Source organism: Rhinatrema bivittatum, chromosome 3 (genome assembly GCF_901001135.1).
Source record: "Rhinatrema bivittatum chromosome 3, aRhiBiv1.1, whole genome shotgun sequence".
NCBI classification, from domain to species: Eukaryota; Metazoa; Chordata; class Amphibia; order Gymnophiona; family Rhinatrematidae; genus Rhinatrema; species Rhinatrema bivittatum.
The window spans coordinates 283,170,885-283,229,136 of NC_042617.1; the positions used below are offsets into that span (position 1 = coordinate 283,170,885).

At 44.4% G+C, this 58,252-nt stretch overlaps 1 protein-coding gene across 2 annotated transcripts; it reads left to right on the forward strand.

The window, feature by feature from the left end:
- The first annotated feature begins 2,371 nt into the window (after positions 1-2,371).
- Positions 2,372-53,556, forward strand: NAB2 (NGFI-A binding protein 2). 2 transcript variants are annotated; one of them, XM_029594876.1, is made up of 7 exons: positions 2,372-2,612; positions 21,328-22,147; positions 25,950-26,083; positions 27,987-28,038; positions 28,831-28,960; positions 38,890-39,081; positions 50,977-53,556. In XM_029594876.1, exons 1-7 carry the CDS (start codon positions 2,470-2,472, stop codon positions 51,081-51,083), a joined length of 1,578 nt encoding a protein of 525 aa, XP_029450736.1. In that variant the 5' UTR covers positions 2,372-2,469; the 3' UTR covers positions 51,084-53,556. The 2 variants fall into 2 exon arrangements, with proteins under 2 accessions (XP_029450736.1, XP_029450738.1); XM_029594878.1 differs by having other exon boundaries at positions 2,514-2,851.
- The last annotated feature ends 4,696 nt before the right edge of the window (positions 53,557-58,252 follow it).

Here is a 58,252-nt window from a genome sequence, read left to right on the forward strand (position 1 = left end):
AACTTTAAAATGCGTGTACAAGTGCACATATACTGGAATTTTAAATTGTCTGTACAAGTGCGTGTGCATGATTTAAAATATACCTAACATACGTACCTGTGCTCCTAATTTTAAGCGGTTAATGAGCAAACATTATTTGCGTACTTTCCTTATTGAATTTGTCAGCTTTAACATGCATAGCAAAGCAGATTTTAAAACATGTGCACATGAAGGAAATAGCCACCTATTAGTCCACCAGTTTGCCCAGTCTCTCTCTAGGTCATCCAGATGCCTCTGGTTCTTCAGCCTGCACTGTCCACAATTTACTCGTACTACTCACCCAGTCATTTTAGGCCCATACTGAGTTCTCTTCAGACTTGCACCTCATGAAGAGCAGAAGTAGATAAAGCACGAGTAACAGCTGAAGAATGATATTTACGCATGTAAATGTTGGCCTTGCCCTGGAATGCCTCGGACACACCCTAACTCCGCCGCTTTTCTCCACACGTTGGGTTGCTCACACACACGTAATTGGGCCATTTAAAAATATGAATTGCTCGCCTTCGGCCCAGATACTTGTATACCTGGGCCTTTTAACATGAGCAACTTAAAATTCACCCCAAAGTTTATACCTCAGGCAATGGAAAGTAAAGTGTCCTGCTCAAGGTCACAAGGAGCAGCACTGGGATTTCAACCCTGGCTTCCCTGGTTTATATCCCACTGCCAGTGGCATACTGGGGGGGGGGGGGGGGGGTGCGGTCCGCCCCGGGTGACCGCCAGGAGGGGGGTTGCCAGCTGGGAGGTCAGCGGCCACGAGCAGAGCCCATCTCGCTCGTGGTAGAAGAAGAGGGAGGCCTATGGGCTGTGAGCGGCCGCCTAGAGTGCCACGGTCTGAAGCCAGCAACCGTATAGCCTTTTCTTCTTTCCACCCCCACGTGGCCCAGAAAAGGAAGTGGAGGGTCCACGCGGGCAGCAAGAAGGAAAGGTCATGCAGTTGCGGCCCAAAGCAGGAGGAAGAGCAATAGCGCTGCCCTCCCTTTCCCACCGCAGATGCAGAAAGTAGAACCGCACCAGCCCACCTGCTGCCTAAAAAAAAAATAAAAATGAAGAGTCCCCGTCTGTCGCGGGGGCTAGGAGGAAGCGGCTGCTGTGCTTCTGATGGGGAGTGGGGTAGGAAGTGAGAGAGTATGTCTGTGTATGTGTTAGAGCATGTCTGTATGTGTGAGTGAGAGTGCATGTTTGTGTGTGTGAGAGGGAGCTGTGTGAAGGGGTGTGTATATGTGAGAGAGAAATGGAGGGAACCTATGTGCAGGGGTGTGTGCAAGAGAGAGAGGGAGTCTGTGTGAGGGAAAGGGGAACCAGAGATCACTGGGGGGAGAGGAAGGCCAGAGAAACAGATAAGTATGTGAGAGAAAAAAAAGTGCGAAAGCTTGCTGGGCAGACTGGATGGGCCATTTGGTCTTCTTCTGCTGTCATTTCTATGTTCCTATGAGAAATGAGGGTGGAAGAGGAGGGACAGAGAAATGAATCGGGGTGGGGGCAGAGAAATTATCCACCTCCGGTGCCAAATACTTTAGGTACACCACTGCTTTAACCACTTACCAGAATCTTGAACAATTTGCCATAGGAAAGTGAGGGCACTGCAATGCTAGTACATTTTTCTCTAAGCGCCTGCTGCCAAGTTGGCAACAGGATGCTGGGCTGGGGGGGGGGCAGTGTTAGAGCCAAGCTGGGCAAGACCTTGCTTTCTGCTCCCTCCCAGGTGGGATTGTTCTTCATACATAGCTCCCGAGTCCAAATCTACCAAATGACCTGTTTCTGGAGACTTACAGCTAATCCTTGCTCCCGCTCCCATTCGATCTCCGGCACATGTGTGCCTGGCCCGACAGTTGCTTTGAGGAGGCCCGTGCGGTGCACAGCAGCAGTCGGGACTGAGGATCTGGCAGGGGCCAGATTTTGGTCGGGGTCTAGCCCATCCCGACACCTAAGCATTCTGATGTTTTTGCATGGAAGCAACAGAAGGCTCTACAAATGTCACGATATATTGGGGAGATGAGTGCAAAACCCAGAAAGGCATGGGTGTTAGAAACAAGGGGGTGCTGATGAAGCTGCAAGCCTCACCTCCCATTATAAAAAAAATGTATCCAACTCCCCTGGAACCGAACCGCTCGGCAACTCAGCAATTCTTGATCAGTGGAACTGGTTTCGTTCTAAAAGCAGATTCTCTGCCCCCCCCCCCCCCCCCCCCCCCCCCCCTTTTGAGTTTGAAAACCAGTCCCTGCCACTGAGCATGGTTCAGGTCTGGCTGGGGCCGGAGGTAATCGGACTCCCCCTCCCCCACCTTCTCTGGGTCTCGCTTTGCAAACTGCTTTTCTCTCTCTCTCGCCTAAGATTAAACTCCCATGGCTGGCCATAGACCGAGCTCCAGTCCTCCCCCGGATCCTCCTACACGAGCCCAGCCAGCCAGCGAGCACAGCACTTTCTCTGTATATGCTGTGTGGGAGGAAATCTGCAGAGCTACAGACAAACCCCTCTCGGCAAAAAGAGAGAGACACGCAGAAAGCAAAGGAGAGAGACGAGGAGTGCAAAGGGGAGGAGGGAGGCGCTGCAAGCAAGCGGCCGAGGAGAAAGGGGTAGGAAACTTCGGCAAAAAAAAAAAACCCCCAAAAACCTTGCCCCCAGTATCGCGGCGAGTTTGGAGCAGTCCCCGCGTTTCATCCGGGTCGGTTTGGTTGTAAGTTTGCCTCTCGCTCTTTCGTCCCCTCCCTGCGAGCGGCGGGGGTCACCACATGCAGAAGAAGTCTTCTCTCCCAGCCGAGACGACGGCGGCTACGGCCAGGACAGAGGATCCGAGGCGCGCTGCAAAGCCCAGGCAAGTACCGTCACGGTCATTTCCCCCCCAATCCCAAAGCCAGGCCCTTCCCATGCAGCTCACATGGAAGCCACGGCGATACCGAGCGACTCCCGACGGAGGCTGGGACCTGGCTCTCTCCAGCGCCGATTTCCACTGGCAGAAGCCGGGACTACAACTACCATCGTGCACCGGGCTGTGAAATCTGAAGCCCAGGACTAGGCAGTAGGCTACTTCCGGGAGCAGGGTTGCTTGTCAGTGCTAGAGCAATGTGGAGGGAAAGCCGAATGGAGGCTGAACCCCAACTGCTTCCAACGAAGTGGGAGTGCTTGCTGATGACAGGAAAACTTTGGTAGCATGTGTGCAGATTCGGTCAGAGCCGGTGCTGAGAGGGGTCCTAGAGTGAGACTGGAATGATGGTTCTGCTTGTCAGTAAAGTCCCTTTATCTCTCTTTGCCTCATTTCTAATCCAGGCTCTGCCATCGACACAGTGCCTGACTTTGGATACATTACTTTAACTCCTTGTGCCCTAGTTCTTAATCTCTGGTTTGCCATTAACCTTCTTTGTATGACCTTGGCCAAGCCCCATCATCTCTGTGTGCTTCGGTTTGCTAACGTAACTGGGGAGTAATGTGATTAATAATACTTTTGAGGGTTCATCTTTCTCCTTATCTCTCAGTATTCAGTTAGGTGAACCCCAGAGGTGGCTGCATATCTCTTTCTGAAGACGTCTGGTCCTTTAGTGAATTTTAAAGTTTCATTGGAAACAAAGGCAAGGTTCAAATCCGAATTAATATGATGACTATAACTCCATTTCTCCTCAAATTGATAAATGAGAATATTTGTAATATATTACTTTTAATTGTAATTTTATTAATTTGTGACTTATTTGTCTCTCAAAAACAATCTAGTTTCTGATTGGGCTGATTAAGTGGTTTGTTTGCTTAACTAATTTCATTTTTTTAGTGATTTGGTTAATTAGGAACTCCCCCCCCCCCCCCCCCACACACACACACATAAGTGAGTGCGTTGTCTATTGATGTTTGCAACTTTGCTATTCTCCTGTGTCAGATATGTAAGTCATATAGACGTTCCAGTGCTTTTCTGTGGGAATCATCACTACTTGCATATGCTATATAGGAAATCATATTAACGCATTACAGGATACAGCTGTATGTGGGTTTCTGTGATATATGCATATAGTCATAAATGGAGCAAATATACCATAGGTTCTTTCCATTTTCTCAAATGTCATTCTGAAAAATATACAGTGCAAAAGTGATATACTCTCAGCTAATGCCTGTGACTGCAGCTGTTCTGGGATCCCCAGCTCAGATCTGCTCTGTTTTGAGCTTAAAATCTTGTTTTGTTTTGTTTTATCGCCACACAGAGAGAGAACATAAGAAATGCCATACTAAGTCAGCCCAGACAGTGGCCAGTCTGGGTCACAAGTACCCTGCAGATCCCAAAAAGTAGAGCTATTTCTTGTTACTCATTCCCAGGGATAGCAATAGCCTTCTTTAGTCTACCTGGCTAATAATGTGTTATGGGCTTTTCTTCCAGGAATGTATCCCAATCTCTTTTAAACCCTGCTATGCTAGTAGCTTTGATCACATCCTCTGGCAACAGATTCCACAGCTTGATTGTGTATTGAATGAAAAATTACTTTCTATGATCTGTTTTGAATCTGCTGGTTGTTAGTTCCATGGAGTATCCCCTTGTTTTAGTATATTTTGAAAGGGTAAATACCTGTCCTTTATTTACTACTTTCTTCTCGCTCATGTATTTAAAAATCTCAGTTAGTCCCCTCTTGGCTGTCTCTTTTCTAAGCCTGAGTAGCCTCTCATCATAGGGGAGCCGTTCCATCCCTCTTATCATTTTTGTTGCCTTCTTTGCACCTTTTCTAGTTCCATTATATCTCTTTTTTTTGAGATGGGGAGACCAGAACTGCATACAGTACTCCAGGAGCAGAGGCGATATGATATTTTCTGTATTATTCTCCATTTCTTTTTTTGGATCAGTCCTAACATTCTATTTGCCTTTTGACCGTCACCACACACTGAACTGAGGATTTCAAAGCATTGTCCACAAGGACTCCAAGATCCTTTTTCCTGCATGGTGATTCCCAATACAGGACCCAGCATTGTGTACCTGTAGTTGGGATTATTTTTCCCTGTGTTTGCACTTGTCCACGTTAAATTTCATCTGCTATTCAAGTACCCAGTCACCTAGTCTGGCATTTGACGATGTGGACTCTGTCCTTGAAAGCTCTTGCCTCAATACATTGGTTAGTCTATAAGGTGCCACCTGCCTCTGGTCATTTTTGCTATACCAGACTATTCCTCTGAAGATCTAGTCTGGCAAGGTACTTTTGCAGTTCTCCACAGTCCGCTAAGTGGTATACAAAGTCTAAGATATGTTTTTTTACTTTTTCTTTACTGTTGGCGACTTTACACTATGACCGTCTCACTGATAGTGATGGGCTGCAGGCTTCCTACTGCTGTTTGTCAGTGCAGTTTCTGACCTTATTGAAAAGGAGCTTTATACTGAGCAGACAGTAATAGTGGAAAACATTTGAAACGGAGCATCCCTATTATAATACTGAGCTTGTATAGTAGCTTTGCGCAAGGGATCTGCACAGACAATCGTTGCTACCTAGTTTTAACTAGTATTCATGCTATCTACCTTAGAAGGAAGATAGACAGTGCTGGGATGTAAACTTCAAATGTGCATAGATGTTACCTTTAGGCAACTGAAGTCTGTCCCCCACCATCCTAAAGAGTCTGTTTTAAGCACTGTTGCTTGTATTACTCTAACAGCACAAGCTTAAGATGTATTTTCATCTTCAGATTGTCAGGGTTCCCTTTGCTTTTCAGGGACACTCTGCTTTTATTGTCCTTGGGAATAAGTTAACTAATATCAGAAACAGAAGATTTTGACTGTGGCTGGAAGCATCCAGCGTGGATCTGAACAATGAGGTGGGAGAAGCCTTATTTTCCTTCCAGGTGGTGGATACCCATAAAGAACCAGAGCTGGAATTCAGAATGCCATCCAGAAATAGAATGCTGTAAATTTTTTTTTTTTTTTTAATGGTATTCCCTGGAGAATCAGTCACGCAGGACTCTGAGAGGTTTTGATCCTATGTTCATAGTCATTTTCCCAGATGCCTCTGAAAAAGGAACGTGTTTATGCATGCAAGGGAGAAAAAGCTCTTGGCATCCCTTGGAAATCCACACCGCCATTGCCTGTGAGATCTTATCCTAAGAAAAGGACTGGTGTGCTTCTTGAACCATAAAGCAAAACCTGTTTGACAGCAAAGAAAGTAAAAGGGACCCATTCTTAGAGATAAGCAGGTCACATGGAGCCCCATTGTGACATCTTTATTGATTCTGTGTGTGAGGGAGGAAGAACACAGCCTAACTAACGTCAGCCAGGCTAGATCTACAGTTCATAAGACCTGCAAATGTTTCCAGTGACTGAGCTTATGATCATCACTACCAGACAAGCCTTCATATACAATCAATTTAGAGTTTGGGTCATTTTAATTTTTACAGTAAATAAAATAAAGTGTAAAAACCTTCTAGAATTCGATTTCTTAAAAAAAACCAATATGGCGTGCCCTCCTACTGGTAGCAGTGGCTCCAGCATAATTCTCCTTTCTTTGGTGGTTTTGGCTCTGGTAGCCCTCTAGGCCTTGCACTGGCTGGATTTTACCACGTCCAAAATGTTGGTGCTCTAGGCAACTGTCTAGTTTGTCTAAAGGAAGCGCCGGCCCTGCAGCACTCTGAGCATTTTGGCTCCAGCATGATGAGTCTGGCAAGAGTTGCCGAGCTTCTTCCTTCCACCTGTGTGTTTTTGTTTTTTTTTGTGTCAGATTTTAACAGGAGTGAGGTAAATAGGGACTGAAAACCTCAGAGAGTGGCAAGAAAATTAGATCCAAGGAAAAGACCCAGGTAGAGATGATGCCTGTTTAAAGCCAAAGAATATTAAAAGATGAAAACTTTTGAAACAGCTACAGCCCCCCGCCCCCAGGCAGTGTGTATTACATTAACATAGAAAAAAAAAGATGAGATTATTGTCCATATTATGAATAGGGCTGCTGGTTGTTTCACCCATTACCAGACATCTCCTCTTCCAACTGCAAATTCTGCTGTTTCTCTCCCTCAGTTGTTTTGCAAACACATCACCTCCTCCCTCAATTCTTTTACTATACAACTCTTTACAGCTTTGAAAAGAAACGCCACATTTTTATTACAACCTGTAGCTCATTTGACCTTTATTTCTATTTATCTAAGTGAAGTAAGGCAGTAAGCATACTAATTTACTACATTAATAAATCTGTGTACTTGGGGCCAGATTAAGGCATTGTACATCCTGCAGGAGAGTGGGGGATGGGGATGATCCCACCTGCCCAAATCCTTCTCCGACGAACCTACAAGTCGTGGCACTGATTCTCTCCTCTAATTGGTGCCTGAAGATGAAGGAAAAATCATTGCGGGGGGGGGGGGGGGGGCCTTCAGCAGCCCTGGCATGCTGAGTGTCCTTGCGGTGCCCCGCCCCTCATATGGGTTTCCATGGTAACAGGAAACCCATGTGGGAGGAGAGGCCTGGGTGCCGCAGGGTTCTTCGGCGCACCAGGGCTGCTGAAGGCCCCGCACTGATTTCCCCTTCCTCCTCAGACACTGCTAGAGGTAAAAAGCAGTGGCAAGCTTTGATTTGGGCATGGCAGCAGTGGCAATGCTCCGGAGCCTATATATATATTAAAAAAAAAATTTGGCCCCAAAAGCAGTTGTCTTATTTCTAAATCCAGGCCTGTTGCACCTCCCATACTTCTGAGGGGCTTCTCCAGCCTCCTAGTCCCCACCCACCCCTTTCCCCATGTAGCCTTCAGATATCAGCAGCATAAGGAAGGGGGGCTTCTTCCAAGTCACGCAAGAAACAAATTTTCAGTCAGATACCAGGAATGCGTTCTCAACTCAGCCCTCTTAATGTTTCCCTCTTCTAAGCCTGATTCACTACACTGTACTTTCTCATGGATACCAACTGAGAGAACAGCCTTGGGGAATCACACCCTTAAGATTGCCAGCAAGCTCCATGTCCTAAGAGATGGCTCATGCCCCTTCCACTTATAAAGAAGAGGGTTTTCCTGGCTCTAGCACAACTGCAAGTGGACCAGGCAATGGGGGTGGGCAGTTCAGACACATCTCATAACGGGGTATTGAAGTAACTCAGGGAGGTTCTGGCAGCTGCTTTGAATAGTTCTGTTCAGTTGCTATCAAACTTAAAAACATAAGATTTGCTATATTGGGTCAGACCAAAGGTCCATCAAGCCCAGTATCCTGTTTACAACCAACACAAGTACCTGGCAGGATCCCAAAGGCTAGATAGATTCCATGCTGCTTATCCCAGGGATAAGAAGTGGATTTCTGCAACTTCACCTTAATAAGGGTTTATGGATTTTTCCTCCAGGAACTTGTCCGAACCTTTTTTTAAACCCAGATACACTAATAGCTTTCACCACATCCTCTGGCAACAAATTCCACAGTTTAATTATGTGTTGTGTAAAGACAAATTTTCTCTTCTTAGTTTTAAATATATTACTTAGTAACTTCATTGTGTGTCCCCTAATCTTTGTACTTTTTGAAAGCATAAACAACCAATTAATGTTTACTCATTCCACTCCACTCATTTTATAAACCTCAGCCCAAGTTTGGATTATGGACTTCAGGGAGATTTGGGAGGGGAGAGGCAAAGTTACAATTTATTTATTTATTTATTTATTTAGATTCTTTTATATACCGAGGTTTAGCAGGCTGCCTTCACTCCGGTTTACAATGTAAACAACATAATACATAACAAATTCATTATGAACAATGCATGCAACACTCCTCTGCACCGCCACAAAAAAAAAAGATAAAAACAAAAATCCAAAACAACATTTGCTAAGTATCACAGGATATAGAGTATTTCTATATTGACCGTGCAAACTTCTTTCATGATTTTTTTTTTTCTGTGTGTCAATTTGAACTTTTTTTTTTTTCCCAAGAAAATGTTGCGGAAAAAACCCCCATTTCACTTGTTTAAAAAGTCTAAAGTGTATTTCATTGGCTTGGCTTATTTACTTTGGATATTTTTATAGATCTGCTGGGAGAAACCTAGTGAATCTGGGGAAATCTGCTTTTCAAGTGCCAATCGGGCTGCCTCTTCCTGTACCAGTTATCGGTTTTGTTTTTTTTATCTCAAGTTGTCTGCACATGCTTTCATGCCACCTGTCAGTTGTTAGATATTGCACCTAGAGTTTGGAAAACTATTTAAAAACATACATATAAATACATGTAAAACCCCCCAAAACTTTCCAAAGCCACACAAAAAGATATTGTAGTGCAGGATTTGAGGAGCCATATTCTTCTAGGAGAAAACTAGAGCTTGCAGGTTCTGACTTCTTTCATTGGCTTGACCAAAACACGCTGTGGTCCATGAGGTTTGGAGACCCCACATCTGAAGACAAGATCTGCAAGGACTCTAAAGCTCAGGTGCTACAATGCCTTTCTTTTTTTTTATGCTGACCCTTTGGAAGGAATCACAATCTACAAAGACAAAAATATATTTAAATTGGAATTCATTTTTTCTACCATTTTTGTTCTTTTTATAGCACACCGTTTTCTCCTCTTTTCATCTTCTAATCTGTTTTACTTTCTTCTGACTTTACATCCATCCAAACATAGTTCTCTCCTTCACTTCCTTGCAACTCTGTCCTCCGCATCTTGCCCATATGTCGCAGCTGGGCTGGCCGATTTGGGGATGCAGGAGCAGACAGGTCAGGGTAGATCTTCTGCTTGACCAGACACCTTCCCTTTGGGTTGAGCCCTCCGGTGCTGGTGACTGGCAGGTCTTTTGGAGGGCTCAACCCTCCCTGGGTCAGAAAGAAAGTACTCAGGAACAAGGAGTGCACCAGCAAGCCAGGGCAGACAAGGAAAGAACAAAGGCAGGGCAAGTCCGAAACAGAGTGCAGGACAAGGAATACACAAGTGAACTAGGCCACCGTAAGACCTAGACAGGACACAGGAGGGCCGCAAAGAGGCCCACAGGGAGCAGAAGGGCCATTGAGAGGCCCATAGGGGACAGAAGCACCACTAGCAAACACAAAGAACATAAGAAGTTGCCTTACTGGATCAGACCCGAGGGTCCATCAAGCCCAGTACCTGTTTCCAACAGTGGCCAATCCAGGTTACAAGTACCTGGCAAGTACCCAAACATTAAATAGATCCCATACTATTGATGCTGGTAATAAGCAGTGGCTATTCCCAAAGTCAACTTGACTAATAGTTTATGGACTTCTCCCCCAGGAACATATCGAAACCTTTTTTAAACCCAGCTACACTGACTTCCTTAACCACATCCTCTGGAAATGAATTCCAGAGCTTAATTGTATGTTGAGTGAAATAATTTTCTCTGATTTGTTTTAAATGTGCTGCTTGCAGAAAAGGGAAGTTACTGGAGGGCCCAGATAGGACAGGAGAGGACATAGAATAAAAGTAGACAAGATAGGCCCAAACAGGACAAGGCAAGAGACAAGACAAGGCAGGGTAGACAAACAAGAAGGTCTAAATAAGGCAGGAGCTATATACAGGAAAAAGGGGCAAGGTTAAACAGGCAAAGGTCCAAGCACAAAACAAAGGCAAAGTTATACAGGCAAGAGCACAAGAACAAGTGGCCAAAGGCAGGGAGGAGACTCCTCGCTGAGGCAGGAAGGTTGTGGGGCCTTAATACATCATTCAGTCTTCAAGACAGCGGCTGGAGCAGGTCTGAGTGTGGTTCAGTGAGGGCCCCTGCTGGCTGGGGGGGGGGGGGCGCACTGTCTAGCAGCCAGACTTGTGACACCATCTTTAACTTCTCAAGCCTCTATCTCCATCTTTCCTGTTGTCCCCCACCTTACATTTCTGTCTCAGCCTCTTGCCTCTTCTAGCCTTCAATCACCTCTTCTTTCATTCATTCCTCACAGCCCTCCATCTTCCTTCTCTCACCCCCTCCCAGCCTACTGTCTCCTTTCCTTCATCCCTTCTCAGCCTTCCATGTTTCATCTCATTCCATCCCAGTCTTCCACCTCTTTCCCTCATCCCTCTAGGCCTCCTTCTTTCATCTATCATCCTGTCCCAGCCCTCCATCTTTCTCTTTCTATCACCACCTTAACTTAATATATTTCTTGACTAACGTTACACCACTTGCTCAAGGTTGTGTACAAACAGATCAAATCAGTAAACAAAATATAAACAATGCATAAAATAAATGATCATAAACAATAAATCGTACATACATTTAATGGAGCCCTTGTCCCAATCTTGGTTTGGGCACCAGGGCTCATGGGGCAGTCATAGCCAAGAGCAGGCCCTGACCTCCTGGGGTTCCACATCAAGGAGAGGAGCAATGTGTGGAGAAAGATAAAGACACAGCAGAAATGTTAAATAAATACTTCAGTTCAATGTTCAAGAAAGAAGACCCTGGAGTAGGACTGTTGCTGGTTGACAAGAGCATGGATGGGAATAGGGTATACACAATCCTCTTTACAGAAGAGAATATGTGGGAGGAACTAGGAAAACTGAAAGTGGACAGGGTCATAGGTCTGGATGAGGTACATCCCAGGATACTTTCAGGCCGATACAGTAAAGCGCGGCCGCGCTCGCGCGTTTTTTAACCCGCATGAGATGCACGTTTTAAACGCGTAAGCCGGACGTGCGATTCAGTATCGGCTTTTATGCGTCTTTAGCGCGTGCCGAAAAAGACGCGTTGCCATTAGCGCCCGCCGCATGTATATGGTATGTTAATGATCGGATTAACTATTCCCCTCGATATAGTAACGCGTGCCCAAAGTAGCGCGCCTTTAACCTGTATATTTACCGCGTCTTTAACCTCTATATTTACCACCTACCCTGACCCTGGCGTTAGTGTGGTGTTGTGCTCTGTGTGACAGTCAGCATTGGACTGGACAGCTTCATGGACAACATGTATATATTGGCTTTGGCGATCTTTTTCATTCTGATGAGAACCAGAATAAGAAATGCTCGGCGAGCAAATTCTAGACGGCCGACTGGAGACAACAGCCAACAGGAGAACCCAGCAGCAAGACCGGAGAGGTATGTTTGTGTTCTTTTTTTTTGAGTATCCAACGGTACCATCTATCTCTGGGCGTCTCTGAGGCTCCGGGGCTCCAGCGGAGACACGGACGCCGGAGAGAAGGAAGTTGCGCTAGGCCTTCCTCCGGCGTCTAGAGATATGCTGGCGGGTCCACTCAAAGAACTGTTCAGTAGATGACTGGAGAAGAGTGGTAGTGGTCCTGTTTCACAAAGATGGTAGCAGAGGGGAGGCTAGAAACTACAGTCCGGTTAGCCTCACCTCGGTAATGGGAACATTAATAGAGACTCTGCTGAAGAAGGGAATAGTGAACTATCTACAGTCTGGTAGGTTGCTGGATGTGAGGTTTTACAAGGTCCTGGCAAACACATCTGATTATCTATTTTGATTGGATGATTAGATCAAGGAAGAACATGCAATGTGATCTGCTTGGATTTCAGCAAAGCTTTTGATGCAGTCCCACCTAGGAGGCTCATGAACCAAATAACAGTGGTTGCCGAAGTGCTGGAATGGCTTACAAATTGGTTGACTGACAGGAGACAGCAGTCATGGTGAATGGAACTTACACCAAAGAGAGAACAGTGATAAATAGAGTCCCTCAAGGATCGGTTTTGTGACCGTATCTGTTTAATGACTTCATGAGCAACTTTGCAGAGGGGTTAGAAGGAAAAGTTTGTCTTTTTGTGGGTGATACTAAGATCTGCAGCAGAGTTCACATGCCTGAAGGAGTGGAGAGAATAAAAAGCAATCTAAGAAAAATCAAGGAGTGGTTGAAGGTTTGGCAGCTGGGATTCAATACTAAGAAGTGTAGAGTCATGCATATGGGGTGCAGTAATCCAAAAAGAACTGTATGAGAAGGGGAGTAAAAGATTAATGTGCACGATTAGAAGGACCTTGGGGTGATAGTGTCTGGCAATCTGAAGGCAATGAAACAATGTTATAAGGTGGTGGCTAAAACCAGAAGAATGCTGGGCTGCATAGAGAGAAGAATAACCAGCAGGAAAAAATGAGGTGATAATGGCTTGTACAGATCCTTGGTGAAGCCTCACCTGGAGTACTGTGTTCAGTTCTGGAGACTTTATCTCAAAAAGGAGAGAGACAGGATGGGAGTGGTCCAGAGGAAGCCAACCAAAATGGTGTGTGGTATACATCAAAAATCATATAAAATGAGACTGAAAGACCTGAATATGTATACCCCGAAGGAGAAGAGAGGTGCAGGAGAGATATGATGCAGATCTTCAAATACATGAAATGTATAAACAACAAACCTTTTCTGCTGGAAAAGAAACTGCAGAACTAAGTCATATGAAATTCCAGGGGGAAGGACTCCGAAGCAGCATCAAGAAATATTTCTTAAGAAAGATGAAGAGTCCTATTTGCTGTGGGGGGGCTGAAGGAGGAGGAGGAGGCTGCCCCCTAGAATGGGCTTCTGATGGGGGTGGGGGGGGGGTAAGAAGTAAGCGAGAGAGAGTGTGGGTATGTCTGTGCATGTGAAAGCATGCGAGAGCATGTGTGTCTGTGTGTGTATGTGTGAGAGAGAGCATGTTCTGAGGTTGAGCATGTATATGAGAGAGAGGTGAAAGATTGTGAGCAACAGCTCCTCTCCTCTCCCGCTAATCCACGACAATTTCAGGGAATATGGAAATCAAAAGATTCCAGGTATGGTTAGCAGGGGATTTTTTCATCCTTTTTAAGTATTGGGTGGTGTTTGTGTCTGCTATTTTGAAATATTTTATTGGTCTTTGGAAAATTTATATGAGTTTTAAATTAATGGATGTTATTCTGGTTTTACTTCTTTTGATTTATATTTCCTGATTTAATTGTTTGATGCTTTGAGGAATTATAATGTTTCTGTTTTTCCATTGTTGCACTGTATACATAGTCTGGCTTGTTGTGGTTTAGAGTTCAGTTTTTGTCTGCACGATGTTATTACTACTTTACGGTCACTTTATTCTTCTTTTGGTGAGGGTCTGATTGTATTTTGCATGTGTGACAGAGTTGACGTATTCTGTTAGTCTGCAGGTTGTGTGCAGGGACCTATAGCAGCTTGTTTTTTCTGTTTTCCTAATAGTAGATGTATTGGCATTTTAGGGCCTGGTGTAGTAATTGCAGTTTTGCCTTTTCATAAGCAGGATTGTTAGTGTTTGAGTGCTGGCAGTTATTGCAGTTTTGATATGGGAGATTTACTATATTGAAATTGTAATTGTTTACTCATAGCTTTCTGAGGGCCGAGCCCATGCCCAACAAACATTACAATAGACCTAACACCAATTTCGAGGGTCTTTTTTTTACTTTTTTGCATGGTTTTGCAGCAGTGCATATATATACATGTTGTAAATGATATTATTTCTTCAGAAGACTGTACATTAAATGTTCTTGTTCATATAAAATCAATTATTAAAAATGCATAATTTTTAATTGTGTGTAGGGAGGGTGTGATGGGTGAGGGTTGGCAGGCTGTAAGTTTTTTGCTTAGAGAGTCTAATACTCTTGCACCGGGCCTATGAAGATAAGAAAGATAATGGAATTCAAAGGGGCATGGGATAAACACTGCGGATCCCGAAAGGCTAGAGGAGGAAATGAAGAAGTAGTTGACCTATGTTAACTTTGGGTGTAACATTTCTGCATGGGGATAAACTGCACAGAGCGGCAGTTACTATCCTCAACAGAAAAATGGAGATGTTCTTTATGGAACGGCAGTTACTACCACAAGCAACTTACTGGACAGACTATTTGGCTGTTATCTGCTGCTATTTGTTATATAGAAACATAGAAATGATGGCAGCAAAGGACCAATGGTCCATCCAGTCTGCCAGTCAAGCTCATGGAAGTTTGTCACGCCATCAAGTCACCCCCATACTTATCAGTTTCTCAGACCGTCAGTCAGGGCCTTGTTGCTTGCTGTTTGAGTCCAGTTCCCTGTTTCCTTCTGCCGAAGAAGCAGAGAGCAATGTTAGAGTTGCATTAAGAGTTTCAGGCTTATTGGTTAAGGGTAGTAACAGCCGCATCAGCAAGTTACCCCTGTGTTTATTTGTTTTCCCAGAATGTATAATTCAACATCCTTGTTGCTTGTTATCTGAATCTAATTCCCCTTTCCTCTTTTTCCCTAGCCGTTGAAGCAGAGAGCAATGATGGCATTACACCAGCAGTATGAAGTCTTATTGGTTAAGGGTAGTAACCACTACACTAGCAAGTTACCCCCATGTACTCATTTCTTCATTTCTTTCCTCTAGTCTTTAGGGATCCACAGTGTTTATCCCATTCCCCTTTGAAATCTTTCACAGTTTTTGTCTTCACCTCCTCCTCTGGAAGGCTATTCCAGGCATCCACCACCCTCTCCCTGAAGAAATATTTCCTGACGTTGGCTCCGATTCATTCCTCCTGGAGTTTCATTTCGTGACCCCTAGTTCTACTGATTTCTTTCCCATGGAAAAGGTTTGTTGTTGATTGTGCATCATTAAAACCTCTCAGGTATCTGAAGGTCTGTATCATATTTTCCCTGCACCTCCTCTCCTCCAGGGTATACGTATTTAGGTCCTTCAACTTCTCCTCATAAGTTATTTGATGGAGACCACCCACCATTTTGGTCGCCCTTCTATGGACTGTCTCCATCCCGTCTCTGTCCCTTTTGAGATACGGCCTCCAGAATTGAACACAGTACTCTAGGTGAGGCCTCACCAATGACTTGTATAAGGGGATTATTACCTCCATTTTTTTTAACTAGTTATTCATCGTTCTATGCAGCCCAGCATTCTTCTGGCTTTAGCTATCGCCTTGTCACATTGCTTTGCCGTCTTCAGATCGCTAGACACTATCACCCCAAAGTCCCTCTCTTGCTCTGTGCACAACATATGGCTTTTTTGGTTCACCGCACCCCAGATGCATGAATCTGCACTTCTTGGCATTGAATACCAGCTGCCAAATCTTTGAACACTGTTCAAGTGTCCTTAAATCATGTCTCATTCTCGCTACTCCTTTCGGCGCGTCCACTCTGTTGCAGATCTTAGTATCATCCGCAGAGAGACAAAATTTAACTTCTATCTCTTCCTTGATGTTGTTCACAAAGATACTGAACAGAATCAGTCCCAACAGCAATCCTTGCATCACTCTGCTTAACACCGCTCTCATCAGAGTAGGTTCCATTTACCATCACATGTTGTCTTCTGTCCATCAACCAGCTTAATCCATGCCACCACCTTGGCGCTCACTCCCAGGCTTATTCACAAATTTCTTATGCGGGAACGTATCAAAATCTTTGCTGAAATCGAAGTAGATCACATCGAGCACTCTTTCTCGATCCAATTCTTTAGTTACCCATGGTACTATGGGAGATTTCTCCTCTTCTAAAACTCTTATAAAAGACAAATCCCCTCTTGATGTACACTTCTCCACAAATTCTTCCAGATCAAATTAGGAATTTTAATTACTTCTTCCTGAAAACTTTTCTTTCACCTCAGGGATTCTCTCTGTCGGGAGCCCCAAAATCCTTTCCTTCCCGGAAGTCCTGGGAATCCCAACCTTGGTCCTCACCCACTTTCCCTGTGAAGGAAGAGACTGCATTAAGTGTCCTCTGCAAGGAGACGAGCTCCTTTGTTACGTGGCTCAGGCTGGAACTCCTCCTGCATTGCATGGGTGCAGGAGTTTTTTCAAAGCTATCTTGCTTCCCATTGAGACGTGACAAACCCCACTCCACTGACCGCACACTGGCACACCAGGTCCGGGGAAAACTTGGGGGTTCCCCTATATTAAAAGCAATCAAGGACCCAATACATAGACATCAAACCACATTTAATAGCAGCAACACAACAGACAAATACATTAGAAAAACAGAAGAGCCTAATAAAAAAAAAAAAAAAAGTCAAGAAACAGCCCTTCTTTCTCTCTTCTCCCTCCCTTTCAGTCCTCCATCTCCTATCTGCCTTGATCCTTTTCCAGCTTCCTTTCTCTCCCCTACACACTCGAGAGCTTTTGCCCTCCCAGCCCTCCTCAAAGGGACCGGGATTAAAGCGAGTGTCCTCTGTCCTTGTGGCCTCCTTCCTCTTCCTCTGGCAGCAGCCTGCAGGGCAGAGCCACAGGGACGACGGCAGCTTGAGGGAGCTAGCAGCGGCTGTTTAAATGCCACAGGAGCGACAGAAGAAGAAAAAGGACAACTCTCCTCCCAGTTTCCTTTCCCTACTGGATTCATGTTAGAGCACAAAAAGAAGGCAGGACTGGGGTGCACGGAGCACAGCTTTTCTTCACCCTCTCTGCTCAGCCCTCTACTCTTCTCTGCCTGCGTTGGGACCGTGTTACTGCTTCTGTTGGAGGGAGGACAAACGTCCCAGGAGTGTCCTGGAAGATTCGGGAGACTTGAGCTGTTTGTAAGATAGCTGTAATTTCAGAAAACACGTTGTCCCTCTTCATGAAAGTGGAAATAGGGAGGAGACGGGTAACTACAGGCCAGTTAGTCTGATGGAGAGGATATGGAGTACCTTAAATCCAGTGGGTTGCACAATCCAAGGCAGCAGGGTTTTACCAGAAGAAGATCATGTCAAATAAATCTGGTCCATTTTAGCAGAGTGATCAGTAAACTAGATCAGGAGTGAGCAGTGGATGAGGTTTACTTTGAATTTAATTAAAGATTTTGAGAATGCTCTACTTAGGCTCGTAAATACGCTGAAGAGAATAGGGAAGGTGGTAAACTGGGTGAGTGATGGTTGAGGGTAGTAGTAATTGGAATTAATTCCAAGGAAAAAGAGGTGATCAGTTAAGTGCCCCAGGAGGCAGTGTTGGATCTGATTTTCCTTCAATCATTTCATAAGTGATATTGCAGAGGGACTGGTAGGAAAGGTTTATCTTTTTTGCTGATGATTCCAAGGTCTGCAATAGGGTTCACATTCCAGATCAAGCTGAAGAAATGATGTATGATCTAAAAAGGTTTGAGGAGTGGTCAGGGGAAAGGGATTGTCAGAAAAAAGGAGGCAATAATGCCTGCTGCTGTACAGGTCATTGGTAAGACCTCATCTGGAGTATTGTGTCCAGTTCTGGAGGCTGCAACTCCAAAAGGATGTAGACGGAGTAGAGACAGTGCAGAGAAGGGCTACTGAAAGGGCATAGAGTCTACACAATCAACATATGAGATAAAAAAAATATATACAGTATATATTAGAGCAGACGTTCCCAAACCTGTCTTCAAGGACTCCCCCCTACCAGTCGGGTTTTTGGGATATACAGTGTGCAATGAATATACATATGAGAGATTTGCATGCACTGCCTCCATTTGTACACAGATGTTTTTTATGCATATTTATTGTGGATATCTTGAAAACTTGGATTGGCTGGGAGTCCCTGAAGAAAGGTTTGGGAAACACTGAGATAGGAGGTGGGGGAGGGGGATGGAATTTAATAGAAACCTTTAAAGGTATAAATAAGCAAATCTTTTTCCATTGGCGAGGACCTGCTATATTTGATTAAAAGGTCACGGCATAAGGCTGAAAGAAGTAATATAAGCAGGCCTTGAATTAGGCATAGGCAACATAGACAATTGCCTAGGGTGGCATATTTTGAAGGTGTCAACTATCCAGGCCAAAGAGGAACCTGTATCTGCTTGCTTCAGGGCCATGCGCCATGGAACTTTGCCATCATGGCACTTTGCCTATGGGCACACAAAATCTGGCCTTGAATATATGGCAACTAGCTGTGATTCATTGAAAATTAAACGGGGGATATTTGGCCCCTTCACCCTCCTACCCTACTTAATCCCAGTGCACACCCCCTCTTCCCAGCCTAATCCCAGCAGTTTCCCTCCAGCTCCCCAGCCCAGTCCCAGCATTCTCTACCCCACTGTCCCCAGCTCAACTCCAGTTCTCTTTCCTTCACCTTCCCCCCCCCCCCAACATTCTCTCTCTTCCCCAGCACTCTCTCCCCCCCATCCTCCTCAGATGGCCCTCGCCAACATGCTCCTTTCTCCCTCCTACCATCACTGCTGCATCCCTCCTTCAGTCTGCATGGGCAGATACAGCCATCAAGGCTGTTTACTCCATCCGAGAGAAGACTGCTGCATATCTAAATTGTTTCCCACAATATTTTTAATCACTATACAAAATCAATTTATAACATTAATTTATACATGTGTTACAAGTGAATGGTGTTCACATACAAATATCAAAGTTGGACCATATGACAATTAATTCAGACAATACAGAAGATAAAAACATCACTCCACAATCACTCCCATTCATACTCCAACCACCTCATCCATTCACATTAAAAAAATCAATATACAAAAATATTGCACATAAATTCTGTTAGTGTGTGTGTGTATATATACATACAGGGTGGCCCATGGAAAAGTAGCCTGCCTGTGTGGCACTGGTATTGGAGTATATATGTGTGTGTGTGTATATATATATATATATATATATTTTTTTTTTAATGTAAATGGATGAGGTGGTTGGAGTATGAATGGGAGTGATTGTGGAGTGATGTTTTTATCTTCTGTATTGTCTGAATTAATTGTCATATGGTCCAACTTTGATATTTGTATGTCTTCTCTCTGATTTAGCAGTTCTATGTATTAGTGAGAGAGGATAGTATTTTCCTTCTTTTGTTTTTTTATACTTAGCTGTTTTCTCCATCCACCAGTCCGCACAGGCTGCTGTCTTCTGGCCATTCCAACCTGCGTGGACTGCTGACCCCTCAGTCCTCTTTTGGCCATGCTGGTGAGAGGTCCGTGCATGGTTCTCCTGCAGACTGATGCCACATCTTCTGACCCGCACATACGCAGTAATCACCACTGCTGGCTCTGATAAAGACAGAGACACCACTTCAAGCGTGGTGGTGGATGCCTGGAAAAGATTGCCAAGGGGAGGTGGTTGTGTCAAAAAATATATACAGAATTCAAGAAATCCTGGGAAATGAGCACAGAGGAATTTTGCTTCTGAAGAAATGAAAGTAGAGTTGCCACAATTCCATATCATAAAAAATATGTTAATCCAGTACTGTTTGTACTCCGTTGTATGCATGGGCTTGTATGTCTGATTTTCCTTAAGAAAAAGGTAAAGCCAGAACTGACTTAGTTTGGTCCTATTGACATAAATTGTTTGTAACCCCCGAGCAAAGGTAATGCCAGAAATCAAGTGCTGCTTTTTCAGCATCGCAAAAGGAGGATAAAATGGGCAGACTAGATGGACTCTGCAGTTGTTATCTGCCATCATATTCTTTGTTTCTGGCTTCTGGGCATGTTCCCATTTTATCTCTGGACATAGTTCTGTTATCTTGTAAACAAATTAGAACTACAAGTCCAGAGGTGCAGCGATGGAAAAACAGGTCCTGGCTCAGCCTGTCCCATGGAGCTTGTTGCCAACCTTACAGTCCCTGTAACCCTGAGCTGTCAGATCTAGGATTGGTTTTCCACCCCGTCCGGCTGTTCTCATCTTGTGGAATCCATGGAAATTCCAAAAAGTGTATAAAAATTGAAGCAGGGTAGCCCCTATCTTATCCTCCATACATTTACAAAAGTGCATTAAATAACAAAACTAACACCTTTTATTACAAAAGATTTCAATTTTTAAACTATCACTTTTTTTTTTTTTTTACAACATTAAATGACTTATAATAGGAACAAAAATCTATTTTATACTGGAAGAAATACATCATAAAATCAATCATTACCTTATGAACCTACCAAGAGCATAAGTAATACAATATTAATTATAAGTCATTTAATGTAAAAGTTTTTTCTTTTCGGGATTTTGCCCATAGAAGTTAGTATTTTTTTGGAGTAGTTTGAATTCACGGAAATGGCAGAGAGAAGGGTAGGTGAGAAAACCAAGACTAGCTCTGAATCTTATGATGACATGAAGCTAGTTTGGCAACATGGTCCTGCTCTTCTTTTTTTTTTTTTGCACTCCCAAAGCACCTTGGAATCTGTAATCCTGCTTTTCTCCAAATGAAGCAGTTTCATAGGACAGCTACGACGGCTAACAGTCACATAGCATCAGCTCAAAGATGAACACAGCCTGCATTTTGGATTCTGCTTTCGCTGGGTAGCAACTGCAGTTTTGCCACTAGTGAGCTGAACAGCAATATTCCTTCTAATATTTTGTGGGCTGTGCATGTAAAAAATGTCTCATGTGCCAACATAATATGCAGATTTGTGTATAATATTCTTCAAAACACCATCCTAGTTTCCTTTTCTTGTCTGTACTGTGTTTTCCTGCATGCTTATTTCATGATACATAAGTGCATGCACATGCGTATGGCTTTCAGGGAACAGCAATGATGAGCTGTGAGAGGGATGGAACAGCCGTACGCAGGACTCATTGGCCACAGTTGCCCAAGTCTGACTTTTGATGCTTAGTGGATGTTTTCTTTCTCCTTTTATGCAGGTCCAGCACTGACCTGACCACTATGTCCCTGCCCAGGACCCTTGGAGAGTTGCAGCTCTACCGTGTCCTCCAACGAGCCAACCTGCTATCTTACTATGAGACCTTCATCCAGCAGGGTGGCGATGATGTCCAGCAACTGTGCGAAGCTGGCGAGGAAGAGTTCTTGGAAATTATGTCTCTCGTTGGCATGGCTACTAAACCTCTTCATGTCCGACGACTACAAAAAGCCCTCCGGGAGTGGGCCACCAACCCAGCCCTCTTCAACCAGCCAGTGGCTTCCATCCCTGTTAGCAGCATACCTTTGTTTAAGATCTCCGAGACAGGGGGGAGGAAATCCATCAGCAATGGGCATGGAAACTCTGGAGATAACCTAAGTAAGGGTTTTAGAGCCCTTCCATCTGGAAGTTTCAGCCCCAGAAGCCCATCTGATCACGGGGAGAAGCTTTCTCCTTTGCAGGTACCACAAGACGCTCGGCTGTGGCATGGTAGGAACACACCAGAGCCAGATGGCTTCCTGCCAGAGGATGAGGGAGCATGTTTGTTTCCACCAGTGGTGGAGAACCCAGAGAAACTGGATGTGGACATGGTACGAACCATCTCTGAAAGCGTGGACCGGCTGATGAAAAGCTTCCCGCAGAGCGAGCCTGCAGAGGCCAGATCACTATTGAAACTGAACAAAAAACTGGCCAAGTCTGTGGGGCACATCTTCGAGATGGGGGAGCAAGACGGGCGGAAGGAGGAGGAAATCCGGAAGTTCAGCATCATTTATGGCCGCTTTGATTCCAAGAGAAGGGAGGGGAAGCAGCTCACGCTACACGAGGTCAGGGAACATGTTCCAGCATGTTGCCAGAATTATACACTGGCTAGTCTCCTGCATGTTTCTCTCCACCACCAACTTCAGTCTATCAAAGATGCCCTGGAGCAGTCCAGTTGGCAGAGTTTATAAATGTTATTGCACCTACAGGTATATGCTTTTGTAATATCAGTTTGTAACTGTAACCAGTTCACTTTCTATTGGAAAGTGTGTTTCACATTTAGAATTGAGATAAAGCAGAGCTGCCAAGTGACCCAGATCCTGATGAGACATTTGAGGCCAGTTCTGCCTTTTTGACTTCTCCTCATCCCCTTCACCCGCCCCTGATATATTACAAAGCCTCCTAGCACTGATTCCAAACAAAATGCTCAGGACTAAACATCCTACAATGCACTTCTGAATGTAGGTTCCAAAGCCAGGCCTGACCCATGGTCTTCTGCAGGAGCCAGATCACTTGGCCATGTGATTATAAAAGTCACTAAGATATAGTTGCACTGGAGAAGGTACAGAGAAGGGCGACTAAAATGATAAAGGGGATGGAACTGCAACTACTGGAGAAGAGATGTCTGAGTGGGGGATATGATAGAGGTCTATCATATCATGAGAAGACTAGAATGGGTAAACGAGGTTAGCAAATAGCATATTTAAAACAAATCAGAGAAAATTCTTTTTTATTCAACATACAATTAAGCTCTGGATTTAGGTGCTGGACGATGTGGTTAGGGCAGATAGTGCAGCTGGGTTTAAAAAAGGTTTGGATAAATTCCTGGAGGAGAAGTCCATAAACTGCTATTAATCAAACTGACTTAGGGAATAGTCACTGCTATTACTGGCATCAGTAGCTTGAGATCTATTTAGTGTTTGGGTACTTGCCAGGTTCTTATGGCCTGGCTTGGCCACTGTTAGAAACAGGATACTGGGCTTGATGGACCATTGGTCTGACCCAGTATGGCAACTTCTTATGTCACCAATTTAAGTCTAGGCCTGACTCATGCAGACTCTCCATGTTCTAGGACAGCAAGAACAGGACATTGGCTGTTTTGGTTTTATTTGCTGATTTTTTTTTTTTTTTTTTTTATTTTTATATTTCAAACTCCCATCCTAATCTATCTTGGCACCTGCTATAGCCCCTGTCAGTTCTGACAACGAATTCAGCAGCGCCTGCAGCTCATGACACATTTGATTAATTAATTTTGCTTCCATTTATAACTGGCTGAATGTTAAAACAAAATCTCTGAGCCAAGGATCAAGCAGCATACAATTTGCATTTTCTTAAGCTGGGAGTCCTCAGCCTGCTTTTTCAGGGAGTAAGGTGAGCAGGGGCAGTTTTTGGTTGTTTTGTTGTATTTTGAAAGCCTTTCCATTTTCAAGGCTCCACTGGCTGCCAGTTTACATTTTGCTGTGAGAACGAGCTGCTACAGCTGTAAATTTGGAAAGATCAGTCAAAGGGTTTCCCTTCCTCCAGTCCCAAGATGACAGAAGATATTGCCAGGCTAAGAAGCCACCTCCTAATGAGTTATTTTAAGAAATTTGGATGGAACAAAAAAATCCAGATGATTGCCACTGGGAATTTTTTCTAGGACCTTGTTTAAATTATGCTCACCACATGAACAGCAGGAGTGAGCTCAGGGTAAAAAGATGTGTTTATTTATTTTATTTATTTATAAATTTTTATATACCGCCGCTCATCAAAGATATCACGTCGGTGTACAGTGAACAGGAACTTACGCCGGAGCGTTTTACATTTAACAGAGTTATATAAGCGTTATACAATTAAAAAAAGGCAAGTATATAAATATTTGAACATAAAACAAGTAGAATCTTTTACAAAAACAGAACTATCATTTAGTTGTAACTTAACTGAGCTGAATTAAAACAACACTATAGAGTAAAGAGGGTTCAAGGGGAAATAGGTAAAAGCTAAGGGAAAGGGTTAGAGGGTGATGGAGTTCTAAATAATAAGTGGTAAGAGGGGAGCAAAAGTGCTAATCTTAAATTAGGAGCAATATGGTAGGATCATTAGAATAGGAGCAGAAATAGGGGAAGTTAGAGATGGTATATAGACAGGGGATGTCTGGTAGAAAGGCAGGGCAGGTAAAGGAGGGGAGGACATATTTATTTCAAGTATAGGCATGTGTGAATAACCATGTCTTGAGTTTTTGCTTGAAAGTTTTGGGAGATGGCTCAAGGCGCAGTTCGGTGGGCTTGGTATTCCATAACAAAGGGCCAGCAAAAGAAAGCGCTCGCGCTTTGGTAGAAGCATAGTTATATAGTTTGGGCGAGGGGGTCTGTAATGTGGCAAGGTATTGATTTCTGGTGGGTTTAATAGAGTTTTGAAATTGTAGTGTATTATTAAACCATTTCATTTCAGGATTGTGGAGGGCTTTATGGATAAGTGTTAGTGTCTTATAGTGTATGCAAGATTGAATGGGGAGCCAGTGTAAATCCTTCAAAACTGGCGTAATGTGTTCCTTTGCGTTTGTATTAGTGAGGATGCGGGCTGCAGTATTTTGCAGGATTTGTAAGGGGCGGATGGCATTTTTAGGTAGGCCTAGGAGGAGTGAATTGCAATAATCTGTTTTGGAAAACAACATGGCTTGTAAAACTGTCCGGAAATCAGATGTGTGAAGTAAGGGTTTCAATTTTTTGAGTGTATGTAATTTGAAAAAATTTGAAAAAAAGTTAAAAAACTTCCTAAAATGACTGGAGAAAGTACATCTAAAAACAGATTTCTAGAACCAAAAATAAAACCAAGGCAAACTTAATTTCATTTAATATGAGACTTATAGTCTGCCTTCTCAGGTAAGCGCTAGTTGAAAGCAGATTACAAATAAGGGCAAAAAAGCATACAGAAATTCCATGATAAGACAACTACTGATCAGCTACCTAATAACACAGGTTACAGTAAAAATATGTAACAGTATCCAAACATACCAGCATGTTCCTACAGAACATAAGATGCACTGCTGCCCCTTGCAAAAACATAATGCCCCCACTTGTTCATTTACAATTACAAATAAAAACAAAAATCATATGAGAATCCTATGAGAAACTACAGATTACCTGCCTAATACATATTACAGTAAAACATAGGGCTTTTTCCTAGCGTGTAGCAGATGGACTCAGGACCAATGGGTATAGTGTGCTCCTGATAGCAGTTGGAGACGGAGTACTGGCACACTTTTCCTAAACCTGCTTGATTTGCTCTCTCGTCCCTCCGTTGAAAAAAAAACAAACCCCAAAAATATGAATCCTGCATGTGAGTGTCTGCACCTTTGTTTCCAGAGAAATAGCATGGAAAACATACAGCAATCCAAAACATATCAGCACCAGAATAACATACGGAACTTAGGGTACACCATTATGCCCCCACACAAGTGATGCTACTTAGTATATTTTATGATGTACTGCCATTGTCCTTGGTACTGTAAAGGAGAATTTGTGGTTACAAATCCCCTCCCTTAATCTCTTTCCCATCTAATGAGCTAAAGTGAGGTTGATGGTAGACATAGGATTAGAGCTTGGCCCTTTCCCATCCCTGCATTCCCGCCAATAGGCCACACAAGGTGAGTGGGAAAGTGGCTGCCTGGGTATAGCAGTGGAAATGTGCGGAGGTGTCTTTTTAGGACAAGTAGGGTTTGTGGTTTTAGGCTAGGTTCAGGTGAACGCTATGTACCAGATGTTAAAGTCTCCAGCTACTAGGAAAAAAAAATACCCGCCCATCTCCTCTTCCTCCCCCTTTCTCACCAGCGCACGGTCCTTTGCCTCCCTGGTGTGGCCACTAATGTTATGGTCTCTTTCCTTCCAGCTGACCATTAATGAGGCTGCTGCCCAGTTCTGCATGAGAGACAACACCCTCCTCCTGCGTCGGGTGGAGCTCTTCTCCCTGTCCCGGCAGGTGGCCCGGGAGAGCATGTATCTGACCACGCTCAAGTGCTCCAGGTAAGGCTCTTGAGGGACCTTCCGTTTTTTACTGCATAATCCTGCTCTCCACCACCTCTCTGCTTACTCCTTCCTATCAGACTCTCTCCTCGGGGTGTCATACACAGCCTCTCTCTCGCCCCTTTACTACTTTCCATTCGTCTCTCACCAGTGAGCCATTCAGTACGGCCCATCTGTCTTCGTACTTTATACTTGGACTTCTGCAATCCAGTCTAAAGGCCCTGCAATGTGTGCAAAATTCTGCAGGCAGAATCATGGCCAGAACCCCAGTTAGACAACCTATCTCACCAGCATTGGCGAAATTCCACTGGTGGATTCAGTTCAGAGTTTTAATGCAGCTGCTCAAGGGCCTAAGTAACCTTCTTCCTGCCAGCTTTAATGCTTCCTTAAAGCTTTATTGACCAGCAAGGCCCTAAGATCTGCAACACAAAGATCACTAGACATTCCATCATTCAAGTAAGTGAGACTCGACGACTCCCGCAAGCGGCTATTTTACATTCAAGGCCCAGATCTTTGGAACTCACTACCACGCTCATTAAGGGATGAGAGTGTTTACCTATAATTTTGCAAGATGGTAAAAAGTTTTCTTTTTCAGCAAGCCTGCCCTGAAATTTAGCCGAGAAGTATCATGATCATAATCAGGAGCATTATTTTTAAAATTAGGTGGTAAAATTAGGTGGTAATTTTCTATATTAGTTATCTGTTTTGTTTATCCTATGGATTTGTTTTATTGACCAATTGTGAATTTTATTGTGTCTGTTTTATGATAGTTTTCTGCTAATTTGTTTTATGTCCTATTGATTTTATGAATGTTTGTGGGAATTGCAGAGAAGTTTTTGATTTGCAGTATATAAATATAAATAAATAAATCCCATCTAGCTCTTGTCAGGGAGCCATCCAGCACAGTTCATCTTTATTCATATGTCTTCCCATCTGATGCTCATCAGGGAACAATTTCTTCTGACTATCCTATTGTTAACCATAGTCTGTTAGAAGAGCACACCTTGTGCTTTGCAGTCCAGTTTCTCCGCACAGTATTTCCGCCACTAAACCAAGAGGACACGGGCAAAGTAAAGGTCTCCTTTACATGCAGTGCCCTTACATTCTCTCACCGTTTTTTCTCCCCTGTTATGTGTGTGGATGGCAGAGGGGGTACAGCTGCACAGGTGGTACATATGTATTACTTCCCTCCTCCCAACTTGTGCTGCCCACTCCCAGGGTACTGCAGTCCTCACACCTCGGCTATGATATGGGGCTCGGTGGTGTCCTTTTCCTCCCCTGACGTAATTCGAGGGTGGTGGTGGTGGTGGTGGTGGGACAGTGCAGGCTGGAAATCCCGATCCTCCCACACACGTCGCACGTGTGCACGCTTTCGTTTCCAGACGTGGAGCCGGCGATGCTTTCAGAGCCTAAAAGTGAAAGTGAATCGTGGATCTTGGGGGGGGGAATGTGGTAAGTCTGAAGCAGCAAAAATGACGAGGAGGCAACTTTGAGACTTAACCAGTTTTATTGCAGCAGGAGCTTTTGAGGACAGAGTCCACTTCGTCAAATGCAGAGCTTCTCAGAATGTCTCTTTTCCAGAAGGGGTGTTTTTTTTTTTTTGTTTGTTTGTTTTAAACCCCAGTCTTTTGCTTGCGTGGGTGGGACATGTGACCATGGTCCTAGGGAGAGAAGGGATTCACTGGCTGTGGGGCAGTAACCTACGCGATGAGTGATTATAGAATCACCTGCTTTCCATGCCTGTGAGGGGAATTTAAACTTATATTGGCGGACAGAGCCCAGGGACCCCCACCATCAGGATGGCACTGACAGCCTGGGGAACCCCCCTCAGCAGAAATCGAGCGCCCTGATCTCCCCAGAACATGTTCTAATGGAAGCAATTTGTGTGTCTTTCCTCTTTCAGGCTACACCCCGATGACACTGGCGCACCACAGCCCAAGAAACTGAAGCAAGAGGTAAATTTAAAAGAAGCTTTTTTTTGGTTTGGACTGTTCTGCTTGGGGAGAGGGCATGGCATCCATAGGAAATGGTAACATGGGGTTTTCTAATAAACCTGTGGCTAGATACAAGCTTTTCTGAAAGGAATAGACCTGTGCTTGCTGCTAGCAGGGGGTTAAATGGTAGGTTCCAGCCCTGGTATCACGCATGTGTAGAATTGCTCAGAGGGGCCACGAGGGAGGGGTATGCATGCAGCAGGAGTGAATCCTGCCACCACCCCACCTCCCCTCCTCATCTTTCCCCTCCACACTAATCTGGAAGTCCACCCAAGAAAGTGACTGTAGCGTAGGTGTCAGAACCCAGAGCTGACTACAGTCTGGGCAGCAGGAAACTGTTGTGTGGACTTTGAGCACTCTTTGGCCTCGTCTTTTCAGGGGCGCCCCTGTCCTGGTGTGCAAATGCCATTTTGTATTTCTTGTCCTTTTGCTTTCCACCAGCATCTGCCCTTATCCTGTGCAGACCCTGCTGGGATTTTTAACATGGCACTAATTACCCTAAGTAGGCTGAGTCCAGCGTTCCTTCCTCTTCAATCCCCTGAATCCCCTGCTCTCTAACCAAACAGAAGAGGGCCCCCGCCTGCGGTCATGCTGCAGAGTCCCAACCCCACTTGTTGGGGTTCCTATGACAGATGTGATGAGATCAATCCTGTGTGTGTTTTGAAGGTGATCCACGGGGGGGGGGGGGTTAAGAGAGTAAGGGTCTCCCCTGAGAGTGACTTCCCAGTGTTGCGTCTCCCTCTCTCCATGCAGGTTGTGGAGCAGGGCCCCGCCGAGTCCCTGCAGCTGGCTGGTTGTGACCCTTATGCCCCTGTATTCCGTGCCAACGTGGAGGAAGACACTGGCAGCCTCTCAGGAGAGAGTCTGGACGGCCACTTCCAGGGTGAGTCCCACAGCAATGGCAGAAGCACTGTTGGAGTAGGTGGGGAGGAGTAAGGGGGGTCAAAAGGCCATTCAGTGCATTTAGTATAGTGGCAGTCATTTACTATCTATAAACTCCCTCCCCACACATCTCTCAAAGGACAACCACACTACAGTCCTGTGATGTTTGATGTGAAAAGCCAGCTGCTCCGGGGAAGAGAGGATGGATGTTTGTTGTTGTTGTTGTTGTTTTTTTTAAACTCTGCATTTCAGTGGAAGATTGAACATTCTGAAGAGGGATTGGCCACAAACATCTTCGGTTATGCAGTTGCAGTTTTCTCTGTCTGTCTGTCTCTCTCTCTCTCTGCAGTATATATGCAGAGCAGCAGACAGAAAAGGCAAAACACTGACCACAAAATAAGGAGCTGTCAGAGAAGAGTGGGTGGCAACAAAAATGTAAAAGTAATGCAAAGAGGGTAAATAAACAATGACCATGAACGCGAAGATAACAATATATTGGTATCCGTGTTGAAGAATGTTATGGGAAATTGTGGATTATGAGAATAAATATATACATCATAAAACAAACAAACAAAAATGGAGAAAAAAAGGCTCTAAAAACCCAACATGACCTGCATCAGGGGTTTAAAACCTATGAACAACAAAAACGAAACACATTCTTTTAAAAACTGTAATAGTCAATATATAAATATATACGTAAATTAAATTCGAGAAAAATATCATTTCAACAGCTCACATTGCAAGTCCCAAAGAACAGGGAAATAGCATATCCCTGGAGTAAGGGTGAATATTTGTTAAATATTATTTTTAATGTAGACTTTGTGATCCATGTAGTATGATAAATTTATCACTAAGTGGATAATAAATACAGTAAAATAAATAAATTGTCCTCCTTAGTGCTTCCAACACTTACGAGTATAGACCAGTGAACATTGTTTCCTCTGGGTCCCACAGGGATCTTAGCATCTCCCCATGTCAATTAAAGATGCAATGGTTATAGATGAAAACAAAACGGCAAGGTGTTTTTATCTTTTTACTTATCAATTTTACAATTACTACAAAAACAAACTTGTACAGAAATGTAAGCAATAACAATCTCCCCCCAAAGAAACAGAAAAGGAAAAACGTAATTACTGTATTATTTTACTAAAGCCCTCAGCAGAAAAGAAGATCCGACAGAAATAAGGAGAAACTCAAAATGGCATTACCAAATCTAGGATAAACAGCTGGAAGGGAGAGACAAAAATCAATCACATAGCTTTGTCATCTGGAATCTTCAGAATCAGTGACACTATTCTCGTGAATCATTTTATCCAAAAGAAATCTTAGATGTTTAGGTTCAAAGAAGATATGCCTACTGTCTACCATGAAAAATTCTGTCCAAGCACTTTGAAGGATATCTCAAGAAAAAAATCACCAACTCAAGTGAGAACGTCCTGACACATCTGGGAAAACAAATGCCGTCTATTTTGCATCTGTTTGCATACAACATATCCCCTAACCCATAAACATAACTGAGGATAACTTTCAAACAACTACGCCCGGCAGCATGTACGCGCGAATGTGGCCATGCGCAGATCTGTGATAGTATTTTATAACCTGCGCATATCCGGACCCTGAAAAACATGTGCGCATGTATGCTTAAGCATGAATTCGTGCAGTGCACGTATTTAAAAATATATGGTGTATATTTTACGCACGAAAATAAAGTAGGACTTACGTAAAACCCGATTTACACGCGTAAGTCAGCATATTTAAAGCAGATGCGCATGATGAAATTAACCAATTTACCAATTCTTCCTCCACCAATTCGCCCGGTCCTTTTCCATGTCATGAAGACCAGCTTGAACGCCCTCCAGTTCACCCAGGCTTCCCACCAGCCAATATTACACAATAAACAAGTCTGATATCAATCACTCAAGATAATTAGCAGTGTAAAATCACACGAGTGAGTTGTCTTTTAAAATAGCAGCTTCTGCATTAACTGTTGTTTCTGCCCTAGAACATCTCTTTTTAATAGACTTTTATAAAATAGCGATTATACGAGTACAGGCTACTTATGCGCATATATGTTAATTTTTACATGTGTAATTCTTTGAAAATTACCTCCACTTTCTTTTGGCCCGATTTTTAAAAAGGGCCACACGCGCGTCGCGCACATTTTAGAATGGGCCCAGCCACGCGCGTAATCCCTGTTACGCGCCGACGTGCGGGGCCCTGAAAAAGGGGCGGGCCAGGGGGCGTGGTCTGGATGGATAGGGGAAGGGCTGAGGGTGGTCTGGGACAGTGCCATTAGCCGCTGTCCCAGGGAAGCACATGCCGGCAGCCGGCCGGTGTGCGGAGATTACTTCTGCTCCCGGGGAGCAGTAAGTATTAAAATAAAAAAATCAGGGATAGGTAGGGTTAGGTTAGGGGTCGGGGAGGAGAAGGGAAGAGGGTGGGTATAGGAAAGTTCCCTCCCAGTCTGCTCCTTAATTGGAACAGACTGGGAGGGAACTGGGGGAGGCCCAGTTGCAATGTCAGGTGTATTTTGCTAAAATTCCCCACCTGTGCGCGTGAATCCCGGGCTGCCCGCACATGCACGCAGCCATCGGATTTTATAACATGCGTGCGCCGGCTCACACAGGTTATTAAATTGGCCCATCCATGTGCACGCACAGGTCTTAAAATTAACTCCTTTATGTCTAAAGAAAAGTCTTCTCACAGAATCTTTTTCTCAAAAACAAATGAAATCATCAGAGCAGCATCTTCTGTAGAACCCTCATCATCAGAGCAGCTTCTTCTGTAGAACCCTCCAGAAATGCCGTTAAGTCTTCACTGTCCACCGAGTCCCGCGGAGAGTCCATAATTAACAGTGACCCATCTGCACGCTTCTTAAAATGGAAGATGATAAAATCCTTATTCCGAGGGAGTAATGCATCTCTGGGAATTTGAAGTACCTCCTTCAGACACTTCTTAAACAATTTTGATAGGCCAAGAGCATCACATAACGGAAGTTGAAGGTCCTTACATTAAGACGCATCATCCTGTTTTCTAACATCTCCAACTTATGTTGAACCCCATAGCATCTTGTGCTTCAATGGACTGAAAATCTTTCATAGTAAATCACTGAGTTCCCAGGGCCTCTGTCTTCTCGGCATGATCCATCAGTGAGCCTTCAACTCCAGTCATTTATTCCATGCGAATAAGGGCATTAAGCAGTGCTCCCCGATGCAGAGAGACTTGTGTTTGGCCAGAACACTTTTCTTAGTACGGGAAACTTAACTTCTCCCATGCCCATCCAGAATCCTAATGAGTTGGTCACACTTACATTTTAAATTATTCTGGCCAAACCTGCTCTTTACAGACCACAGACAATCAGAGATATAAGATCACAAATCAAACCACTGAAAATACTAACTGAATGTTATCAGCATAAACCTTGAAATTAATCCTGATAAGAAGAGAGAAGTGCACACAATGGGATCAAATAAATGCTAAACAGCATTGAGGAAAGTGCTGATCCATGGGACACTCCCATTAAACAAGGCTTTCATGAGGACTGTTCTGGACCTATGCATACTGTCTGTCTGACAAAAAAGACTGAAACCAGTTCAATATTTAATTTCATATTTCTAGGGGAATCATTACAGGGGAATCATAACAACTGAATGACCCTGATCTAATTGTAGCAATATGAGATTGTGTAATTCTAATAACAGGATCTCAATATTATGATACCTGCAGAATCCACATTGTTGGGTACTTAAGAGATGGTTGACCTCCAGATAGCCTGTAAATTGTTCCATTACAGCTTCCTCTATAATCTTTGCTAAAGTTAATAAATTTGAGATTGGCCTACAATTGACCATATCATCCTTAGCAAGGGTAGCACCCTTCTCAATAGGTGTAACTAAGGCCTTTTTCAATAAATCAATTAGGTAGTCTTCCTCTAATAAGAAGTTTCCAATTTTAGTAATGGTTTTTGGAAGCAGAGGACCTAGCTTTGAAAACCCAAAATGGACATGGGTCCAATGAACAATGATAAGGCTGCAAGGTGGATATAATTTAGAAAACTTTGGTAGTGGGCCATATTCAAAATTCTCCCAGGATGACTCAACCTCAACTATTTGCACAGTAGAGGAGGAGGTTTTTGCCCCTGAAGTAACCACATTCTATAGGCTGTTAAATTTGTCTTCCAGATGGAATGCATACTGTTCCCTGCTAAAAAGATTTAGCACTACCTCCTCCTGCTGGACGAATCAGTTGATTTACTATACCAAACAATTCCTTTGGATGGTTCAACGAAGTCTGCAATCGCAACTAAAGTAACATCATTTCGCCTTGTCTAAAGATAACTTATAATCCTTTCTTGCAGACCCTGCAGATGGATGCTGCCTTCATTTGCGTTCAGCACGTCAAATGTCTTAATTTGGAAGAGAACAATGGCCCGGAGTGTTGACGCTGGGCAACTTTCCTTTCTTGCAAAGGCGCAAGAAACTGAATTGTAGATGTTAGATTAGTAAAAAAGGATTCTACCAGTACAGACACTGAGGTGTCATCTAATATAGATTGTTTAGATACCCACTCAGACTCAAAATCATCCAAATTAATCGGAACCCGAAAAACGTTTTTTGCAGTAGACTCCTAGGCCCTAGTCACTAAACTTTTCGAAACCTTAAAAACAAATTTCATTAAAAAGTGGTCAGACCAGGGGTCAGGATTAAGGGAAACTGCCTTAATCCTGGACTGTATCATCCATTCATCCGGTACTACCAACCAATCTAAAACATTTCCAGCCTTGTGCATAGGAACTTCAATAAATTGGGAAAGCCTCAATGCAGACAAAAGAGTCTCTTGGATAAAAATTAAAATCTCCTAAAAACATAACCTTATCCTACTTTACTACCAAGAAGGTCATAAACTCTTCAGTCAAGTCCTTATGAACCACAGCAAGGGGGCAATGCATTAAGCATAAAACTCAGGAATTAATCCTGAGTACTAGACTCTCACGATCTTGTCCAAAGGAGGAGGGGGAAAGCTGTTTAATACCTAAAGCAGTTCTATAAAAAAAACACCACCACGCCAGCTTTTCTATTATGTTGGAAATAGAAGTATCCTAAGGGAGAAACCTGATTTAAATACTGCAAAATCTGCCTCAAGAGTGCCTGTATGTTGCATACACTTACTCTCACTGTTAAGCATCTTGACTTTTTGTTTGTGGTTTGTTATTTGTTTTTATCTGGAACCGCTGCATTTAGAATTTACATAGTCAGATACTAATATCTCTGTGAGACCCCTGAGCAAACAGATGTTCACTGCTCTAGGCTCCTAAAGTGCTTGTACCAACAAGGGGACAATTCCCCATTATTCCAGGGATATGGTATTTCCCTGTTTTGTTTTGTTTTTCTTTGATCATTACTTTTTAAGATACATACTATAGAGATGTGAGCTATTCAAAGGACTTTTTTTTTTAATTCAACTTGTTTATTAGATTTTCAGAATGCATAAATCAAAAACTTAAGTTAGAACCAAACAAATGACCACATGAACAGCAAATGTACGTGAGAAAAAATGGTTAAGAAGAATACAGATCCATATGATCAAGAGTGTTTAGCCCAAATCCAACCTCATTTATTCAAATTAAAAATTATGGATTAGCTTACCCTGTTCTGGAGAATTTCTCAAGCTGGACAACATCATAAAACATATTTTGTATTCCTTAATTTAATATGGCATTTGCATTTAAAAGAAAACTAGCTCCTAATGCAAGCACCCTCTGCTTTTTCTGAAGAGAAAATTTCCAACTACCCTGCATTGCTTTTGTTACATCAGGCAGTATGGCCGACATTTTACCAAGAAAAAAACTCCTTAAGCCTAAAAAACATTGTTAATATCCAGATCTTTATAAAGGTAGCCAGCAATGTCAGGGAAACGACTTTGAGATTCATGAAAAGGAGTAGATAAATCAACACGCTCAACTAGTTCATCGCCACCAGCTGAAGAACTAGCAACAGGAGCCTGAGTCCTTTCAGTCGGAAAGCTTTAACTGTAGATGGAAAAGCATCCGGAGAAACTTTTAACACATCAGTGTAACATTTCTTAAACATATCTACAGCTGAAACTGACAAAGACCAAGAGAAGTTCAAAAACTTAGCTTGAACCATCTGGAATGGTTCTCTCTATTTTCCATTTTGCGATGCAAAATCTCATCCTCTCTGCCAATGAGGAATTCTGTAGCGCGGTAATTTGAGCTTCTAAAGAACTCATCTTCCTTTCATGTTCTTGAAACAAAGGGCATTTATTTAAATTTCAATATTGACAATTACAATTTATATTCATAGGTTTCAAACCCATGGTGCAGGCATGAAACATGGCCATATCTGGTTTTTAGAGCTCTCTTTCCATATTTTTTTTTTTACCATGGTATATATTTTTATGTTTGATTAAATTCCACTACGAAATAATTTTATGGTCATTGTTTACCCTCTTTGTATTACTTTTACAATTTTTTGTCACTGCTCCTCTCTGACAGTATGAATGCATATACATTTTTTCTAGCTATATTGATTTACATTTTTTTTATTTAAAATGATTTATAGCCTTCATTACTGTTACTACCATTTAACATTTCCATAGTGCAACATCACATACGCAATGCTGTACAAATACACAGAAAAGACAGTCCCTGCTCGATAGAGCTTACAATCTGAGACACACATACAGGACAAGAGACTTAGGGTATTCATAAAGCAAGACAATGGTTAAAAAGAAAATTAGTTAATGAGGCTAAAAGTGGACAATCAGGCCTAAGATTTAAAAGCAGCTTAAAAAAGGTGGGTCTTTAGATGGGATTTTAACACTGTGAGTGTGGGAGCATGACTTACCAGTTCAGGAAGACTATTCCAAGCACACGGCACAACCAAGTCGGGAATTGGCAGCAGAAGAGAAGGGCACAGATAGGAGTGACTTGTCTGATAAGCGGAGTGCACGAGGAGGGGTGTGGGGAGAGGTAGTGAGGAGTTGCAGAGTGAAGGCATTTGTAGGTGAGAAAGGAGCTTCAACTGTATGTGGGAGCTGATAGTGAGCCAATGCAGTGACTTCAGAAGAGGGGTTATGAGTACAGCAACTTTGGTGAAAGATAAGTTGTGCAGCTGAATTTAGGATAGATTGCAGTAGAGAGAGATGGCTTGCCAGAAGACCTGTGGGGAGCAGGTTGCAATAGTGTAAGTGGGAGAGAGAGTGGAGAGGGGTTCTGGTAGTGTGTTCAGAAAAGAAGGAATATAGTTTGGCAATGTTATAAAGAAAGAAATGGCACGTTTTAGAAGAGTTTTAGATATGCGAAGAGAAGGGGAGAGAGGCATTGAAGATGACTCCTAGGTTATGGGCTGATGGGACTGGGAGGATGACTGTTATCCACAGAAACCAAGAAAGGAGGAGGGGGGGGGGGGAAGCTAAAGGGCTGTGTTTTGGCCATGTTGAGTTTAAGGTGGTGGTGCAACATCCGGGCAGCAATGTCAGATAAGCAGGCCGGGATCCGGGTCTGGAAATTATGGTGAAATTTCTGGTGTAGAAAGGTAGATCTGAAAGTCAGCATAAACATTTTATTGAATGCCATGAGTGGAAATCAGAGTATCAAGGGAATTGGTATATAGTGAGATGAGAAAGGGCCCAGGACCAGAACTGTGAGGTACACCAGTGATACTGAAATGACAGTAGAGGAACAACCCCCCAGATTAAACGTTAAAAGTGCAATGGGAGAGGTAAGAAGAGAAACAAGATAGGACAGAGTTCCAAAATCCAAGTGAGGACAGAGTATCAAGGAGTAGGTGGTGATCAACAGTGTCACAAGCAGCAGACAGGTCAAGGAGGATAAGGACAGAGTAAAGACCTTTGGCTTTAGCCATAAACAGGTCATTGGGAACTTTTGGCAAAGGCTGTTTCAGTTGAATGTAGAAAGTGAAAGCCAGAGTGGAATGGATCAAGAATGGCTTGAGATGTAAGAAAGTCAAGACAGCAGCAGTGAACAGAATATTCAAGTAGTTTGAAGAGAGATGTGAGATGGGATGATAGTTGGCAGGACAGGAAGGAATAGTGTGATCACAGCATGTTTAAAGGCAGCAGAACAGTAGCAGTGGAGAGCGATAGAGGATGTGATAGATGGAAGGGATGACCGCAGCGGAGATGGCGCTAAAGAAATGGGTGGGAACAGGGTCCAAGGAACAAGTAATGAGTTTGCAGGGAGAGAAGACGAGCAGTTTCCTCCACTGTGACATCAGGAAAGGAGGAGAGAGTGGTGGAGGCTAGGGGAAGGATAGAGGTAAAGTGGGGGAGAGGCAGGTAAAGGTGACCTGGTTGAGGACTTGCACTACATTTTCTTTTCTATCTGTATATATTTAAATTTATTTATTTAACATGATCCATAGCCTGCATTCTTCCAGTGCTTCGAGGCAGGAAACAGTATCAGTAATATAGTGTCATACACCCTGTGAATAGAGAGATAAGTAGGATTTTGTACCCCAATACTTTCCATTTCTCTCAAACTTTGGGTTCACACTGCCGCTTTTCACCCCTGGTTAGATCCTATCCTCGAGTAGCACAAGCTTTGAGAGCTACTTCGGTGGGAGTCAGAGCTCCATGTGGAAGGCATTCCACAAGGCTCTCATCTGTGCCAAGCAGGCAGTCCCAAGGTTTAGAGATTGTTGCCTTTGAGTGTGCACATGTGAAATAAGCTTTAAAGAGAGTTTAAAGGCAGTCCCAGGGGTTAAATAGATATTTACCTTTCTGGGTGTGCACATGGCCATGGTATTGCATGGCTCAGCAGGAATACGACGAGTGAGGTTATCAAGTTTGCGGATGATACAAAATTATTCAGAGTAGTTAAATCACAAGCAGACTGTGATACATTATAGGAGCACCTTGCGAGACTGGAAGATTGGGCATCCAAATGGCAGATGAAATTTAATGTGGACAAGTGCAAGGTGTTGCATATAGGGAAAAATAACCCTTGCTGTAGTTACACGATGTTAGGTTCCATATTAGGAGCTACCACCCAGGAAAAAGATCTAGGCGTCATAGTGGATAATACTTTAAAATCGTCAGCTCAGTGAGCTGCAGCAGTCAAAAAAGCAAACAGAATGTTAGGAATTATTAGGAAGGGAATGGTTAATAAAACAGAAAATGACATAATGCCTCTGTATCGCTCCATGGTGAGACCGCACACTGAATACTGTGTACAATTCTGGTCGCCACATCTCAAAAAAAGATATAGTTGCGATGGAGAAGGTACAGAGAAGGGCAACCAAAATGATAAAGGGGATGGAACAGCTCCCCTATGAGGGGAGAAGAGATGGCTGAGGGGGGATATGATAGAGGTCTTTAAGATCATGAGAGGTCTTGAACGAGTAGATGAGAATCGGTTATTTACACTTTCGAATAATAGAAGGACTAGGGGGCACTCCATGAAGTTAGCAAGTAGCACATTTAAGACTAATGCACAATAAAGCTCTAGAAGTTGTTGCCAGAGGATATGGTTAGTGCAGTTAGTGTAGCTGGGTTCAAAAAGGTTTGGATAACTTCTTGGAGAAGTCCATTAACTGCTATTAATCAAGTTTACTTAGGGAATAGCCACTGCTATTAATTGCATCAGTAGCATGGAATCTTCTTAGTGTTTGGGTAATTGCCAGGTTCTTGTAGCCTGGTTTGGCCTCTGTTGGAAACAGGATGCTGGGCTTGATGGACCCTTGGTCTGACCCAGCATGGCAATTTCTTATGTTCTTAATACAGACTCCGATTTTATTATTGCTAGCTAAATAAAGCTGCTGATTACAAATGCAGTGGGACAGCATTTCAAAAGCCAGGACTGGTCAAGAGTTTGACTTAGTAGCTCAGAGGAAATGAATTTAAAGAATTAACCACATTTTTTTTTACTGGTCACATCTGTTTCTCCAGCTGTTGGTTCGTGTGTGCGGCTCACCCCATCTCCCGTCCCCACACCTGAAGTCCCACTCAGCCTCTCCGTGCATGGCCCCTGGAGTCGCCACATCCTTCAGCAAACCCTAATGGATGAAGGATTGCGATTGGCTAGGCTGGTGTCGCATGACCGCTTGGGGCGCCTAAGCCCCTGCAAGCCTCAGATCTCAGGTGAGCCAGGAAACTGGATTATATACAGTTGCATATGGTGTTTTCACCGTTCACAGGGGCTAATCAGCAAAGATCCAACAGCCAGTGGGAACTAGGGATGTGAATCGTTTTTTGACGTTTTAAAAAATCGTCTGATATTTTTTAAATCGTCAAAAATCGTTAGAGTGCGCGCAATTCCCCCGATTTATTGTGAAAAATCGTAAATCGGGGATTTGGGGGGAGGGCGGGAAAACCGGCACACCAAAACAAACCCTTACCTTCCCCCACCCTCCCGAACCCCCCCAAAACATTTTATGAGTACCTGGTGGTCCAGTGGAAGCCCCGGGACCGATCTCCCGCTCTCGGGCCACCGGCGCCATTTTGATGCCACTAATAAAAATGGCGCCGATGGCCCGATTAAAAAAAAACAACCCACCGACCCTTTAAAAATCGACCCCTTAGCTTCCCCCACCCTCCCGACCCCCCCCAAAACATTTTAAAATTACCTGGTGGTCCAGTGGGGGCGCGGGGAGCAATCTCCCGCTCTCAGGCCATCGACTGCCACTAATAAAAATGGCGCCGATGGCCCTTTGCCCTTATCATGTGACAGGGTATGCGTGCCATTGGCCGGCCCCTGTCACATGGTAGGAGCACTGGATGGCAGGCCATGGCCCACGCCATTTTTAAAGATGGCGCCGGCTATCCAGTGCTCCTACCATGTGACAGGGGCCAGCCAATGGCACGCATACCCTGTCACATGATAAGGGCAAAGGGCCATCGGCGCCATTTTTATTTGTGGCAGTCGATGGCCTGAGAGCGGGAGATTGCTCCCCGCGCCCCCACTGGACTACCAGGTAATTTTAAAAACTTTTTGGGGGGTCGGTTTTTAAGGGTCGGGATGGGTTTTTTGTTTATCGGATCGAGCGCAGCCGATAAACAAAAACCCAGTCAGGCCAGACAATAAAAATTTTAAGATTTGAATCGGAACCGGAACCGATCAGATTCCGGTTCCGATTCACATCTCTAGTGGGAACTGGATTGATGGAGCAAGGACCCAGGGATCACAGTCTCAAGGAGAACCTTTAGACAGAAGTACCTGGAGATGGTCTCTGTTCCCTGAAGTGTGTAATAAGTAATAATGTGATCATTAAAACTGTACACTGAAATTGTGTGGTTTAATGGGCACACTAAATTTTTTTTAAGCACCCATTGCAGTAAACTAATGGTCTGCTAATACATCATAAGTTAAAACATGCATGTAAAGAAAATGCTTAGCATGATAAAAACATGATCTTTGATGATAAACCATGTTTTCGGTGCAGAAAGCATTTTTATGCGTATAAATCATAATTTCTATGTATAACATCCCGACTACAGGTTTGGGCACTGGAACTCCAGCTTGTGCCTATAGACTAACATTAGCTCTGGAAACCTTACTCCATCTCGGACTAGGAGTTAAATTTCCAGTGCTAAGAAAATACAAGGTAAGCCAGCGCACCCCTCTGCACTGGGGGGGGGGGGGGGGGGGGGTAAGAGCTAATGCCATCATTAGGATTTGCATATGTTTGTGGGCAAAGCTCCTAGCTGCATCGGGAGTAAAGAATGCACAAACAAAATGTGCACACAACTGAGGGTTAAATGGTGCAATCTGCTGAGCAAACCTCATTACATTAGTCCCAATGTGAGATGAAAGGGATAAAAGTGCCTGGGAATATTTATTCCCTGCTTTGTGTGATACAGTGAGATAGAAGGGATAGGAATGCCTGGGGTTGGTCTTTATTCCCTGCAGCCTGTGATACAGTGAGATAGAAGGGATAGGAATGCCTGGGGTTAGTCTTTATTCCCTGCAGTGTGTGATACAGTGAGACAGAAGGGATAGAAATACCAAGGAATGGTCTTTATTCCCTGCAGCCTGTGATACAGTGAGATAGAAGGGATAGGAATGCCTGGGGTTGGTCTTTATTCCCTGCAGCCTGTGATACAGTGAGATAGAAGGGATAGGAATGCCTGGGGTTGGTCTTTATTCCCTGCAGTGTGTGATACAGTGAGACAGAAGGGATAGAAATACCAAGGAATGGTCTTTATTCCCTGCAGCCTGTGATACAGTGAGATAGAAGGGATAGGAATGCCTGGGGTTGGTCTTTATTCCCTGCAGCCTGTGATACAGTGAGATAGAAGGGATAGGAATGCCTGGGGTTGGTCTTTATTCCCTGCAGTGTGTGATACAGTGAGACAGAAGGGATAGAAATACCAAGGAATGGTCTTTATTCCCTGCAGCCTGTGATACAGTGAGATAGAAGGGATAGGAATGCCTGGGGTTGGTCTTTATTCCCTGCAGTGTGTGATACAGTGAGACAGAAGGGATAGAAATACCAAGGAATGGTCTTTATTCCCTGCAGCCTGTGATACAGTGAGATAGAAGGGATAGGAATGCCTGGGGATGGTCTTTATTCCCTGCAGTGTGTGATACAGTGAGAAAGAAGGGATAGAAATGCCTGGGGGTTTTTTGCGGATGACACTAAGATCTGCAACAGAGTGGACACGCCGGAAGGAGTGGAGAGAGTGAGACAGGATCTACAGAAACTGGAAGAGTGGTCGAAGATATGGCAGCTGAGATTCAATGCCAAGAAGTGAGGAGTCATGCATATGGGGTGTGGAAATCCGAAAGAACTGTATTCGATGGGGGGAGAAGGGCTGATGTGCACAGAACAAGAGAGAGACCTGGGGCTGATAGTGTCTAACGATCTGAAGTCGGCGAAACAATGTGAAAAGGTGATAGCTAAAGCCAGAAGAATGCTGGGCTGCATAGAGAGAGGAATATAGAGTAAGAAAAGGGAAGTGATTATCCCCTTGTACAGGTCCTTGGTGAGGCCTCACCTGGAGTACTGTGCTCAGTTCTGGAGACCGTATCTCCGAAGGGACAGAGACAAGATGGAGTCAGGACAGAGAAGGGCGACCAAAAAGGTGGAGGGTCTTCATCAAATGACTTATGAGGGGAGATTGAAGAATCTAAATATGTACACCCTGGAGGAAAGGAGGAGCAGAGGTGATATGATACAGACTTTCAGATACTTGAAAGGTTTTAATGATCCAAAGATGACAAACCTTTTCTGTTGCAAAAAAATCAGCAGAACCAGGGGTCACGATTTAAAACTCCAGGGAGGAAGACTCAGAACCAATGTCAGGAAGTATTTCTTCACGGAGAGGGTGGTGGATGCCTGGAATGCCCTTCTGGAAGAAGTGGTGAAGACCAGAACTGTGAAGGATTTCAAAGAAGCCGTGGGATAAACATCTTGGATCCATAAAGTATAGAGGATGTGAATGAAGTGAAGAGGAATGGGGGCGGCTTGCGGGAATGACGGCTACTACCTGGAGATTAATTTCCTAATTAAATAAATATACACACGGTTAATGCAACTCCAATATTGCTCTATGCTTCAACGGCAAGAGGAAATAGAAAAAAAAAAAGGATTTGCATCCACAAAAAAGCAGGGGAGTAGCTTGCTTGATACAGCGGTTACTACCCCAAACCAAATTAGCCTGATACTTCACTCTCAATGATATCCAGCATAGTTCTCTGCTTCAACGGCAGGGGGAATGATGAAAAGATCTTTGCTTCAACGGCAGGGGGAATGAAGTAAAGATGATTTATATTCGGACAACAACCAACAAGGACTGAGTTGCACAGGCTGGATAAACATGAGTGGGAGTAGCTTGCTATGACGGCGGTTACTACCCCTAAACAGTTAGCTAGATACTTCATTTAGATGCAGCTCCAGCGCTGCTAACTACATCAATGGCAGGGGTGGAAGGGAAATAGAACAAAAAGTCACTTACAAGGGACAAGAGAAACAGATAAGTATGGGGGAGAAAAAAAGAAAAAAAAGTGAAAGCTTGCTGGGCAGACTGGATGGACCGTTTGGTCGTCTTCTGCCGTCATTTCTATGTTTCCTTGCAGTGTGTGATGCAGGAAAATGTCAGTCGCTACTGTATCCTGCTGGTGATTGATCTAGTAGGGAGAATAGTTCTCACGTCTTCTCATGTCTTATAGTGAAAGGTGGTGTGTTTTTTCATTGCGGAAGAGCAGTGAATGCATGATGACATGTTCTCTTTGCTCAGCGTAGGTGGGCAGGAGGTCGTGGGGGTCTTTCTTTAACAAATAAATGATTTTGGTAGGAGTTGTGGGGGAGGATGGGTGTTTCCCGTGTCTGGCTCAGATGAGCAGGGAGTTTTTTCTGTGACGCTAATCGGGCTTCCCAGTGTGTGTGGGTGTGCTATTGCTTGAAATCCTACGCCTCCCCCCTTTTGTTGTTTTTGTAAGGCTTTTAGTCATTTCTCCTGGACTTCTTACTGCGAAGACCAGTTCAACTAACAGACCATGCTCCAGTGGTTTGGGATGATCAGACTAGGTTGCAGCTTTGAAGAGAGCAGGTTTCAGGAGGGGGAAATGGCAGGGGTTTTATTGTTTTGTTTTGTTTTTTTACTAATTTAAGCAAATGCTGCCACTTTAACCACAAAATGAAAGTGTTCAGGGTGTGAGATGAGGAGCATTTTAACCCATTATGTCCCAGTGTCCTATTTAGAGGATAGCTTCTTAATTTGGGACATAATGGGTTAAGCAAGGAAAAAGAGGAAAATCAGCAGGTACAAAGTGCATTAGTTCAGTGCAGGAATTTCCCTCTTTGGAGGAAAAAAAGGGAACGACTGCCCTCAAGTTATGCAGTGCCTTATAAAACGTCTTCCCATCCTTATACAGTTTTCAGATTCTGCTGGCTAACAAATACAAACCAAGACGCCTTAAATTAGGAGCTGCTTTCACTGATCTAGACAGCATACTCCGCTCCAGGGGAAAGCAACTCCAGTCCTCGGGTGCTGGAAGTCACCAATAAATGCTCAGGAGGTGCGTTTGCGTGTAATGGAGGCAGCGCATGCCTGCGTCGGGTCTTCAGGAAATGACACAACCGATGGCCATGCAAGGTCTAGTGCAGTTTGTATACGCAGGCAGATGTTTTCGGAGCAGTGCAGCAGTGATTCTCAATAGTGAGACTGCAACCAGTGCCCTGCTATCTTTTGCATGGATCGATAATTATTTATTTAAGGTAAGTAGAAAAACATTTTTGGGGGGTAATCATTAAAAAAAAAAAAAAGACTGTGTAGGTTGGGTTTTGAATTGACCCAGTAAATGATTGAGCGAGGCCCTGCCTTCTCTGGCACTGCTTGTGGCCCATTCCAAGGCGAGAGGCAGCAGATTAGATCTTTTGTGCATATTTTCTGATACGGTGCTCATAAAATATCAGGTGAACAATATTATGTGAGCACGTCTGTTCATGTGGGAAAAAGAATTTACATGGAAATTTCTATTTGATTTGATTCCTGTTTGGTTTTTCATTTTTATCTTGAAAACTCAACCGGCTTGCAGCACTCGAGAACCAGAATTGCCTACATTTTCATCCTGAAAGAATAATTAATTATAGACATGCTCCAAAAGTAATTAAGAGTAAAAAAAGCAAACACTCTTGCTTGTGAAGGTCTGGGATTCAATACTTGGTGGAAGCCCCTTCTGCAGCAGTGATTCGGGTCTCCCAGCTGCACAGCGGGATGGCAGTTTTTGCCCACTCCTCTTGGCAGAAGAGTTTACGCTCTATCGAGTTGCCTGGGGATGGTCTGAGAACTGTAGTCTTCCGGTTTTGCCACAGATTTGTATTGGATTCAGGTCTGGGCTTTGGGCAGCTCGAGGACATTCCCTTTCTTATGCTTTGTGCTTAGGCTCAGTGCCCTGCTGAAAGGTGAATCTCCTCCCCACTCCTATGTCTGTGGCACCCTGGATCAGGATTCCTCTGGGATCTGCCTGTACTTATCCATCCCTCAAATCTTCACAAGCATCCCCCCCCCCCCCCCCCAATAATGCTGCCACCATGCTTTACTGTTGGGATGCTGTTAGCAGGGCGATGTGCTACGTTGCTTTTATGCCACACGTACCGCTTAGTGCGGAGGCCAAAACTGTCCACTTTTGTCACCACAAAACCTTCTCCCACATGCGCTGTGTGTCCCCTAAGTGTTTCTTTGTAAACGCTATGCAGCACATCCTATGGCTTTTCTTCCGCAGTGACTTCCTTCTTGCCCCCCTTTCATACAGACCATGTTTGTGGAGTAATCTTGAAATTGTTAGCAGGCAACATTTTTTTCCAGCCTCAGCCAGAGACCTCTGGAGTTATTTTTAAGTAATCTTAGGCCTCACCGTGACCTTCTGCAGCAGATTCCTTAACCCACAGTGTCTGACTTGGAGAGAAGGCCTGATCATGGCCGTATATTGGTGGTGTTGCACTGTTTCCATTTTACATTGATAGTGCCCCAAGGGATATTCAAACACATTAAAATTGAATACCATTGTCCCCAAGTTCTTTCAGCAGCTCCTTGTTTTGCATGCTTTGACTTTGCTTCAGATTCATCTTATACAAGAGAAACAGCTTAATTCTTCACCCAGGAGTAATTGAATTAAATAGAGCCACTGTGACTGGATAAAGATTGGCTCTATTTAATTTATTATGAGCCTTGTCAATGCAATTTTATGAACTGGAGCTAATTTGGATTTGCCCTGACAAAGGGTGCAAAGACTTATGCAATCAAGACTTTTTATTTGTATTCTAATTACTTTTGAAATATTTCTATAATTGTTCTTTCATGATGAAAGGGTAGAGTTCAGATGAGTGAAACAAACTCCTAATTTAATGCAGAATATGAAAAATGGTACAAGGCCCTGTCGCTCTGGCCTCCATTCTGCAAATCTCTGGAGCCGCAGAAGTGGATAAATGTTTGCCCCTGTGGCATACTCATTCTGACCACCTTGGAATTTTGCAGAATAGAATTATGCATCCTTTTCTTATCTTGTAATATTATATTTCCTAGTGTGCAGACAGATGGACCGAGGACCAGTGGGTTTATGCTCCCCTGCCAGCAGATGGAGACTAAGCAAGCTGATGTCACAGTATGTATAACCCTGCAGTGACACTTACCTGCCAGATTCTTCATCTCCAGCAGGATGTGCATCTCCCTATGGGGATTGCTTTGAACTTTTTGAAAGGAGAAATTTGAAATTATAAATTCAGGAAACAAAAGCCTCCCTCTCCAGCAGTGATATTTAAAGATCCCTCCCCCAGTTGTGAATTCCTGAGGCGATTTCTGTGGTTCCTCAAAGGAGTGTCTTGGGTCCAGTAGTTGGGTTTCCCGGCATGGACTTAGCTGCTAGATCAGCCGAAAGGCAGCAGGTGCAGGAGGCTGAGCACGGCGGTGCCAGCAGATGCCTTCTCCCCTCGTCGCTGGAGACCATCTCAGTACTCAGCCGGTAAGCGGTGAGCTCAGGTAAGGTTTAAAAAAAAAAAAAAAAAAGACAGTTTTACCTGAATCAGAGACAGAGGGATTTCAGGACTTCCTCCGGTCTCCATTCTCCGTGCGCCATACCGATGTTCATTTCCGTTCCCATTGGGGTTGGAGAACTGGGCGGCCTGGCAGGTTGAGCAATCCCCGGTGGGCTAGGCCCTACCCTTAAGCTTTTTTGTTTCAAGCTGCGTGGTAGGCTGCGGTGGCCTTTTTCACACACTCTTGTGTGTGTTCTGCTGCCCTCTATAGGCCATCTGTGTGCGCAGTGTGTCAGCTCTACGCAGGCGTTGTGTGCTCAGTTTTTGGGCACCCTTTTTACGTGTGCAAACTTTTTTATATGCTTAACTTGGCGCACAGGTTGTGCGTGCACCTTGCCGTGCCTTCTTCTAGGTGCTTATTTTTTGGGTGCATTTCATTTTTGAGTGCGAGCTGTTATGACGCACGCTTACTACATACAGTAATGGCACTGGTAAGCAAGAAGCCTAAGCATCTTCCTATTTGTGTTGCCTGTCATATTAGGGCTTCTTAGCATGACCTGGCTTCTAATGTGTGTCAGCGCTGTTCAGACACTCAGGGAGAGTTGTCTTCCTCGGATTTTGCAAGCCTGGCTCTTCCCATTCTGATGATGGGTTGATCACAGCCTTGAATGGTGGGGGGACACCAGATCTTGGTTCTCCCTTGACTGGCTCCTCTGCTGGTGAGGGCAGTTCTACGGGACCAGCCCCAGTTTCTTCTGGGCTTGGTCTGGACCCGATTGCTTTTTCTTGGGTGGAATTTTTTCAAGGATTACAAGCGTTTCTTCAGGCGCGGTCCTCCGCTTCACCTCAGCAGGTGGTTCCTCCCTTTTCCAGTCCTATGCTTAAGTGCTGGAGCTCACCTCGGCTCCCTGTGGGTGTTCCTGACAGGAATACGGATGGCACTGATGATGAGGTTGATCTTGATGCCCTGGAAGATGGGGAAATTCCTCCAGGTCTGGAACTGAATCGAACCATGTTATGGTTCTTTCATAGAGATGAACTGCTGGCCCTGATTTCCCAGATCATGAAATAGCTGGGTGTTCCTAGTTCAGATGCTATGTTAGAGCTGAGGAAGAATCCCATTTTGGTTTCCTTACTTAAAACCTCTTGTTTTTTCCCTGTGATGGATGCCATCCAGGAATCGATTGATCTGGAATGGGATTCCCCAGAGGCAAATTTTAAAGGGGGTCAGACATCGAAAGGCCTGTACCCCCTGGATCCAGCTTTGAGAGAGCATTTGCGTTTTCCCAAAGTGAATGCTTTGGTAAGTGCCCATGTCTAAGCGGATGACTATCCTTGTAGAGGGAGGAATGGCCTTGAAGGATGTACATGATAGAAGGATTGAGACTATTCTTAAGCAAGCCTTTGAGGCAGTGGCGATGAGTTTACAGATTGCCTCCTGTTGTGCCCTAGTGGCGAGATCTTGTCTGCTTCTCTCTCAGGAGGTTGATGAGTCTGGAGGGAATTCCAGGGCGTTTATGGAACCTGCTGCTGCCTTTTTAGCTGACGCAGGCTGTGATTTAGTCTGGACCTCGGCTAGAGGAGTAGCTTCGGTAATAGCGTTCAGGCGTCAACTCTGGTTGTGAAATTGGTCAGCTGACACAGCTTCCAAAGCCAGTGTTACCAAGATGCCCTTTAAAGGCTCGCTCTTATTTGGGAGCGAGTTGGAGAAACTGGCCAGTAAGTGGGGTGAGTCTCCGGTGCCTCAGTTGCCAGAGGATAAGAAACACTTAGTGCCCCTTTAGTATGAGGGGTCATTTCCTGGGTTCTCAAAAAAGATATAATTGCGATGGAGAAGGTACAGAGAAGGGCTACCAAAATGATAAGGGGAATGGAACAACTCCCCTATGAGGAAAGACTAAAGAGGTTAGGACTTTTCAGCTTGGAGAAGAGACGACTGAGGGGGATATGATAGAGGTGTTTAAAATCATGAGAGGTCTAGAACGGGTAGATGTGAATCTGTTATTTACTCTTTCGGATAGTAGAAAGAGTAGGGGGCACTCCATGAAGTTAGCATGGGGCACATTTAAAACTAATCGGAGAAAGTTCTTTTTTACTCAACGCACAATTAAACTCTGGAATTTGTTGCCAGAGGATGTGGTTAGTGCAGTTAGTATAGCTGTGTTTAAAAAAGGATTGGATAAGTTCTTGGAGGAGAAGTCCATTACCTGCTATTAAGTTCACTTAGAGAATAGCCACTGCCATTAGTAATGGTTACATGGAATAGACTTAGTTTTTGGGTACTTGCCAGGTTCTTATGGACCATAAATCACCAGGAAGCCCAGGTGATATGGCTGGCATGCTTGCAGTTCAGCCACAGGCTGTGGAATCAAGCAGTTCGCATGATGTCAGACAACCCGACAACAGTGGCCTATATCAGTCAACAGGGAGGAACCAAGAGCCAGCAAGTATCACAGGAAATAGACCAGCTGATGGAATGGGCGAAAGGTCATCTGCAGATGGTCTCGGCCTCTCGCACTGCAGGAAAAGACAATGTAAGAGCGGACTTTCTCAGCAGGGAGAGTCTGGACCTAGGAGTGTGGGCGTTTCCTGCTAATTGTGGATCACTGGGGCCTTCCATTCCTAGACTTGCTGGCAACTTCTTGAAATGCAAAAGTTCCTCTTCTACAGTCGCAGGAGAGATCCATGGTCCCTAGGAATAGATGCTCTCATACAGGTCTGGACAGAAGACAGATTGCTTTATACCTTTCCTCCATGGTCCTTGCTGGGCAGGATAATTCGCAAGATCGAAGGCCACAGGGGGTTAGTACTCTTGGTGGTGCCAGACTGGCCCAGGTAACTGTGGTAAGCGGATTTATGACAACTCCTGGTGGAGGCCCCCCTTCGCCTTCCACCTCACATGGAGCTGCTTCAGCAGGGCCCGCTTCTTCATGAGGATCCAACTCTGTTCTGTCTTATGGTTGGGCCTTGTTAAAGCGTGGTTATTCCTTTGTGGTGATTGCCACTTCCCTCCGCGCTCGCAAGTTCTCCACTTCCTTGGCTTTTGTGCAGGTTTGGTGAGTTTTTGAGGCCTGGTGTGAAGAGTGGGGTGTTCTTCCTCATTCAGTTAAGGTTGCAGGATGGATTGAATAAAGGCTTGGCCCTTAATTCCTTGAAGGTGCAGGTTGCGGCTCTTGCCTGTTTCAGATGCCTGGTGAATGGTGTTTCCTTGTCTCATCCTGATGTGGCCTGTTTTTTGAAGGGAGTGAAGTACCTTAGGCCTCCCTTGAGGTTACCATTGTTGGACTTTTTGGTGGGCCCTACGTTCAGACCACTGCCTAGCCTTTCCTTATGGTTGTTGACTTTGAAGACCATGTACCTGGTGGCTATATGTTCTGGGGCATCAGATTTCTGAGCTGCAGGCTTGTCTTGCCAGGAACTGTTCTTTCAGGTGTCTTTGGGGATGTTAGAGCTGCATACTGTCCCATCCTTCTTGCCTAAGGTAGTCGGACTTTCATTTGAATAAGTCCATCTCCTTGCCATCCCTGGATAAGGTCAGGGATGCGGAGGAGTTATACCTTTTGTGCTCCTTGGATGTTAAGTGTCTTGTCGTACAGTATCTGGAGGTCTCGGAGTCTTTTCGAAAGATGGCTCGCTTGTTTGTTCTCCATGGCAGGAGTAAGCAGGGCGCTCTGGCTTCGCAGACTACCATAGCTCATTGGATTAAGGAGGTGGTCAAGGCCATGTATGTGGATGCTGGAAAGCCGTTACCTATTCAGGTTAGGGTTCATTCCTCTAGGGCTCAGGCAGTATCATGGGCGGAGATTAGTCTGTTGTCTCCTGTCGATATCTGCTGAGCTGCGACAGAGTCCTCCTTACACACTTTTTCCAGGTTCTATCATCTGGATGAGCAGGCCCAGGAGGATGCAGCCTTTGCACGTGCGGTGTTGACTGGACTAAGGGCAGCCTCCCACCCTGTTGGGGAGTAGCTATGGCACATTCCACTGGTCCTGAGTCCATCTATCTACATTCTAGGAAATGGAGAAATTACTTACCTGATAATTTCATTTTCCTTAGACAGATGGACTCAGCTTCCCGCACTTGGCTGCCGCACGAGTGTGTCAATAGTCCTCATGTGAGCTCTGGGTCCCAAGGGATTACTGGTAAGTGTTCATCCAGTCCCTAGCTTGGGGTACCTAGAATTTTGTGTGAGTTCAGTGTTTATGGTTGGTTGAGTACAGTTCTGGTTATCTGTGTTTAATCAAGTTTTTTGCTAGTCTGTCCACAGTTGCTTTTGAAGAGAATACGGGCAGGCTGGGGTCACTGCAGGGTTATATATACTGTGACGTCGGCTTGCTCCGTCTCCATCTGCTGGCAGGGGAGCATAAACACACTGGTCCTGAGTCCATCTGTCTACACTAAGGAAAACAAAACTATCAGATAAGTAATTTCTCCAGTACCGTGCACACTGTCAAAAAGCATGTAAGCTCAAAATATCCTCATTCCTCCTTTCTCCCACTCTCTGTCCTCATCCAGTTTCCACCTCACCCTTTCACCCTTTTTTTTTTTCCATTTTCTTTAGAACTTGAAGACAGTACACTGGAATGCCAATCCATCTCGTCCCCTCCCACCACGGCAGAGCTACAGCGAGGCACCTCCAAAGGAGACCAAGAAACCAGCCGGCAGTGATATGCACCCCAATCACCAGAACAGCCCATATCTTAGGGAGGGGGGGGGGGGGTAGAGGGCAGAAATTACTTACCAAGCAATAATTTAGTGTCTGTGCATTTTCCCCCCCTTTCCTCTGTTGTAGTGTAGGAAACTGCCTGCTGCCACTTCTGTTGGTTTTATTGCATCAATGGGGGGATATTCTGAGAATATTACAGGACTTGGGGGGAGGTGGGTGGAGAGGGTGAGCAGATAGCTCACGTATTCATAACTGCCTGGGATTTTTCTATTCCTGTGTCAAAGCATTCTGGGATCTGTAGTCTAGAGGAGGGGTAGGTTGGGTAATTGCCAGGTTCTTATGGTCTGGTTTGGCCTCTGTTGGAAACAGGATGCTGGGCTTGATGAGCCAGTTTGGCAATTTCTTATGTTCTTATGCAATTCCTATCCTCGAGCACTGCAAACAGATGATTTTCAGGATAGCCACAATGCATATGTATGAGGTATATTTGTGTGCACTGCCTCCATTGTACACAAATATAAGTCATGCATATTTATGGTGAATATCCTGAAAATGAAACTTGCTTGTGGCACTCAAGGACTGGAGTTGCCTACCCCTGTCCTAGTGTCTCAGTGGGACATCACACAGGTATCCAATCTCAAAATGGGAGGCTTTGTTTTTATTTTATTTTAAAAGATCAAACACTGTCCCCGTATTTATTGAATTATCTATTCACCCTGTACTGGTTCAGACTGGAAATTTAATAGCACGGTTCCTCAGAAAGAGAATGCCTCCCTGTAACACCTCTGGCTGTTCCAGCTGTGACTGCTCTCCCCTGCATATGTACGATAGTCACAGCTACTACTTATGACTGCATTCCCTGCTTAGCCTAGATTTTAGACTTGAAAGACACAGCATTTTTATATTTTTATATGTTCATTTTTTATGTTCTGTTCATGGGGAAGCAGTTCTATAATGTTCACACCAATAGAAATTAGACTGACTGACAAGAAAGAACTAACCAGTTACCTTTATGTGATAATAACTGGTAAATAAAATTAGTTTGTTTGGGAGATAATTTGTAACCATAACTATTTGCTCATGCAGGCTAAGAACTAGTAAGTGAGATTATTCATGAGGGAGATTGCGTAGGCACAAACTTAGGTGGGGCAGTTGTGGAGCGATCAATACCTGGTGCCTACACTTAGTTACACTTGTCTGGTGATTCCTGCTTGAGAATGGCTAGTGACAGTATGACCAGGGTTTTCAGTTCAGCTTCTGGCTTTATGACTCTGGCTTTCTTAAATGAGTGAGCTTTTTTTTAGAGGATAGAAATCATAATTGATAAGCTTTGGGTGGTTTTGTGTGCCGACCGTGCCTCTCTTGGAAAAAGAGAGGGTGGTGGGGCAAGTGGCCGAGCTGCTGGTTCTCTCTTACAATTATAATGGGACCATCGCACCTCAGGACCCAGAGTTTGGTTTGTGACTGGCTAACGGACAAGCTTTGTATAACAACTAGCCCAAAGCTCTGCTGTAATTAGCACTTATCCCCTCAAAAACAGGCGGCACTAACCCCCCTCCACCCATTCCTATCCCAGGGCAATTAGATACCATTTTGTCTCTGCCCTAGGGCCATGTACTGTGGTAAACTCTAGAGAATTAGCAACTTTTTTTTTTCTTTGAACTGTGTACAATAGATTATTTATTTTGTTATTTTGAAATACAATTTTATTTTATGGCTTATTTTCATTGACTGGTTTGACTACTTTGTTAAAAAAAAAAACCAAAAACAAAAAAACACTTGTGTTGTGCTGTAGGAATGGTATACAGAGGAGAAAGAATGTGCTCTGATTTTCCATTGGTATGCTCTCTCTGCTATAGGCAGGACAATCAAAAGAGAAACCTGACTGTAACAGTGATTATACAATACATAAGCATTTCAATTTACATAGCCCCTTTCATCCAACCACTAATGTAAAGTGATTTTACTGACACCATGCTTTATCACTTTGTACCCACCCCCGTATCACTGAGACAGGTCCAACCCTTCCACTGTTGACAAGGGGGCCTGATTTAATGAACCTTTTTCATATACCCAGAAAGGCACAAAAACAAAAAACCTAGCATGACATGAAAACACGGGGAAGGTATGCCTACAATTTTAGGGGGAGGGTTAAGTCACCCATCATAGGAAGTTACAAGCAGCTGCACATCCATTTTTCATATCAAAGATGGCTCTTACCGATGATGAAACAAATGTTTTGAAGGCTGGAACATTAACAGAGTTAAATGGTATGATTGGTAGACATTTATGCAATTAAAATGAGAAATTACTACTTACCTTATAATTTCCTTTTCTTTAGGACAGTCAGATGAATCCAGAACAAGTGGGTTATGCACACCTACCAGCAGATGGAGACTGAGCAAGCTGATCTCACAGTACATCTCCCCCTGCATTGACCTCAGCCCGCCAATATTCTTTGCAAAAGCAACTGTGGACAGACTAGTAAAAATAAAAACTCAATGAAAAACAGATAACTTTGTCAATACTCAGCCAAACAGCCAACAGTGAGCTCAGATAAGAACATAATAACATAATAACACTAGACTAGGGACTAGAGTAACACTTACCAGTAATCCCTGTAACAAGTAGGCACACAGGAGGAGAAAATGCAACCACATGGCAGCCAAGGGAGGGAAGATGGATTCATCTGTCCAAAGAAAAGGAAATTATCAGGTAAGTAGTAATTTCTCATTTCTTAGCGTCCAGTCAGTTGAATCCAGAACAAGTAGGATGTACCCAAGCTATTCCCGAATTGGATGGGAGGTTGCCTGTGGTCCAGACAAAACCGCATGCACAAACGCTGCATCCTCCCGGGCCTAAACCTCCAAGTGATAATACCTGGAAAAAGTGTGTAAGGAGGACCATTTTGCAGTTCGGCAAATGTCGATGGGAGACATTCTTACTTCTACCGATGATGCTGCCTGAACCTGAGTGGAATGAGCCCGAACCTGACTAGGTAATGACTTCCCAGCACCCAAGTATTCAGCCATGACTACTTCCATAATCCAGCGAGCTATTGTAGCCTGCGCGCCTGGCTCTCCCAGTCTAGTACCGCTGTGAAGGACAAACAGGTGATCCAACTTCCGCAAAGCCTCAGTAACCTCCAGATCCCTAACAATATGTATCCCTCTCTTTATCCATAGACAGCAAGGAGATGGTCTGATTCAAACGAAACTCAATGACCACCTTCGGTAACATGGAAGGAACAGTACACAGCTGTACCACCCCTGGAGTCAGCTGGAGAAATGGCTCCTGATAAGACAAGGCCTGCAATTTGTACCTGCCGAACAAATTGCCACAAGGGACACCATTTTCAAAATCAGCAACCACAAGGACAGAGTATGTAGCGGTCTAAACGTAGGGCCTGCCAAAAAATCCAAGACCAAATTAAGACTCCATAGGGGCATCGGAAACTGCAAGGGAGGATGAAGATGTTTCACTCCTGTCAGAAAACAGGCCACATCAGGATGGGCTGTCAAGGATCCACCATTTACCTGACCCCTGAAACAGGCGAGAGCCGCTACTTGTACCTTTAAGGAATTAAGAGCCAAGCCTTTATTCACGCCATCCTGCAAAAATTCCAACATAAGTAAAATTTGACAAAGGAAGAAAGACTACCTCGATCCGCACTCCAGGCCTCAAACACTCTCCAAACTCGAACATAGGCCAGGGAAATGGAGAACTTTCTAGCTCATAGCAAAGTAGAAATCACTGCCGCAGAGTATCCATGTTTCAGCAAGTAAACCCTTTCAAGGGCCATACTGTAAGACAAAATTATGTTGGAGCTTTGTGAAGGACAGGTCCCTGCTGCAACAGGTTCCTGTGCGCTGGAACTCGACGAGGCAAATCCACCAGAAGCCTCCACAGATCTGCATACCATGCAGGGCGGATTGGCCTATCAGGGGATTGGGCATCCCCCGGTGGGCCAGTCGCTCTGGTAACGTGGTATCTCCTGGGCTGGCCTGGGCAGAAAATCCCCAGGCTGATCTTTACCCGGAATCTGCCCCTGATACCACGGTCTCCTGGGTCAATCTGGAGTGACCAAGAGCACCATTCCCCTGTGGCGTTCAATCCTTCAAATCAATCTGCCCAACATGGGCCATGGCGGAAAAGCAAACAGCAGCTTGTCTTCTGGCCACTGCTGCACCAGGGCATCGATCCCCAATGACTTCGGATCTCTTCTGCAGCTGAAGAATCATGGAACTTTCGCGTTGCAGAGCCGCCAACAGGTCCAGGAATGGGAGACCCCAATGATCCCGAATCAGCTGAAACGCCTCGTCTGACAACGCCCACTCTCCTGGGCCCAGACTCCCTCTGTTGTGAAAGTTTGTTCTGACATTGTCTTTGCCTGCAATGTGGGAGGCTGAGATCATCTGGAGATGCCCCTCCACCCATTCCATAAGTTGATCTATTTCTAGCGACACCTGCTAGCTCTTGTTACCTCCCTGCTAATTGATGTAAGCCACGGTCATTGCATTGTCCGACATTATTTGAACTGATCGACCTTGCAGCCTGTCGCTGAACTGCAAACATGCTAACTGACTGATGTTCCAAAGAGACTTTATGTGCACTCCAGTGCGCTTACGCCATCAACTCCTGACAGTGAGGTCCCCAACATAGGAGACTCATATACATTGTCAGTACTAGCCAGTTCGCTGGGGACAAGGAAACTCTCATCTGTAGATGATCCACCTGCAGCCACCACTGCAGTTGGGAGGAGAACTCCATCAGCAGGTAGAGCCAAACAGAATAGTCCTGAGACTGCGGATTCCACCAAGACAGCAGGGAGCGCTGAAGAGGATGCATATGTGCCCTTGCCCACGGTACCACTTCCACTATACAGTCGGGCGCAATGTGTTCAAGAACAGACAGATTTGAGCTACGAACTTCCGAATTCGAGCTTCCAGCAAGAACACCTTGCCTTGCTTTGTGTTTAACCAAACCCCCAGTTATTCCGGCGACTGAGTAGGCTGAAGGCTGCTCTTGGCTAGGTTCACCACCCAGCCGAGCTCCTGCAACAGGAAAATCACCTTGCAAGTTACCAGGCGGCTCTCTCTCAGCGACTTTGCATGAATCAGCTAGTCATCCAAATACGGGTGTACCAGGATTCCATCCTCTCAGTGCTGCTGCAACTACCACCATTACCTTGGAAAAGGTTCTTCGCGTGGAGGCCAGACCAAGGGCAGCTCCCGAAACTGAAAGTGGTGTCCCAGAACTGCGAACCGCAAGAAGTGTTGATGCTCTGGTCGAATGGGAATGTGAAGATACACCTTGGACAGATCCAGAGAGGTCAGAAATTCTCCCGACTGTACAGCCATTATCACAGAGCACAATGTTTCGCTGTGAAAATGCCTCATTTTTGACGTTTGATGCCTTTGAGGTCCAGGATGGGACAAAAGGAGCCCTCCCTTCTTTGGCACAACAAAATAAATGGAATATCACCCGTATTTTCTTGAGACATGGGCTCTGGGACCACATAATCTCAGACTGAGGAGCCTTGTCAATATAACATCCACTGCCTGCTTCTTCTGTAGGGAGTGGCAGGGAGATGCCATGAACACATCCTGAGGAATACTGTGAAACTCCATTGCATAACTTTCTCTTATCACCTCCAGGACCTACTGATCCAATGTGATCTTGACCCACCTCTGATAAGAGAGGTGTGACCTCCTATCTCCTGTTCCCGGGGGGTGGGTCAGGAGAGACCACCACCCGAGCCTGCACTGCATCTGGACTGTTGGAGACGAAAGGACCAAGACCTACCAAAAAGCCGAGTCCTCTGAAAAGTTGCTCCTCTAGAGGGACGAAAATGCCTGGATCCTCTAGAACAACTTGTCATGACAAGGGAGCACTGTGCCTGTCTCTTATCTTCTGCCAAACGAAGAACTGGAGATTTGCCCTACTTACTGGCCAGTTTCTCTAACTTCCTACCAAACAAGAGCGAGCTGTGAAAAAGCAGTTTGGTGTAGGGATGTGAATCGTTTTTCAACGATTAAAATTATCGTCCGATAATGTTTATATCATCTTAAATCGTTATAGAACACGATACAATAGAAATTCTAACGATTTATCGTTAAAAATCGTTAAATCGTGTTAGTGCGCACTAACTCGAGTTAGTGCGCACTAACTCCCCGTTAGTGCGCACTAACTCGATTTAGTGCGCACTAACTGAAAATGATACAAATAAACACTTTCCAGGTCACTGAAGGTCAGTTAGGAATGAATATGTGTTCCTATTGGCTGGCTGCCCTCTTATCTATTGATATTACCAAGGTTACCACTGAGGTGATGGTTGGGGGGATGGGAAATGGAACTGGAAACTAACGAACACCAACAGAAAATGAAACAAAGTGTTCACACTTCCCAGGTCAGTAAAGATCACTTAGGAATGAATATGTATGTATGTATTCCTATTGGCTGGCTGTGCTCTTATCTATTGATGTTACCAATATGGTTGGGGGGATGTGAAATGGAAACAGTTGGAAGCTTGACAAAAAAAGTAATGTAATGATCAGCACTCACGTGACTAGAACTTGTTTGTTTATTATTTTTGTTAGCAGGCACCTGAAATGCTAGTGCATGTTGAATTTGCCAATCACTGTGCATTTTAGAAAGGTGGTCCTGGCTGGAACTGTACACAGTTCAAATATATGTAATTGATTGTTGGTAAGTGTATTTTTTAAGTAGCCACACTGGCACCAGTATGTTTACTTTTCCTCCTACTTAACTCACTAGCTCAGCTTTGTAAGAAGGGCTTCTCTGCTTGTGTGTTGTTTTTGTTTGGTGTGAGGAGAGCAGAAACATCAGATCTTTATTCAATCTACTACAGTCATCTCTTACAGTGCCCTATCCCTATTAATACCAGGAGTGTTGTGATCTTCCTGCACACAGTGCCCTAACCCTGATACCAGTCTGAGACAGCTCCCTCCCTGCATTACTAGTGAGAGGCTGGCTTCACAGACAGGGGGGAGCTGCCTGACCCTCACTCCTGACTTCCCCCATGTCCCAGCTAGTGAATGGTGTGTGGGTGAGGGGGGGGGGGGGAGGATGGTGAAGTCTGAGACAGCTCCCTCCCTGCATTACTAGTGAGAGGCTGGCTTCACAGACAGGGGGGAGCTGCCTGACCCTC

Excerpts from the sequence above, each read along its gene's own strand:
- NAB2 (XM_029594876.1), top strand. The coding sequence starts at position 2,470 with ATGCTGTGTGGGAGGAAATCTGCAGAGCTACAGACAAACCCCTCTCGG. Across the intron at positions 2,613-21,327 it reads AAGCGGCCGAGGAGAAAGGG|GTCCAGCACTGACCTGACCA; the intron begins GTAGGAAACTTC and ends CCTTTTATGCAG. Across the intron at positions 28,039-28,830 it reads CCAAGAAACTGAAGCAAGAG|GTTGTGGAGCAGGGCCCCGC; the intron begins GTAAATTTAAAA and ends CTCTCCATGCAG.